Source organism: Neltuma alba, unplaced genomic scaffold (genome assembly GCF_004799145.2).
Source record: "Neltuma alba isolate B1F8T4 unplaced genomic scaffold, ASM479914v2 tig00012014_pilon, whole genome shotgun sequence".
NCBI classification, from domain to species: domain Eukaryota; kingdom Viridiplantae; phylum Streptophyta; class Magnoliopsida; order Fabales; family Fabaceae; genus Neltuma; species Neltuma alba.
In genome coordinates, this window is record NW_021636585.1 from 1,117,208 (window position 1) to 1,189,296 (window position 72,089).

The 72,089-nt window shown below is 33.3% G+C and overlaps 6 protein-coding genes and 1 long non-coding RNA gene across 8 annotated transcripts in view; 2 read left to right on the forward strand and 5 right to left on the reverse strand.

Moving 5' to 3' along the window:
* LOC114721199 (ribosome biogenesis protein BOP1 homolog) overlaps positions 1–6,570 on the reverse strand; it is an 8,569-nt gene extending 1,999 nt beyond the window's left edge. The window contains exons 1-14 of the mRNA XM_028907018.1: positions 6,566–6,570; positions 3,623–3,712; positions 3,177–3,260; positions 3,022–3,087; positions 2,777–2,890; positions 2,523–2,677; positions 2,166–2,283; positions 1,938–2,039; positions 1,663–1,819; positions 1,427–1,535; positions 1,245–1,347; positions 973–1,123; positions 760–892; positions 537–640 (exon numbers count right to left, since the gene is read on the reverse strand). Coding sequence (XP_028762851.1) covers positions 537–640; positions 760–892; positions 973–1,123; positions 1,245–1,347; positions 1,427–1,535; positions 1,663–1,819; positions 1,938–2,039; positions 2,166–2,283; positions 2,523–2,677; positions 2,777–2,890; positions 3,022–3,087; positions 3,177–3,260; positions 3,623–3,706 — 1,480 coding nt within the window. The 5' untranslated portion in view covers positions 3,707–3,712; positions 6,566–6,570. The remainder of the gene's footprint in view (positions 1–536; positions 641–759; positions 893–972; positions 1,124–1,244; positions 1,348–1,426; positions 1,536–1,662; positions 1,820–1,937; positions 2,040–2,165; positions 2,284–2,522; positions 2,678–2,776; positions 2,891–3,021; positions 3,088–3,176; positions 3,261–3,622; positions 3,713–6,565) is intronic.
* Positions 6,571–7,350: 780 nt separating this feature from the next.
* LOC114721198 (LRR receptor-like serine/threonine-protein kinase RPK2) lies at positions 7,351–11,141 on the reverse strand. Its single transcript, XM_028907017.1, has one exon. It carries the CDS (start codon positions 10,744–10,746, stop codon positions 7,621–7,623), a length of 3,126 nt encoding a protein of 1,041 aa, XP_028762850.1. The 5' UTR covers positions 10,747–11,141; the 3' UTR covers positions 7,351–7,620.
* A 1,536-nt stretch (positions 11,142–12,677) lies between these two features.
* Positions 12,678–18,350, reverse strand: LOC114721200 (ATP phosphoribosyltransferase 2, chloroplastic-like). The gene is given in 12 exon segments (XM_028907019.1): positions 12,678–13,172; positions 13,715–13,834; positions 14,030–14,110; positions 14,198–14,311; positions 14,433–14,534; positions 14,920–14,961; positions 14,963–15,004; positions 15,104–15,211; positions 15,305–15,370; positions 16,231–16,344; positions 17,344–17,403; positions 17,922–18,350. Coding segments are annotated over 12 exon segments (1,197 nt in total). The 5' UTR covers positions 18,174–18,350; the 3' UTR covers positions 12,678–13,076.
* Positions 18,351–25,529: 7,179 nt separating this feature from the next.
* On the forward strand, positions 25,530–38,260 carry LOC114721201 (probable magnesium transporter NIPA4). The gene is made up of 9 exons (XM_028907020.1): positions 25,530–26,101; positions 27,693–27,749; positions 28,362–28,452; positions 28,526–28,686; positions 28,781–28,908; positions 29,010–29,147; positions 30,789–30,881; positions 37,574–37,679; positions 37,804–38,260. The coding sequence occupies exons 1-9, from the start codon at positions 25,945–25,947 to the stop codon at positions 37,911–37,913; spliced, it is 1,041 nt and encodes a 346-aa protein (XP_028762853.1). The 5' UTR covers positions 25,530–25,944; the 3' UTR covers positions 37,914–38,260.
* Positions 38,261–45,996: 7,736 nt separating this feature from the next.
* On the reverse strand, positions 45,997–48,472 carry LOC114721156 (transcription factor TCP8). The gene is made up of 2 exons (XM_028906977.1): positions 46,409–48,472; positions 45,997–46,286 (listed from the first exon to the last, which is right to left on the reverse strand). Exon 1 carries the CDS (start codon positions 48,068–48,070, stop codon positions 46,445–46,447), a length of 1,626 nt encoding a protein of 541 aa, XP_028762810.1. The 5' UTR covers positions 48,071–48,472; the 3' UTR covers positions 45,997–46,286; positions 46,409–46,444.
* A 13,969-nt stretch (positions 48,473–62,441) lies between these two features.
* Positions 62,442–66,978, forward strand: LOC114721239 (zinc finger transcription factor YY1-like). Of its 2 annotated transcripts, none has more exons than XM_028907067.1 (6): positions 62,442–62,588; positions 63,606–63,664; positions 63,985–64,184; positions 64,642–64,731; positions 65,155–65,298; positions 66,272–66,978. In XM_028907067.1, the coding sequence occupies exons 1-6, from the start codon at positions 62,509–62,511 to the stop codon at positions 66,830–66,832; spliced, it is 1,134 nt and encodes a 377-aa protein (XP_028762900.1). In that variant the 5' UTR covers positions 62,442–62,508; the 3' UTR covers positions 66,833–66,978. The 2 variants fall into 2 exon arrangements, with proteins under 2 accessions (XP_028762900.1, XP_028762901.1); XM_028907068.1 differs by having other exon boundaries at positions 62,506–62,588; positions 63,606–63,657.
* LOC114721242 (uncharacterized) overlaps positions 65,312–72,089 on the reverse strand; it is an 18,915-nt gene continuing 12,137 nt past the window's right edge. Inside the window, exons 2-3 of the long non-coding RNA XR_003738046.1 lie at positions 68,717–68,719; positions 65,312–66,112 (exon numbers count right to left, since the gene is read on the reverse strand). This is a non-coding gene — a long non-coding RNA (uncharacterized LOC114721242). The remainder of the gene's footprint in view (positions 66,113–68,716; positions 68,720–72,089) is intronic.

Here is a 72,089-nt window from a genome sequence, read left to right on the forward strand (position 1 = left end):
AAGAAAGAATAATAGGCTTGGACCATTAAAAATCCTGTCCTACTTAAATCTTGTGCCTATATCATCACCTATTGATCAGCTAACTTTCAATCCCAAACTTAAATTTGTTCTGCTTCAATTACAAGTTTAGTTGGGCAATGCATAAGCCAGTCTGCAGACATTGAGCTCATGGAACAGAAAGATGAGCAGTGGTTGGCAGATGAGTTATGAGCTTTTGCTGCCCTTTGCATTCCATTAGGTTGAAGCAAACTTATAACGTATTGCCATGCCTTGAACTACCTTTAAAAAAAGAGTAGAAGCATATTTTGTAGTGCAAAACAACCTTAAATGTTTAGACTAATCCAGTTGTTAATCTTTCAGTAAAGAGGTTCCTCGTTCTACCTATTTTTCCCCTTGTCCTTACCACATCTTTGTTCACATGAATTGGTAAGTATTATCTTATAATTCTTATGGACCACGAATTGGGAAATCTTGGAACCTTCTTTTAAACAGGTTTTTCGTGTATGTTGAAGAAAGAGATCACAGCAAACACTAACCTGAGTTATCTGGTGCAGATGACTCAACATGGAGAAGCTCACGAATCTTTTTCTGTTCTTCTTCGTCCCCCAAACCAGCATTCAACAAAAGTAAATCTTGTCCCCTGCAGAAAATTTTCCATTGATTCATACACAATGCCAAATCCTAATGCAAATGCAAGAGGAAATCCCCATAGTATCTATGACAAAATAAAAACACTTTACACGCTCAAACCAGACTTACGCAGAGACAGCAAGAATACGCATATCAGGCGAAGGATTCCAAGCAACACAGGTAATGGCTTCACCAACCTCCCACCGTCTAAGACATCTACCAGTTGGAACATCCCAGATACGAACAGTTCCATCACTTGAACCTTCAAAGAAAACAGAACATAAGGAGACCCACCTCCATCCCTACTTCACTGGAACTAAAATATATTATCATCATCCATACCTGATGCCATCCATTGCCCTGAAGCTTCAACAGAAATTGATGTAACGGCATCTTCATGACCTTTGTATTCAATATAGCATGCCACTGGGTAAGGCTTAAGATCCTTTCGACTTGGAAGCTTTGGCTTCAAAGATTCAGGATCAATATTCAGCTGGTACAAACAAAAAGATAGATTACAAACTAATTAAAATATTGATTAAAAAATGATTTAGAAAAAATTATACATCTTAAAAAAGTAAATTGATTATTTTTCAGTCAAGTAATTTACTCACACGTTTCTTTCGAACTCGAGGGCACAAGAATAGATCCAAACAACGATCAAAACGCTCCTGCACATAGTTCTCATATGCAGGGATGCTTCTCAGGGATGTAAACCTGGCAAAATTGATGTTTATTAGCAAACTTACAAAAGTGAAAAAGGGGAAAGAATATGTACATCCCAAATTCACAGTACCTTTTAGGAATAAACTTAGGGCGGTCTTCCTCATCCATCAACTGATAAGAATTGATTTCTTCTTGGGTTGGAATGTACTCTAAAGGAGGATTGTAAGACTCCTCATGGCCTAAGAAGCATAATCAAGTTATATTTCCTATGAAGAATACCTCAAAATAAAATCAATTAAATTTCTTTTCTAGGGCAAAATAAATAAATAAAAGTTCAGCTTTTGAACTCCAGAGCCACATCAGTACCAGGAACTTTTGGCTTTGGCGCAGGAATGTAAGCTAAATGGTTCGATTTTTCTGTTGAACCAGAATCATCCCCCCACAAGAGATAGGGACCATCTTCCTCCTTTGGTTTGTCAAAAGTTATTAATCCCTTACGAATTGCTCTAACATACTTCACAACCTGTACAATTGTACAAGTGTGCACATAACAAAGGAAATCAGCAATTGATCTAGCCTTAATTCTTCTCCACACTAGTTGTATCATTTTACACCAGAAAAGGAAACGAATGCATGCTTACCTTTCTCGCTTCCCATTTTGAGGGTATAAATCTTCTTTTTGGTTCAGGTGCGTTAGACAATGGATGAATAGCATCATCCCATTTAAACCAGTCAACATAATCCTGAAAATATACAGTGACACATCAAACTAAAGAACAAAAATATTATATACTAATTACTAAAGATATTATTATACAAGATTAAAAGCCTTGAAAAGAGAGGATAAAAAATGAATAGTAACTACAGACCGGATATGGATCAAAGTCAGAATGTGGTGCTCGACCCTTGATCATTTTAGAGATAACTTTGGCCTCTTCTTTAGTCAGTTCCACTATCTCATCATTGACCTCATCATAGAACTTACGCCTTCAATTTTCAAGAAGATATGAATTTAACATGCTTCTCCAAAGAGAAGATAATATCAATAAAACTAACAAGCCTATTTTTCCACAAATATATATATTACAAAATAAAATAAAAAATAAGTATACATTACCAGAGAAACAATACAGGATGACAAGGATATCTTAATAGATAACTGCCATGAAAAAATCATCTAAATACAAATGAAGTAAATAACATAAAATTAGAAATATCAAACTAACCAACTGCTTGGATCATCAGCACTTGCAAGAAAGGAATCTAATTTGTCTTGCTTTTCCCTCTTCAATATCCTCTTTCCCTTGACATCATATCCAATATGAGGTTCGTCTTCATACCACTTCAAAGGGACATCTCCAATGGTATTTCGGGGAGTGACCTATCAAAGGCAAAATAAAGTACATGCAAGCTCAAGCTTGGTTAGAGGAGGATAACTAGGACAAAATTAGGTCAACTATAAGATTAATATGATGATAACCTCATCTTCAGAAGAATCACTCTCAAATCCCTGATGAATTTCAGAGCCTTCACTTCCATCTTCTTGATCATCGGCATCACCCAAGGCATGACTACCACCTGTGTTGATAAAGTCCTGCCATGGTAACTCTTACACATATTGGTAACAGCTAAGCAAAAAGTAGTGCAGTTCAAGATAACAATCTTTAAAACGTCAAACAAATTATAGTTTGCACACTTATACTGCTAAACACAATGATAATGTACCTCATCTTCAGACGGTCCACTTTCTCCAGCTTCTGGATCCTCAGAGTTATCATCCCCCAAATGATCCTAGAACATTTTTCCCAAAACAATAAAGGTTAAGTATTCTTCATTACGTTGCAAGACCGTAAAGTACGCCAAATACAATTGAAAAGTACCTCGTCCCCAGATGAACTACTAGCTCCATCTTCAAATTCTGATGATGCATCTGAATCCTCTGACCCATGATCTTGAGAAGAATCCTGAAATCAAAGAGTTGGAATTCAAACTAATCTATTTACAGCCGTACATGACTACTTTATTTATTTTTTTGGGGGGGGGTGAAAGCGCCAGGTCGTAATATGCGCCCATAACCCAGAAACGGCAGTTAAAGCTGCATCATTATGCTGCCGAGAGAGAGAGAAACGGTAGCTCGCACAATAAGGCATGAAAATTGTATTGTATCAAATAAAGTGAAGATGAACTGTGAGCTGATTTTATGCGAGAAGTGAAGGACCCCTGTGAGATGTCTTGCACATTAGAGTAACTTTTCAACCACGAAAGATTAGAAAGACAAAATCTTTCAACACCTACTCCACAAAAAATAACAAAAACATGAAACTACCTCGTAACCAGAGTCTGAACCAGATTCCACTATTTGTTGTTGAGACTTCTGAAGTTCGTCATCGAGCTTTGAATCCTTCTTCATCCTGCTCTTACTATTCTCTATTCTAGAAAAGATTGCAGAGCTTCGGGACACAATAGGGTTTAAGGGGTTTGGAGAGCTGGCCGCTGCAGTGGAGGCGCCACAACATTTTGTCCCAAACCCAACAAAAGTACTTGGCCGTGAAAGGAAAAAACGAGAGTATACTTTTTTAGTATTTTAACTTTATACAAGATTTTGTTTTAATCCTTTAGGGTGTGTTTGGTATGAGGGATTTGAGAGGGAAGGGAGGGATTTTAATCATTTCCTCTTGTTTGGCAACACACAAATTTTAGGAGGGAAGGGAAAATTTTTTAAAATTTCCCTCCCCTCCCCTCCCCTCCCCTTCAAAATTGGGAGGATTTGGGGAAAAAGTGCAATATTTTGTCATATTATGACTATTATGCCTATATTTTGTCATGTTGTGACTATTATGTCTATATTTTGTTATGTTGTGAATATTATGCCTAGGCCTTAAATAAAATAAGAGCAAAATTGTCCATATTAAAATATTTTTCTCTCCCCTCCCCTCTTTTTTTATAAATCCAAACAAGATAATATTAAAATCCTTCCACTCCCCTCCCCTCCCCTTTCCTCCATTAAATCCCTCCCCTCCCCTTCCTCTCATTGAGCCAAACATACCCTTAATCTTTAAAAGTCAGCTTTTAATCCTCTAATTCTAAATTATTAACAAAAAATAATAATATTAAACTCTTAAATACTGATAAAATATTACTAAATATTAACATATTAAGTTTAATATTCAAAACAACCATAATTATTAAAAAAAATTATTATTCAAACTAACAATTTTGAAGTTAAAAGATTAAAAATATACCTTTTAAAGTTAAGAGACCAAATTAAAACTTGGTATAAAATTAAAGAACCAAATATATACTTTAACCAAAAAAGAAAAAGGAAGAAATATTATGATAATGACAATGCTTATTGAAAAAAAAAAGAATATAATAATAATAACAACGAATGTCAAAAAATTTTTAATTCACACTTAACTTACTATTTTCAAAATATCCTCAAATACTTACCTCCTAAGTTTAATTTTCAAAAAAAAAAACTGCCTAAAAAGAGCTATTTCTACAAGTCTAAATAATGCTAAAATCCAACTTAAAAATAACGGTTATAGATAAACAAAAAATTCACAACTCAGAACACTATTTATAAATTATAAAATATATATTTTGTTAGTTGTACTTTGTTTCATAAACATCGTTAAGGAAGGCCCACTTACGCAAAGGCATAGTGAATAAAATATTGTTACTCCACTGTTTACTAACCTAACATGACCCTTTTTTTTAAATTCATTCATCTCATGTATTTTATTTAAAAAAAAATCTAGTTACATTTTTAACGAGTAGCAACTATTTAAGTATATGTAGGCATAAACTTTTGTCACAAAAGAAAAAATCTTTTGTCAAAAAACAACAAATAAGATAAATAATTGAACTATAAAACTAAATTGTATTTTGAATGTTTAACCTTATGTCTGCAGTTCTTTTTATGAATAGGTGATTCAGCAAACTACGCTGGAGTTTCCTCAAAAAGCAAACTTATTTCATCTAGCAAAGTCTATATAAAAGGTAAAAGTTACATACCAAGTCCCCCTAGTGTGTGTTTGGATTAGATGGCCAAATTTATTCTCAAAATCCAATTTTTTTCTCTAAATTTATTTTACAAAAACTCACCTAAACACACTTAAGTAACCTAGCTTCCAGCAAAGTATCATGGGCGGGGTTGCTTTTCTTTCAAGTCTCTAGTGATCAGACTGATAGCCTCCACCTTCTTGAATCCTTTTTCCGAGCAAAGTTTGAGTCTGTGGATGATTCCCTTGAATCACAATAGATCCACTAAGTTTCAGTCTCTCGAGTAAATTCATCAAGTTTTCCTCTTCACTGGGACAATTACTAACCAATGGGAGTTACGTTTAGCAGAAGGGACTAGTCCCCCGCAATATGGCCAACTAATGTTCAAATTTTTGTAGGAAAAAGTACTCACTTTTAATACTTGATAGTATTTTAAGTATGATTACCTCCAATAAAAAAAATAGATGTGCTTAGCAAGAAAAGGACAACTGTTGTTTTCAAGATGATCTCTTCCCTAGTGAATGGCAGCAATATGAAATTTGTTATGAGTAATCAGCCATAAGAATGATTTCATTTTCTCCGCTCTATTTGCTTTTAGAATTTGCTTCCAAATTGAGAAGATATTTGGTTGAAAACAAAACTATTATTTTAAAAGTGTTTTTACGATGTACGAAATAGATATATAGAGAAATTTGTCTCGATTCATAAAAAAGTGATTCTAAAAAGCATTTTTTTACTAATCCAAACACCCTCCAAGTTGATATCGCCATATGCACCAGCAAATAAGCAACAACACACAAAAATGTCCAGTGAAGTGAAGGTTCCATCAAATGTCGGTGAGGACCATGCATGTTATATATAAGTCACTTAGAGGGAAAAAAGTTTGTTCTTATATACTAATCACTCGTGGGATAATTAATGACATTTTTTTTCAATTTTATTCTTATTGAATACAATTAAAAAAATATGTGAGAAAAGCATACAACATAATACCTCCGGTCCTTAATATAAGATCCTGTTTGACTTTTATTTTGGTCCTAAATATAAGACCTCAATCCACTTTGTTTCTCATATTTATATATTTTTTTCCAAAGTAGCCCTTCTAACAATGATAGTTCTAGTCAATATACTTGATTAGCAAAAATATTTTAGGAAAGACAACACCTATTTAAAACAAATAACCAACTCAACTTACTTCTTTAATTTCCTCAAATTAGTCAACTGGCTTTTATAATTAGGATCGGAAGTAGTATTCTTTTTCAACATCCTTTCTAGGCAAGCATAAATTTTTTTATTAATTTAATGTATTACTTCTCTGATCTTAAATATAAGACCCTTATAATAACTATAAGAGTCTTATATTTATAGGATTCACTGTAAGGATCTTATATTTATAGTACCGGAGGAGTATTTAGTATGCATGTGATGGATCACTCACTGCACAGAACATAACTGGAGACTTCTTCAGTGGCAACACGGAGCAGAATCATATCTCCGTTAACCTCCAACAGAGGCACATTAAGTTTGGTCCACAAATCTTTCCAGGACAAAAGTTTGTTCACCCGTATGGCCGTATCAATTACTTTCCCCAGATTTATGCCTGCAATTTCTATTCTTCTTTCTATCTTTTTATATTTATGCTTTTTTTTTAATTTCAATTGTACCTCAAAATTATAACGAAACCATCTCAAGAAACCGTAATAATTAAATAATTAGTGAGATATGAACATTCAAAGGTTTCAAAAATTTAATTTTGTTTTTGCCAGCACAAATTTTAATAATATAAAACGACATATGAACCTGCAATATGTGTGGAAGAAATAAATGCTTTTAACTTGCGTTAAAAGAAAAAAAAATTGATGATACTGCATATGAACAAAATTTGATTGGTACGTATTAAGTTACATGAGAATCAACCTCTCGTCAGTGAAGATAACACGTAAGTGGTCATTAGGGGCCCCCCATTTAAATCTTGAATAATTGTTTTTTGGGATGAAATAAATCTTGAATAATTAAAATTGAACATTTTAACAATTAGCCATTTGCAGGTAAATAATAAAATAATTAATGAAGTGATTTTGTAACTAATGGGAATTGCTAAAGTGGAAAGCAAAGAATCCATGTGATTAAAATTGAGAGATCAGATTACTTGTATCTTGCTTGTATATACAAGAAAAAGTTGCTCCACAGCAACTAGCTAGACGCAAAGGAACTTGAAGACCACACTTTCTCTCTAGTCAGTATCTCAGAGGAATGAGTCACGGTCAGTATAGTCAAGCAGACACGAATATTACTGTAGGCTATGATTCTGAAAATTTTTCAACTTTTAAGTTGTCTCAATCTCTCAAGAACCTGTTTCATCGATGGCCGAATGGAAAGCGTCTCCACCGTGCAGATTAATGCAACTTTCAAAAGCCCCAACAGTTTCTCCTCAGGTCCTGCTTCCCACAGAGCAGGTGAAAACAGTTCAGAAGAACGACCTTCCGTCATTAGCAACTTAGCCCACGGCACAATATTGAACCCGTTTCCATATTCAGAAAACGATGGATCTAGTGACTTCCTTCCAGACATCAACTCTAATAACACAACGCCAAAGCTATAAACATCTGCTTTGTCAGAAACCCTGCAAGTGGTGGCATACTCAGGTGCAACATACCCAAATGTGCCTTCCACATCAGTTGTGGCGTGGGTCTCAGATACCTCCATGAGTCTAGCCAATCCAAAATCTGAAAGGTAGGCATTGTAGTCATCATCAAGTAAGATGTTGCTGGGCTTGATGTCACGATGAACAATGCGAGGAACACAGGAGTAGTGAAGGTAAGCTATGGCCTCTGCCACGTCTATTGCTATCTTGTAGATAATTGGCCACAACATGTTTTTATCTGAATTGTTGTGTATGAAAGTTTCAAGGTTCCCACCTGAAAGGTAGTTGTATATCAAGAACATTTCGGCCTCTCCTACATAGTAGCCAATAAGAGTGACAAGGTTTTTGTGTCGGATTCTCCCCAAGGTTCTTATCTCTGTCTCGAACTGTTGAATGCCTTGGAATTTACCTATAGACAACCTCTTAATGGCAACGAGGAAACGAGGGGATAGTTCAGCCTTGTAAGTAGACCCAAACCCACCGGTTCCAATTAGATTTTGGAGGCTGAAATTTCCTGTGGCTGTGACAACATTATCGTAATTGAGTTCAATGGGAACATCTTGGAAGGTCACTAGTAGTCTGCTTCGAAGGCTGCTGAGCCGACCAAACTTGTTCCTTCCAAAAGTGATCACTAAAACTATTCCTAGTACACAGAGGACCACAGAGACTGAAGAGACCACAGCTATTATTATTGTCTTCAACTTTTTTCGTCTCTGCCAATTTTGGACTTCAAGAGGGACTGGGAGATAAGCAGGTAAGGCAGAATATGGATCAGGGCATGAATGCAGGTGTACATTCCCTTTGAAGGAGTCACAATCAATTTGGTTACGGAGATGGGGAATATGACCAGAAAGGTTGTTGAAAGAAACATCAAAACCAACAAGACTGGAAAGAGTGGAAAAGGATGAAGGTATTTCCCCATTGAGCTTGTTGTGATCTAGCAACAGAGATTCAAGAGTTGTGGCATTTGTCAAGCTTACAGGAATTGTGCCAGTAAGAGCATTGTGAGATAGATCCAAAACAACAAGGGAAGCCAATTGACCAAGTTGAGAAGGGATATCTCCAGTTAAATTGTTCCCCCCTAAAAGCAACCATTTGATGTCTTTCAGGTTTCCCAATTGATCAGGCAGAAATCCAGTAAGTTTGTTCCCCCTCAAATCAAGGCGCTGGAGCATTGTATGGTCACCAATATGCGGATCAATTGAACCCCCAATCTGGTTGTACGCAGCCTCAAACTCTGTCAACTGCAAACAGTCAATAAGCAACTTTTGGAAATTTCCACCAGAGAGTTCGTTCACACTCAAGTTAACCTTTAACATCTTGAAATCATTACAGTTCAAAACCAGATGATATGGTAGAGTTCCACTGAACTTGTTATTACTGAGTGATAGCGTGTAGGAAATCTTGCTCCTTGTAGTATCTCCCAGTAAGAATAAAGGTAAAGATCCCGTAAAGTTATTCCAACTGAAATCATGGTTAATGACGACAGCATCTTCTGAACCTGATCCAGGGAGAGCATCCATCAGAGATTCCCAAACAAGAATATCAACTTGTGCATCACCTAGGATTCTGCTTAAATCACAGCTTTCGTTCCCAAATCCTGGAAGGGTGCCAGATAAATTATTCCAGCTAACATTGAAGTACAACATACATGGAACTTGAAGTTGCTTTAAAGGAAGATACCCCACTAAATTGTTAGAGCTCAGGTCAAGGAAAGTTAAATTTCTGCACATCCCTAAGGTTTCTGGTATCCCCCCAATAATATAATTCTCTGCCAAGTTGACTACTCTCAGCGAGCATGAATCTGTCCAGCCCCTAGGCAACCGTCCGCCAAGATTCGCTCTTGGTGCCCACAAAATCTCTAAACTTGAGAGCAACATTACCTGCGGAGGAATATTTCCAACAAAAGCATTGAATTCCCCTCTGAAGCTATTCACCGAGCTCTCATCCGGAGAAGGAGTATCATCGACTAAATCAGTCAACACAAGCACTGACAGTTTCCGGCAGTTGGCTATTTCTTTTGGAATTCTTCCAGTAAGACTATTTCTAGAGACATCTAGAAGTCTGAGTTCCGTCATATACCCAATCTCAGAAGGGATAGCGCCTTCTAAGATATTCCCATCGAGTAAAAGCGTCCTCAGATTTCTGAATTTCCCAATTTCGGACGGAATTTGGCCCGTGAGGAAGTTGTCGGACAGCTTCAAATGATTCAAAAATTCAAAGACAGTATTGACGCTATCTACAATTGGACCAGAAAGCTGATTGCTCGACAAGTCCATGACGCTAACATTTCCAAAGCCAATCAATTTACCAGGCATGGAACCGGACAAAGCATTATTAGAGAGGTTAAGAATGCGAAGAGATGGAAGATAGCTTATCTGGTTGGGGATCCCTCCGGAAAAATTGTTTTCTTGAAGCTCAAGAACCTCCAGAAGCCGAAGCTTCCCCAGAGTCTCCGGGATCTCACCGGAGAACGTATTTTGGGGAAGGGACAAAACTCGAAGCCCAGACATATCTCCAATGGAAGGAGTGAGCTTGCCGCCGCGAAGTCCGGTCAAGTTCAAAGCAATAACTCTGCCAGAGAGCCTATCCTCGCAGGTAACGCCGTGCCATTGACAGTAACTTTCAGTAGACTCCTTACTCCATCCAACGAGAAGGGCAGAAGATTCGGAAGAGACGGAGTCCTTGAAGCTGAGAAGGGACAATGCGTCACTAGGGACAGAAGTAGCAATATCTTCTGAGCAATGGGCGGTGAAGAGAAAGACAAAGGCCAGAAGAAGAAGACCCAGAAGAAGATCCATATTCGATTAACAATGTAGTTTCCACTAGCGAGCAATTCAACCTTCTGAATACTAATTTATTAGTAAGTCAATGATGGTAGCCACATTCTCGATACTGCTTAGATCTCCCCGACGGCAAATCATCCACCGGGAAAAAAACAACAGTGAAGAATGACGGCGGCGCCGGCAGTGACTAGAAGCGAAATGGGAGTGCTTGGGTCAAGAGTAGCAGAGTCAAAAGAGGAGGCAACTGTGCAAGTCCGACACTCTCTCAGTGGGAAAAAACCGAATTCAGTTGAAAAGCCAGCCCTAATTTATAGAGAAAATAACAAAAACATGAAACGACCTCATGACCAGAGTCTGAATCAGATTATAGTATTTGCTGCTGAGATTTCTGAGGTTCGTCGTCCAGTTGGAGTATTGGAATCCTTCATCTTGCAATTGGTGCTATTCAAGTAAAGATTACCGGGTTTCGGGAAAAGGTTTGGGGAGCTTTGGGGAGAAAAAAAAAATCTTTCCAGATATATTTATTGTGAAAAATATATTATTGCTCTTTATTCTGGTTAATATAAAAATTGATTTGACATTTGATTTATTAGTTTTAAATATAAGATTTTAAACTATTTTATATCTGCTAGTAAAAAAAATTTATTTTATTTCTCATATTTATTTATTTTTTAAGATAGTTCTTATTTAATTGTACATGTTAAAAAATTTATTAAATCATAATTTTAGCTAATACACATGATTAAGAAAGGTATTTTAGAAAAGAAAATATCGATTGATTATAAATAACTAACTTAACTAATTTTCTTAATATACTTAAATTAGTCAACTAGTTCTTATATTAAAAAGTTAATATAAAACTTTAATTTAACTAGCTTTTATATTAGTCAACTAGCTCTTATAATTTTAATTTAACTATTTAACTTCATAAAGTATTTTTTTTAGCCATTTGATTTAATATCATTAATATTAAATGATATTTTTATCACAATTATTATTATTTTTAAAAATTAAACTTAATAGCTCATCATTTTAAAATTTTAATGTTAACATTTTTATTAAAAATATGAAAATTAAAAGATTAAAAGATATTTTATAGAATTAAGAGACTATAATAAAACTACGTTTAATTCTAGACGCATTTTTAGTGCTCCCATTCTATATATGTGTGGGGGTGTGTTATACACACACGAAGTTTGGGTGAAAATAAAAATATGATTTTAAAATTATTTTTGTGCAAAATAAATATGTAAAAAAATTTACTTTGATTTAAAAAAATATTTTCTAAAAACACTTTTTCAGTAATCCAAATACCGAGTACATCATTATATATAGCCGTAGTTTAGGAGGGAATCCTAATGACGAAATTGCTTCAACTTAGCCAAAGTAATATTTCACTTTATTTTAATTTCACATTTTAGTATTTCTATTAAATTGATAGAAAATCCAGTCAGATTGTACTTATTTTTATTTACTGCTTTTATACTGATAAATAAATAGATGAACGGATGATAAACCTGAAACATTTTTCTCATAACTAATACTCGTCCGGTTCTCAATATAACATTTATTTAACTAATTTAATTAGATTAAAAAAATTAAGTTAGTTAATTATAAAAAATATAACATGTTTTTCTCTAAAATACCATAATCATCTTTCTTAATATCATCACCCCCTCTTCTACTATTATGGTTGAAAGAATATCCATAAGGATAATTTAGAAAAGACTGATAAATATGAGAAACAGATATTGTATTTAGAATCAAAATTAACTTAACAATTAAATTCTATATTAAGAACCGAAAGAGTAATAAACTGGAACTTAAAGGCATGTATTTGGTTTTCAGTTTCTAAAACCCAATTTTGGTGTGCAAAATCCGATATATAAAATTTTTTAGACTATATATATTGCTAATGATGATTGAATCCAGTAACAGGGCTTTTCTTAAATAAGATTGAAAGTTCTAATTTTATTGATGAAAATGATCTTAAGAGTTTTATACTCTCAAATGATTGGTAACATTCCCAACAAAAACCAAAATTACTTTATCAAAAATAAATTTACAATGAACTAATTTAAAACATCTCTAGAAACTTAGGAAACAACTCTTAAAGGCCAAGAATTAAGAAGTTCATCATCCTCAAGCAGAATACGGAGAGGGGATCATATACAGAAAGCCCTGCCACATTAAATGTCCCTCGGTGGATTTGCAAAGCTATAGCTGGGCTCTGGTCATCATCTTCATCATGAGGCTTTCACAACACAGGTGGAAGTTCTTTTCCTTTGCGGTGGCTAGCAGTAAAAACAAGAACAAAAGGCTCCACCATTTCACCTTCTAAGTAGCTACATCCCGATTTTCGAGAGAAGCTGACGCCATCTTGGAGTTTCCTCTTCGAAAATATAGGTCAATGGCGACACGAGAACTCCACTGCCGCCGATCTGCATCAAATCGGTTGAAATGGAAAACCAAACTAAGGGATTCAGATGCTCTTAAGTTAAATGCACAGCAAGCACTACTAATGTAAGATGGATAAGAAGAAACTAGCGAGCGAGTGGGATGAGCTAAAGTTGATCCAACACATGTTCACTCCTTGTGTCGCTATCTTTCCTACACAATGACAAGCAGTTCTGAAAAGATCCAGCAGAATAAAGATGAAGCTCCCAAGTCATAACCCTCTTGCTAACGACCACTGAACTCCTATTATTTTTCATACCACAGGACCAGAGAAGCCAGATGGACCAAAAAATAGGTAAACCGAAACAAGTCCAGGTAAGTTTCATACTAGATTAAAGATGTGTCTAAATGCTATACAATAGTGTCATCTAAATCGATACCTTCAGGTCAGGTTGGGGGGAAAAAATTATAACTCTGGATGCCAGGAGAGGTAATGGACATGATTGATTTAAACATACCTCCTCCCTTGTCCATCCATTCAAAAACCCACCACCCCAATAAAGACATGAAAGAAAACTGGACTCACCGCTCTCAGTTGCAATACAGACTTGTATAGTTGCTTTTTTGGCACACATATGACTATGGCATAGTAGTCTGCTGATACCTTCCCATTGCGTTTGCAGAAAACAGGACTTACAGTAGGTCCCTGAAGAAAATCAATCAAGTCCAGCTCTTTAAATTGGCTAAGAGTTGTAGTTGAAAACATGATGCTTCTCATAACTACAAAAGCATAATATGAATAACCGTTCGCGATTGCAAGAAGTAAATGCCAGAGGGATTTCCCTCCAGATACCCCAAATGATACAAGCACAGTGGTTTTTGACTGCACCCAATATCATACCTGCAACCCCGATAAGGATGGCTGACTCAATATTCTCTCAGCCACCTCCTCTGCACTACTTCCTCTCATGTTTGCAACAACCTGTCAAGTATGGCATCAGAAAAAGGAGTAGAAGAACCAATAAAATAGAAGTTCGGGGGAAAAGGATTGTGATTTCAATATACGCACCGTAAACTGCCCAGTTGCCCTCAGATGCGCTTCCAATCTTTCAAGTATTTCATGAGTTGTCTCCAGAACTCCTTTTCTTTGCATCAAGGATTTCCTGCTTGCAACAAGAGCCGCCTGAAAAAATCCAATAGCACAAATGAGACAAATCTGATATATGCCGCAGCAGAAGGAATTGCCTTGTGCCTACAATTTACGAAGAACCAATCAATTGTGCTGAAAAAAGACAATTGCTAACCTGACTTTCCAACACAGTTCCGCCTTCAATTTCCTTCAAGTTGTTTTCTCTCAGTGTGGTCCCACTACTCACAAGGTCCAGTATAGCATCAGCTATCCCCATCTAATTAAGAGCAACAAATAAATAGATAAATATCATTTGTGCTAAATGCCATTAGCATCCCTCTAAATTGTTTGATAACAGCAGGTACTTATATATTATTATATCATCTCAGGTTCCAAGGTACAAAGACAAATGTGCACAAGAATATTAAGCCATACCATCTGTGACATTTCTAGACATTCAGAGCATGTTTGTTTATATTTTCCCTCATAAACATAGCATTAAAACACTATCAATTAAGCTACAGAACCCATTTACTGGCATCTATCAACTACTATAAAGTTTAATTAGCAACCAACAGGAGCCCCAAACAGGAAAAATAAAGTTATGACATAAAATAGTTAGAGGGGGAAATTTTTCAACAAAAGTACGAGCCGCCTCTCACCGCAGGAGCTGCTTCCAGTGCTCCATCAGCAGTTGAAAAAAAACACATGCTTAATCCCATTCTCTTGCATAAATTTAGGGCCCAGCTGAAAGAAACAAGATCATGATCCACTTTTTATGAAAAGATGCTGGAAGGAAATCTATCAAAAAAGAAAATTTTAGTAACATTAAAATGAAACAGATACATAGGTGAATCCTGTAGCAACTCGCAGAGGCCTTTCTTCTGTCCACCGAGGCATTTGTGCAAGCTCCTTCAGTGAATTTATATTTTCAAAAATCCCATATTGGGGAATCTGAAACAACGGAGTAAGTCAATATAAGATGGTGTAAAGGCCAACGACAGAAGCAGCGTGTGGAAGTAAGGCTACAACAAAATGTTAACTCACTGCAAGGGATAAACGGCAATCTCCATACTCCAGAGCGTCATGAACTAGCATGAGATCTTCATCCCCCTGTAAATAGAGCAAAAACACAAGGATGACAATGCAAATTACATGTTAATATTAAATGTCTCTAATAAATATTTCTATATATAGCACATAGAGCAAAAACAATGGTTGGTGATTGCAACCAATTCTAGCATTCTGTCTGTAGAGTAAAACAATTAAACAAAGGATATGCCCCAGAGGTGTAGACCAAACAAATCTATATGCCTGATATAGATGCGTAATAAGCCTGCCTTATTCTGAATCTGCTGGACTGCTCACACGCCTTTTTACCCCATTGCCAGGTTGTTGCCTTTTCACGAGGCCACTTGTTTTGTTTTATCAATGAGCACTGGTTGTATCATCTAACTTTCAACAATGTTTTATAGACAAGTTATGATGGCTTTGGTAAGAAGGAAGAAGTCAAAAGGGAGTGGTAATATTGTTTTTGCAATACTCTGCCGTATTCAGTCACTAGAAATGCACATACTTCCAACGGTGTATTGTCAACTATTCAATCATCAAAGGAGTGCATTTGTTAGACGTACAAAGGGATTGGACAGCTTTGCTGCATTCATAACGGGAAGGAAATGCCCTCTTTCTTTTGGGGGAAAAGTCATGTTTCCAAAAATAAAAATGAACGCTAATCAAAGTTGAACCACATACAACCATTAGGAAAAAATTCAGAATCAACAACCAATAAATTGTAGAGTAGTACCTAAAAGAACACACTAGGGAAACCTTAAACCAAGTGACAGTCAGGTTTTTATACTTCAATAGCTAGAGTAAAAAAAATACAGATATTTAACATGAGAGAAACAGTATCAAGCACATACCAGGAAGCCTAGTTTAAATCAACCAATTATGTCATGTATCTTTGAACTTACCTGCCCATATTCGCTGACTGTATCAAGACCCACAATACCTAGGTCAAGATCTCCAGATAACAATTTTTTTACTATGTCTTTTGGCCTCTGAAACCAAACTTCCAAGTTGGAGAGCTACAAAATAAAAAATTAAAATGATATGATTTGTAACCATTATACTTGTCTCAGGCAAACAGCACTAATAAGTGCTTTTGAGCATATGATACAAAATAGTGAGAACAGTTTATATGCATTTTTACCGGCACATCAGATGCAGGGTCAGTCTAGAAAAGGAAGCAAAGGAAAGGACAGAGATGCTATGGAAAAAACAACCAGTGCATATGCCTTACTCCTACATCATCCATGCAGGTCCAATGGTTTCAGCAATGTTTCATCAAAGGGGAAGAAATCCAGATCATGGTATTCACATGCAACCAGGATGAATGACCAACAACTAATCTGTGAGTTTCCCAGCATGTAATTCAAGGAAGTAGCATAGACGGGAGCAAAAAGAAAGCAAATTTGTAGATAGATGCTCCTTCACTATATATACAGAGCGATTGAGGCTTTTTGATGAATAAGGAGAATTTAGTAAAGCAATATTTATCACAAGAATCTTCAAATTCATAACTACTTGACATTAATGAGGATATCATTACTAAGGAGCAGGAGCAGGAGCGGCCAGTACAATAATAATTGGCTGCAATAGAATAAGTCCCCTGACACTTTATACTTCATATCTTGGTATATATCATAATCAAGAAAGAAATACGTACACTATCGTTATCCATCACTCATTGTGACGCCTCTGAAGATGACTTGTGTGACCACTGATTGTACATAACCAACAAGTTCTTTTGATGAATTACTTCGGATCTAGAGCACTAGACTCAGAAGTGTCCTTATTTTACTTTATTTTTCTATAAAAAAATTTTAATTTTTTTCCATATCTATACTGTGCAGCAAAGAACAGAATCTGCCCACATGAATGGACTGTTTTTAAATATAAGCGGGCATGCATGTGCTGCATATGGTAGGTGGGGACTCAAACTACATGGAACACATTCTTTCATTATCATTAACTGACGAAGATTGAAACTATAAAAACCAAATCAAAGGCAAAGAGAAACACACCTGAGGAATTTCAGCTACATATTGTCTGGGATTGACTTGTTTAACAGACAGTTGACAATCCTTTACATGGAAGATCATTTAAAAAAAAGTCAGGTGTTACGCTTGCAAAAGATTGAAGGGTAAAGGGATGACAATGCGTGAATATAAACTAGCTTCTAACTTTATCTTTACTCCTTTTCCTGACAAACGAAAACTTAGTATTACCAGGCCAGTTAGGAATATAAAAATTAAAAGGAAAATTGAACATAAAGCATAGCCATATAGTCATGGTCACAAAAATCTTCTCTTTGTACACGATTCCCATATTGCCTCCTTGCTTCACAAGAATTGTGCAGAGCATTTTGGGGCACTTCAACTTAGCAGGGAGGGATGGATGAAGACAACCAAGCAAAACTAGCCTAATCTGTTTCCTTAGTGAACAAAATATCCAAGTTCTAGTTCAACCGCAATATGTGAAGACTCTGGAACTACCCCACCAAAGAATTACAAAAAGAAAACTTATTTTCTGACATTTTCTCATCAACCACTGAGCCTCCAGAAAGAAATTGATAAAGCAGAAGCAGAAAAGCCCAAGGTACCTTGAGAAGTTCAAGAGTATCAGAAGACATGCGACCTTTACTGGGTAACCCAAGACGAATCACATGCCTCTCGGAATCTGTGCCAGCGAGGCTCCCGTTGGTGACGGCAACCTGAGACTGAGATTCAGAGAGCGAAGCGTAACAGCGCGAAATGGGAGATCTGAAGGAAATGTGGAAAGACATTGCTGGAAAACGAGGCTGGGTCGACATCCCCCACATAGTGACGGCCATTGCAGAAGGAGATTGAGTCATTGACGTCGGAGATGGGGATCACGGGTGACGCAGTGAGATGTGAGAAAACAGAAACGGCGCCGCCAGTGGGAGATGCGGAAGATTCCTTTGGAGGAAGGTGATATCTTTTTTGTGTTTTGGACTATCTGCTATTTTATGAAATCCTACAAGGTTACGATTCCCGACTAGCGAACCAAGTGGAGCTAGGTCCCTCGTTTAATAAATAAGATCACAATTTTTATAACTAAGAAAATTTAATAAATATAACCATAATAATTCCAACAAATTACATAATCTTTGGTAACTCAAGATTTACTTCTTACAAGAGTATAATTTTTTTTATTCATTCAAATAAAATTTGAATTACATATGCTGAATTTAGAAAAAATAGATAAAAATTTGAGAGTATTTATTGATTTTTCTATTTAAACTTCCAACTGACATACTATTTAATTATGATACTCATCATTTAATTCAATATATTCAAATTCCAATTAAAATATTATTAAAATTCAAAATTAATTATTAATTTTTTTATTTGAGCTTCTAATTGAAATTCTATTTATTTATAATGTTCCCCCGTTAAATTCAATATATTCAAATATCAATCAAAATATTATTTATATCTCATTAGTTGGATATATTTGAATCTCATAATGTTATACTCGAATCATTTTTAAACGAATTAGGTATTACAAATCTCAATTAAAATATTATTCAAATTTCATTAATTGACTATAGTTGGATTTCATGATGTTATACCGACTCATTTTTAAATGAATAGGGTATTACGAGTTTTAAATATGATTGATTGCTTAATGATTGATTGATATATATACCGACCTATTTATCAGCCTCAAAGTTTGAAAGGGATATGTCTGCTTTATATGGTCTGCTTTATAAATTTTTTTCAATACAAATATTTCACCGTGACCTATTTATCAGCCTCAAGATATTTTATTTGTTTAATTACCAAACTGTCCTTATCTTTTTGAAAAAAAAATCCATTAACAACTAAAAGTACAGTGATTAATAATTTAAGATGTAACGATTAACAACTATCAAAGCAAATATTGATAACTTATGCATTATATTTTTATGAGCGCTGAGAAAATGTGTTGTTAATATCTACATGATAGTTACTAACCGTTGCACCTTAAACTGTTAACGACTGCTTTTTTACTTGTCAATATATACTTAAAAAAATAATTAAATAAATAAATAAATAAATAAAATCTCTTACAATAAGATCTTTTAAGACTCCAAAATAATTTAATAATTTTAAAAAACTTTTTTGTATTTAATTTTTTTAGGCAGGGCCTTATTGCTATTTTCTCATCTAAAAAAGCGGCAAAAGATTTTGTAGGCAAGACAAAAAGAGAAGCTTGATTTGATTTTGCTTCCTCGCTCCTCCTCCTTCACTTTTTTAAGACTGGCTTTATTTTTTAAAAAAAGGTTTCACATCATCCCCGGAAAAGTTTGTAATAACGTCTTTTTTATTTATAAATATTTATATTTATATTCTAAATTTATTCGATTTGCTAGAGTGACAACTTTTCAACTTTTATGAGAGAAGACTTAACGGCACATTTCATTCAATTCCATATGTCGTGATTATATGTAGTCATCATGCACTATGCTGATTTGTGGTATTTGATTGCCGTGGTAAAATAATTCAATATAACTCTAGTTATAATTAAATGAATATTTGGACATTTATACCTTCCTTTTTTTTTTTAACCATGATAAAGATAAAAGGATTATTTCATGTTTTTTTTATTTTTTAGATAAAATATAAATTCCATTCAATGATTATTTGATGGCATGTAAAACAATTACTTTGTAATCATCACGTCATTACACTGTATTTTCTACCGTTACATAACCATGATTTTTTGAACCAAAGGAGCACCAAAGCTCTTAAGAAAATAAAACGTCGTCTATTATGAGTTGATTAATCTCTATCGCTACATCAAATTATTGAATAACAGAAACTTTAACGATCTTGTCATATCTCTAAAAAAGATTATACATTTAAAATTCAAATAGAAATAAATTATGCTTTGATTGTAACTTGTTTTTTTTTAACAGTAGTATTTGAATTCACTACCTTACAAATTATAAATATTTTTTATTAAGAATAATTTTATTTAAAATACTATCAAATATTACCCCTAGTCCTTAATATAAGATCCTGTTTGACTTTTATTTTGGTCTTAAATATAAGACCCCAATTCACTTTGTCTCTCATATTTATTTATTTTTTTCAAAATAACCCTTCTAACAATAATAGTTCTAGTCAATATATTTGATTAGCAAGGATATTTTAAGAAAGACAATACTTACTTAGGACTAATAATTAACTCAACTTACTTCTTTAATCTCCTCAAATTAATTAATTAGCTTTTATAATTAGAATGGAAAATAGTACTAAATATAGATGTCTTCTTTGGTCTGGTTCCTTGGGACCCAAAAGGGAGGTGCTTTGAAACACCTCATGGAGAGTTATTCAAGGGTTTTGTTTGGTTTAAAGGAGGGAGTGTATACCATACCACGTCTCGAACACGCAACCTCTTATAACATTCACAAAGAATGCTTCAAGAAAGCCACGAGAGAAACTGGCAACGGAGGATGCCGATAATATTTCAAGTTAGAATTGCGAGTTGTCAACTCATCCCAGTTTTTTTCAGATTAAGATGTATCGAACGTCATAAAATATTTTTCGAGTGTGTTTAGTACCTTAAAATATTTTCATATGCATCCAGTATCTTGAAATATTTTTTTTGCTTTAGTGCTGAATGCACCCAAAAAGATTTTTAGATGCTAGATGCATCTAAAAAAAATATTTTGAGATGCTGAATGTATTAAAAAATATTTTATGATACTGAACGCATCTAAAAAAATATTTTAGGATGCCAATAATATTTCAAGTAAGAATTGTGAGTTGTCAACTCATCTCAGTTTTTTTTTGGATTAAAATGCATCCAACCTCCTGAAATATTTTTTTACCTTAGTGCTCGATGCACCAAAAAATATTTTGAGATGCTAGATGTACTAAAAAATATTTTATGATACTGAATGCATCTAAAAAATATTTCAGGATATCCACAAAATATTTTAGGGTGCTGAATGTACCTTTTCAAGTTCCCAAGGTTGTGAATTGATCTGAGTAGTAATTAGACAAATCCATAAATAAGAACAGGAGGCAGTACCATAAATAGATACACGCGGGGTTAAAATTTTAAATTTTATAGCAAACCGCATTCGATTTTCTGTGATAATTTTCATATTTTTAAACAAAATTGAAATGAGAAACACAGCTTATGAGGTAATAGAAAAGTTTGCTTTGGTTATAATTGTGAAATCATAATCCACCTTATCTCATAAATTCATACTCTTTCTTTCATCTTGTATGATGCAAATTTTAACGCAAGTATAATTCTACTTGGAAGATACATTTAGAGTCTGTTTGAAATCGCTTATAAGTAACCTTTTAGTCATGATATACGGAAACAAGTAAATATTTGAAATGAGTTTTGTCTCGACTTACAGAAAACGTGCTTATAAGTAATTCCAATCATGATAACAAACAGAACCTTAAAAAAACGAGTATGAATCCTCTCATACTCACTCTCTTATTTTTTTTCTTATGCGCCGTTTGGTATGTTGGAAGTGGAATTGAAGGCAAGAAAATGGAAATGGAATTAAATTCCATGCTTGAGAGGAGTGTTTAGATAAAAACCAAACCATAATTTTACAAGTGATTTTATGGTATACGAAATAAACATGTAGAGGTGTCTACCTCAATTTATAAAAAAAGTGTTTTTTAAAAACACTTATCATGCCATCCAAACACCCTCAAAGTATATTTGGTGTGCTAAGGAGACCCTGGAATTAGCTTCCACATAGAAATCATTTCCATAAAAAAACTGAAGATTTGCAATTCCAACACCCATGATCCATTTTTGCCCCTTCCTTCTTCGGGCCATCCATACTTCGACCCACCACCGGCGAGCTTCCCACTTCACCGTCGAAAAGCTTCTCCCCCACCACCGACGATCTTCTCACCCACCGTCGGCAACTTCTCCTCCTACTTTGCCTTCTTCATAGCTTTGATGGTGAGTACATGGAGAGCCCAGATCCACAACTACGCCTTCTTCAGAGCTTCACCGACGGAAGGCTCGACGCTCATGTTGGAAGATGTTCGCAAGCTCGTGCAAGAGTTCAAGGACCTGCTATGTTGAATCGTCATATTCGTCATGACGCGGAGCCCTTCCCTCACTGCAGAGTGTTTCATAGTTTATTGCAAGGGCTTGGTAAAAAGCCTTGTGATCTGAACATTGCGTTTGGATAGAAAACAAATTATAATTTTAGAAGTGTTTTTACAGTTTACGAAATAAATATATAAAAAAATTTATCTCGTTTTATGAAAAAATATTTCTGAGAAACATTCTAAAGGTTGCCAAACACCCCCAAATTCCAGTGAGTGTGTGTTTCCCAAAATGGAACCATGTATAGATTTGGATTTTTTCAATCTCAAGGATGAAGACCTCCTTCAATCTCTCTATTTTTGGTATTTAACAATTAGTGGGTTTTGGATTTGAATTTAGGTTCATTAATTCATGAGCATGATGTAAGCTAGGGAAGAGTTGTTCGCTGCTAATGATAATATGTTTTCGTGAACCTTAGGTCTGGGTGTGGGATCTGCGTCCTATCTCACTTTCCTCACAATGATAATGTTAACTATTTACTGGAGGGTGTTCTTTCCCCCAATGTTTTTTTTGGACTGAAGTTTTTTCCTATAAGGACATTTTGGTCTTTTCAAATAAAAATTATGTTAAATTCCACTCTCCGTTCCTTTTTGAATAAAGCTATTTATGTTTGGATTGGCGTTGGGCAAAACTGACTTATAACCCAACTGACTTTTGTAACTGAAATTAGAGTAAAAGTCAGTTAGTGTAATGCAATTTATGTTTGGATAGATGCTTTTAAAAAGTCAGTTGAAAAAATTAAAAGTTGTTTGGATGATTGATAGAAAAGTTAGTTTACTTGTAAAATGACTGAAAAGGATATGGAGTAGTCTTTGAAATTTTATATTTTTAATATGATAATAATTTAAAGAAACACGTAAAATTATTATGATAAAATATAAATAGTTTATTTGTAAAATTATAAAATAAAAATATTTATTACATAGAAAAATTTGAAAATATATTATAGATAATTAATTAAATATACATGATGAACAAACATGAATATAAATTAAAATTTATTTGGTCTCTAATTAAAGTAAATAGAATTACATAACTAATTAGATTGTAAGTTTTGCACAATTTTTCCATAAGTCAGTTAGAAAAGTTGATCCAGATTGCGTTGGATAAGTCAGTTAGAAAAGTTACTTTTTTTCATAAGTCAATTAGAAACGAAGCTCAATCCAAACAATCTTCTGAGCTGCAATAAGCCACAAACTGCAGTTTCACGCTTTCCCGTATGCTTTTACCCTCTCAAACGGAAATCCAAACATAGAACTGAAACGCATTTTTTTATACATTTAGTACCTTTAACTAATTTTTAATTTATGTAATTCATCTGTATTTTATGTGTAGAAACGGATGGAGTCATTATTTTCCCAAACAATATCATTACTTGCGCATGCTAAAAAGAATGTTCATCATCCGTGGTAGTTGTTAATACAAATGATTAAATCAGATATTTTAAAGATTCAATAATTAAATTAATTAACTTTCTTAAGGTAATTATTTATTTCCCATACCTAGAACATTAATATAAAGTATATAACGATTAAAAATAGCAACAAAAAAAGTTGGCAAGAGCATGGTGAGAAGCTGACAATATGTTTTCCAAGAAATTTAAAAAATGATATTTTTATAACTTCAATAACACAATTAACAAGTTTTATAATACTGTTAACAAGTTCAATATAGCAATTAACAGTAGATTTTTTAAAAAATTTAAAAGGTGACATTTTTATTACTTCAGTAGTGTAGTTAATAAGTCATGTACCGATATTAATAACTCTCATAATATCATTAACATAATTTTCCTATGAAGGTTGGTATTTCTAGTATTAGCTCCCTGTGAAAGTTGTACAACAATTTTTTTTCATTTATTAGGTAGTCATTATGGTTATAAAAATTATTAATATCATTACATGACTTGTTATTAAAGTTACTAATAGCATTATTAGAGTTATTAATATTATTACATAACTTGTTAATTAAGTTACTGAAATTGTACAAATGTCACTTTTTTAATTTTTCAAAAAATTTGTTATTAAATGCTATATTAAACTTGTTAATAGCACTAAATAACTTGTTAACCATATTATTAAAATTGTAAAAATAATATTTTTTAAATTTTCTGAAAAAACTTGTTATTAACTGATATACTGAACTTGTTAATTACATCACTAAATTTGGAAAAATCTGTAAAAAAAATAGTTGCATGCCACCTAAGCTCTGTTGACCATCAAACCACCTAAGCTCTGGCGATTGGTGGGCTAGTAAGGATGTTTGGGGTTTTCTTTTTAAAAAAAATAAATGGCTATACAGTTATTTCTGCAAATTTGCAAATTGCAAATTGGTCATCTATATCAAACCTGGAATTTTGTTTATTTAGGTAACCATTTTGGGAATTTCACGATTTAACTATTATTTTTCTATCTTTTTCTCATTATAAAACCCTAAATATTGTGAATATAATTGACATATATAAATATAAATATACAGGCTATCAGCCTATCATGTTTCGTCATACGGAGCACGGGATTACGACCCGAATAAAAAATTAAAGTTGCTCTACTCATTTTTTTTCTCATTCATTCTTTCTCCCTCCATAAATAAAAATGCGTATGAAAATAAAATACTTTTTAAATATTTATTATCTTTAATTGATTTTAGCTTCTGCTAAAAAAATTAATTTTAAAATTTTTTTATCTATATAATTTAGTTACTTTTATTTGATATATAAAATAATGGGGAGTAGTAAATTAAATCGCTGGCAAGGAAAACCATAATAAACTGGCTTAGAACTCAAATAATTGATGGGGAAAAATTAGGAAGAATCCCATAAAAAAAGTTTAAAATTATTAAATGTCAAATAAGAAATTTCAATAAAAATTTATTGTTTCTGGCTAATTAAGTATTGTTAAAATTAAATAAAATATTATTATCCACGAAGAGATGAAAAATGATAACGAACCAAAAATAAAGAGAGGATGACCCCGCCCAGCCCAGGCCCCAGGTAGGAAGAGAAAGTACGATAAGTGCTTACCAAAAACAGAAAGAGAAAGTACGAGTTGGCCCAAAAAAAAAAAAAGATAGAGAGAGAACGCTTCGGAGAAGACGGAAAGGAAACGTACATATACAGTTGCACGTTGGAGGCTCAATCACTATTTCCAATTTTCCATTTCGAATCTACAGAACATTTGGATTTGGATACCACGATGCCAAAAAAATGGAGAGTAGAACTCATATCGTCATTATCCTTACTGGGACTGTGAACGAGTGTCGTTCCATATCGATGAATTCAAACTTGGAACCCTAAATGGCTTTCCATTCATCTCCAATTGTGGTTTATTGATTTCCGATCAGGGAACTCGCAGCATTATCCTCCACCAAACTGCAATAACCGACGAAATTCTGCATAGGAATCTGCTTTTTCTTGTTCGCCACGAAGATCCATTCGCGCCCTTTACCCAGTCGGAGTTCCCACTCACTGGGGACTGGGGAGATTCGGCATTGTCTTTGCGAAGTAAGGGTTTCTCTTAGTAATGGCGACTTCCAGCTGGCGTGACACCTACAGGGGGATGTCATCCGATAATGTGAAGGGTCTTTGTCTTGCTCTGTCGTCTAGCTTCTTCATTGGTGCCAGTTTCATTGTGAAAAAGAAAGGCTTGAAGAAGGCTGCTTCTTGCGGAGTACGGGCAGGTTCTTCTTTTCCCCCTCGAATTTTTAATTAATTATGAGTTTTGATTGTGTAATTCTTGGAATAATTTAAGAAGTGTGGGTTTAGTTCAGCGATGATATAATGGGGTTTGGCGGGTTAGGGTGCGAATTCAATTGATCAATTGAGATTGGTTCTGCTGTTAGGCCTGAGCATCAATTGGATCGAAATGGGTATGAAGATCATATTATCGTATCATTTACGTGATAAATTTGATCTCGTATGGATGCTTATCCTTCCTTAGTAGGTACTTGGAATATTCGCTTAGATTTGTAATATAGTTGTTTGACGAGCCTTTTCTTTTCATAAAATATTTGCTTTTAAGGACCAGAGTTTAACTGTTAGTTATGGTCAAGTCATCTCAGACCCAGAAGGCTTGAGATGCCATTAAGAACCTCAGACTCAAAACTAGCGTAGTGCTTTGACGTGTCTTTTCTTTTTGTCTGTTTTTCCATAAAAGCTTTGAGGTACCATTAAGGACCAGGGTAAGGTAGTCAAAGGTGAAAGGCATCCTCAAGGCAATAATTATAAAAAGTTATGACTGTGAGCAAGAAAAAAATAAATATATCAGCCACGTCAATCCTCAATGATATATGCACTCCTCAAGTTCTAAACATTCTCTAAAGACAAAAAAGTAATCTAAAAGCCTATCAACTACCATATTAGTTGTCTGAATCGAAACTTTCAGATTCAGCCCACCAATGTCAACACTTTCTCCTCCTACTTCATTGGATTTATTACTTTCAATCTATTCCTGTCTTATCTGTATCAGCCTCTAGTTCCTCAATGTTGGCAATTGATGTTGAACTCGAGCCCTTTGATTTAGATGAGCTTGTTCCTTATCACTTCTCCAATACATGCTGCCCTTGCCGCATCCTCATGTTATCACCAAAAACAAGTTCATCTACACCATCCTTATCAATTAACGACATTGGATCAGATTTTAATGTGTAGTTATTCGTCACTGTGGAATCATCTCAGACTTGGAAGCTCATTTGTCAGTTTTGTTCCCTTGCCACATGTTTCTGGGCTTTTGTTGTGATAGATGACAGGAATGCATTGAAAATAAAATTGTGGATCTGGAATTTTTTTTCAACTTTTAGATGTAATCTGAGCTGACCACCACCACCACAAGTAGTCTCACCTACTAAATGGGGACAGCATGTTCAGAGCTGACCAAAATCTGAAGTTTGAGTAAATGTGTTGTTTTGTTGATTTTTCTTTAGTTTTTTAATGCTGCATTAACTACTTCATCGTTAGACCTTTTGTTTTTGTCAAGCCTAGCATATATTTGTGCTCATGTAGTTGAACCGAATAATGGAGTTTGACTAGACCTTTATGTTAATGTTAAATAAGTCTGCACAAACAATAATGTTGTAAAGGCAATAGGGATGCCTTGTTCTCTGTGGAGCAGCTTTCATTTACCTTGAGTTTGTAATTGTGTTTCACAACTCGCAAGTGTCTGAGCTTACTACAGGAATGGATGTTGTTTAGTGCATGTTTCCCTTGTATTGTCTACACCATTTCTGTGATAGATCAAGGTTGATGGTGACTAACTTTTTCGATGATTGGCAGGAAACGGAGGCTACTCTTACTTGTATGAGCCTCTTTGGTGGGTGGGCATGATAACAAGTGAGTTATATTTGATTATGCTTTTTCATGGATTGATTACTGGATCAAATTTGGACTTTGTTTGTATTAATTCTTTAGATGCCATGGGTTTGAGTGCTTTTGAATTCTAGCAAGTCAAGTCACATTTAGCTGGTTCATTTTTGTGATTTGCATTTCTATGTGCTTTAAAAATCAAAACATTAGAAGGTAATTTTGAAACCCAACAAAATCCCTATGTGCTTGAGAAACTCATAAGAACAAGATTAAGAATTGATTGGATTGTGGAAGAGCTCAAATTATTAAGCAAAGGAGAAGCTAATTAATTAAGGTTCCTTGGAGAGAGCAAGGAGGAAATCATGAATGCTTATGTATAACTCAATAGTAGAATGGTAGGTAATATAATTATAAATATTATTGTAATGGCAATACTTATTGACTTATGTTCTTAGTTTTTCATTGATTTGTTATATCCAGTGTTTCCGTGGTATCGGCTTTGAGCAAGTCACTACTTCATAGTTATTCTAAAAGTAGGGAAAGTAACGTAGATCATCAACTTTAAAAGAAAATTTTAGCCTGCAAAGAACCTTTAGAAATCCAGAGCATTATTCTAACAAGTGTTTGTAATTCAAACAGTGATTGTCGGAGAGATAGCTAATTTTGCAGCTTACGCATTCGCTCCAGCTATATTGGTCACCCCACTTGGTGCTCTGAGCATCATTATCAGGCATGCCAAAATTGAGCTTTTATTTATTCTTGACTTTTTGGTGTAGTTGCTGACGTCCGATACTGTCTTGCAGTGCTGCACTTGCTCATGTTATTTTACAGGAGAAGCTACATTTGTTTGGAATCCTTGGCTGTATCCTGTGTGTTGTGGGTTCAACAACAATTGTTCTACACGCACCTCAAGAGAGTGAAATCACATCAGTGACGCAAGTTTGGGATCTTGCTATGGATCCAGGTAGTCAGATTTATGGCTGAGACTCTATCTTTATCCAAAATATCACACTGGATTTTCCTTTCTAATCAGGGGCCTGTAATTTTTCTTTTGGCAGCATTTATCTTATATGCAGCTTTGGTTCTAATAGCTGTCTTCATTCTCATCGTCTACTTTATTCCACTCTATGGCCAGACACACATAATGGTCTATATCGGTGTTTGTTCCCTTGTAGGTTCTCTGTCGGTATGTCACATTATCGTCTGATTGTTAACTTTCTAGTTGTCTTACCTTTCCCTTATTATGCCCTTTTCTGAGTGATTTATCCTAAAGTTATCATTTGATAGGTCATGAGTGTAAAGGCACTTGGAATTGCCTTGAAGTTAACTCTCTCAGGGATGAATCAACTTTTTTATCCCCAAACTTGGGCATTCACACTGGTTGTAATTGTTTGTGTTCTTACCCAAATGAATTATCTAAATAAGGTAACTTGACTGTTGTTCCTTGTTTTCTTGTTAGTTTCCTGAATTCTCATTTTCAAGTTCCTTAGTGCCCTTGGAAATGGCTTGTTTAGCTTTCCATATAAAGATGTGAATGTGTACAGTATCATGTGTTTTCATGTTTATGCCTATTATTCCCCTGCTCTTGATTTCAGCACCTCATGTCATATATTGTTAAGAAGATAAAATTGTGCAGTTGAAGTATAATATTCATCTAACTTGTTCGTGGCATGCTTTTTGAATGGCAATTTTCATAAAAAGCCTTTAAGCATATTGGTATGGTTCATGACTTTTGGTCATTTTTGTAACTCTTGTGACTCGTGGGTGTTGTTCATCTTTTTTCTGTTGAAATTTGGTGGTGGAGGACTTGTGTGCCTTACTATCATCCAATGTATATAGTATGGAAAGATGAGAGAGAACGGAGTAGTTATCTATTTTGACATGATAAACAGAAATTACAATGTGTTGGTAAAACATTGATGATAAAATGAAGAAGTGGGAAGTTTAAGTAAGAAAACGAGAAAATTTTGACATGGCTGTTTGTCCCTGTCCTAAAACTTCTGTTTATTTATTTATTTGTTATCTTTTCACGCTTTTAGAAAGCCCTCTCAGCTGTAAAAATATGTTTTTAATTTTCACCTATGTGGCTGTATGTAATTGCCAATGGGGCTACATAGGTGCAGTTTCCTTAGTTTCGGCCTGCTACTAAGAGTGGGTTATACAAGTAAAAATATAACTTATGCTAAACTCCTAATTCATACAAGATACTAAGGAAATGAAAATAATTTTCGCAGGATCATAAGGTGCGTGTATCAAAAACTAAGAACTACTGATGTGTAATTTTATTTTTTTTTCAAATGGGGGGAAATGCAATTGAAAGGGAGGTGGAATTTTTCTGTAGCCTTTTGGAAGGTCTCTGCGACAGAGAATTGAATTCTTAAAATCTGCTTGTTTTACATAAACGAATTTAGGTTCTGTGCATGTTGCAGCGTCTCAGGAACAAATCGCATTGTCTATAACTTATGAATAATGTTGTTTGCTATAAATTTGATATTATGTATTGATATATTGATGATTGTTCATGAGGGAGAATAGCAATTTTGAGTACTCACGGTTGCTCTATCTGGATTAAGTAGTGGATCAAAACTGAAATGAAATCCTAATGAAGATTCGAATGACTTGAAGGATGGTAATCAATAGAGAGAAGACCTGGGGCAGCAGTTGTAATGAATGGTTTGATAATTTGAATGCAGATAAGGCCGCTAGTGCTTGTTTAAATGGTTAAAGCAATAGTCAGACGGCCTTTAAGTTTGAGATGAGCATGGAAAAACGCATTCTACCCTTCTCTACTGTTAGTGGGTCATCTAATTTCCCCATCACTTTTGCATTTGCTCCTCACTTGGTCCTCATACAAGTCTTTTCAGGAATGAATATTCAACTGGTCATATGAGAACAAGTTCATAGTCTTGATACCTTTAAACTTGATTAAAGATTTGTGTGGCTTTGGATTAGTTTGCTGCTGCTTTCATTTACATGTACTCACCTCCTTATAGTTATTTGGTCTTTGTCAAGTGCTTGTGGTTCTATTATTCATATGATAATTATTCTAATGTTTCTGCAATTTAGGCACTGGATACTTTCAATACAGCAGTGGTATCTCCCATATATTACGTTATGTTCACATCGTTAACCATTTTGGCTAGCATTATCATGTTTAAGGTAAGGTCACTTTGCTAATTGATACTGTTGGATGCCTTCCTCGCTTTATTTCAAGTCTCTGATGATTGTGTTCAGAATTCAGATTATCTGGATTCACTGTCCGATATAATCTATTTGTTGAACAGTTGAGGCTCATTGCCAGTGATTGTAGTTTACCTTTAGTATCTTGTTTGTGCATTTTACATTTTTTTAAATGTTGGTCTTACTGTTCTTTGAAATATTAACTAGTGTATCCTAAATTGTAATTGCAGAAGACAAAGCAATAGTAAATATAGAGATTAAGGGAGACAAATTAAAATTTATTGTTGTTTGTATGTGTTGAGCACGGGCCTCAGTACACCTATGTGAGGAAGAAAGTCCATAAGTAGTCATGAAGCCCAACTTGTAAAGGGCCGTGTGTATGTGGGGTTCGGTTCGAGGGTAATTGTGGTAATTAAGTAAGTGACAGTTAGAGGATAGAGGGATATATGTCAGAGTCGGTTGTGGGAGAAGGCATGGAATCTGTTAGAGAGTGGTGCTCTCGAATGCACTAGGTTACTGTTTCTCGAGTCATTGTATTCCATTAGGTTATACCCTGTGGATTGCGTCTTTTTCATTGAATAATACAGTTTCCTGGAGTTATATCCATCAAAGGTATTAGAGCAGTAACACCTGGGAATGGTTAATACCCGAACGATGGAAGACTTGAATGCTCGTATGACTCAGAATGAAGAAAAGGTAGCACAGCTTGCTGATGAGCTGGTGGTTCTGAAATCGATGGTGGGAGATGTGTTGGCCGAGCTACGATCGAAGAAAGGACCGGAGAATGTGGAAGCACACACATCGGAATCGACCTTGCCGAAAGTTAGTCAAGCTGAGACTAAGGTGGTTGAGATAGACGACAAGAGTGGGGCTGACGACACCGATCATGCGGCATTCCGGAAATTGGACATGCCTCTGTTTTCAGGAGAAGAACCTATGGGGTGGATTTTCAAGATTGAACGTTACTTCCGAGTCAATAAGGTACCCGATCATGATAAACTGGATGCGGCAGTCTTGTGTTTTGAGGGGAGAGCATTGAACTGGTTTCAGTGGAAGGAAACACGCTCCCCTGTTTCGAACTGGCCGAACTTAAAGCGTGACCTGATTCTCCGGTTCCACCCGTCGCAATACGGTAATACGTATGAGATGTTGATGGCGCTGAGACAAACGCGCTCTGTGGCAGATTATATCGAACGCTTTGAATTAATTTCGGCCACATTAGATCATTGTGACGATGAAGTTTTAATCGCTGCATTCTTCAATGGCCTCCGTGTTGAAGTCAAGGCGGACCTGCGATTGATGAAGCTGAATTCCCTGGCTGAGCTCATGGACATGGCGTTGAGACTGGAGGAAAGGAATTGGGTCATGACCCAATATCCACATTCGCATGGGGCTGGGCTGCAACGTTCTTGGGCCAACAGTACTGGACAGCGAACCCAATACAACAGGAACTCATCTTCCATGGACTCTGGAAAACCCACACAGACCACGGCGTCGAGTACGACCTTAGAATCAAAGGCTTCAGCAGGTTCGAACTCCGTTAGTGTTCCGGTGACTTATACTAGTCGGACAGTCCCAAAGAAGTATACAGCTGCAGAGATTGAACGACGCCGCGAACTCGGTCTCTGTTTCAAATGTGATGAGAAATTTCGGCCAGGACATCGCTGCAAGAAAAAGCAATTACAAGTCCTCATTCTATCTGACGAGGGCGATGAAGGCGATGAGACACACCTACCGCCGCCACCTCTTGCGACTGAAGCTCTCGAACCTGTAGCCGCAGAGCCACCATTGGGGGAAGCCGAGACACAGCCAGGACAATTGATGGCGCTATCGCTGAATTCTCTCGCCGGGTTTACAGGAGGGAAAACGATCAAACTCGTGGGAACCGTGTGTGGTAGGGAGGTTCTGATTCTAATTGACTGTGGGGCTACCCATAGTTTTATTCATCATAATTTGATCAATTCCCTAGGCCTCTCCCTCGACTCTAATGTTGGATTCACGGTGCAAGTTGGGGACTCGCGTAATGTACAGGGACGCGGTGTTTGTAGGGATGTGTCGATTTTTGTTCAGGGTCTCCACATCATTCACACTTTGTATCCTTTCAAGCTAGGAGGATCTGATATTATCTTGGGTGCTGATTGGCTGGCCTCTCTTGACGAGGTGTTAGTGAGCTGGAAACGTTCGACCCTTAAAATTGATATGGGTGGAGATTGGATTTGTCTGAAGGGAAATCCCGCTTTACAGCAGACACCCATGTCCTTCAATTCTCTCTACCGCACGACGAGATGTGATGAGGAGGCTTTCTTTGTTGAATTCGCGGAACTCAAGATGACCGAACTAGCTATTTCACCTGTAGCCGAAGATGTACAGAAGTTATTGGCGGAGTACCCTTCAGTTCAGAATGCCGGCCATGGCTTACCTCCCCAACGTGCAGCAGATCATACTATTGATCTTCAACCCGGTGCAAGGCCCCCTAATATTCGCCCATACCGTTATCCCCATCATCAGAAAGCGGAGATTGAACGGTTGGTTGCTGAGATGTTGGCTGTCGGTATTATTAGACCAAGTAAGAGCCCTTTCTCAAGTCCTGTACTCCTAGTTAAGAAGAAGGACGGTAGCTGGAGATTCTGTGTAGACTATAGGGCCCTGAATAAAGTCACTATCCAGGATAAATTTCCCATTCCTGCCATTGAAGAGTTGCTGGATGAACTGGGTGGGGCTCGGATATTTTCTAAATTGGATTTAAAATCTGGTTATCACCAGATTCGCATGAGACAGGGGGAGGAACCGAAGACAGCATTTCGCACCCATGATGGCCACTATGAATTTCTGGTCATGCCCTTTGGTCTCAAAAACGCCCCTTCTACTTTCCAATCCCTCATGAATGATATCTTCCGACAGTACTTACGCAAGTTCATATTGGTTTTTTTTGATGATATTTTAGTCTACAGTGATGACAGAGTATCTCATTTGCAGCACCTCCGGACGGTCTTACAGATTCTGCAGCATCATTCACTAGTTATTAACACAAAAAAGTGTGTTTTTGCTCAGTCGAAATTAGAGTATCTGGGCCACATTATTTCTCCATCCGGGGTTCACGCGGATCCTACTAAAATTGAGAGCATGAGTTCCTGGCCAGTCCCAACTACTTTAAAGAGCTTAAGGGGATTCCTGGGTTTAACGGGGTACTATCGGCGTTTTGTGCGTCACTATGGCATCATTGCTGCTCCATTAACCAATTTGTTGAAGAAAAATGCTTTTTGTTGGAATGAAGAAGCCCAGGCTGCCTTTGACAAACTCAAGCTTGCAATGGTCACTACTCTAGTCTTGGCCTTACCCGACTTCTCACAACCTTTTATTGTAGAAACTGATGCATCTGGGAGTGGCTTGGGGGCAGTGCTCATGCAGTCTGGTCGGCCTCTGGCTTACTACAGCCACTCCTTATCTTCCAGGCGGCGCCAATGTTCTGTATATGAGCGTGAATTGATGGCTATAGTGTTTGCGGTGCGGAAATGGCGTTGCTACCTGTTAGGCCGTTCATTTATCATCCGTACTGATCAGAAGGCTCTCAAGTTTTTGCTGGAGCAGCGTGTTTTAGAAGATTCACAGGACAAGTGGGTGTCTAAATTGCTTGGTTATGATTTCCAGATCCAATATAAACCTGGCACTGCAAATTCGGCCGCAGATGCCCTGTCTCGCAAGGGAGCAGTAATGGATCTTCAAGCCATTTCTGTACTGCACTCCATGGATAGTGATGCCTGGGATAAAGAAGTCCAGCAGGATACCTCCCTGACCAACATTATACAGGCTCTGGCTTCTGGAAAACCAGTTCCCACAGGTTATACATTACGCGGAGGACACTTACTTTTTAATGGCCGACTGGTACTACCCAAGTCTTCCTCTCGCATACCGATCTTGCTACGTGACTTCCATGATTCTCCTATTGGTGGGCACTCCGGGTATCTACGGACTTACAAGCGCCTCTCTAATTTGTTTTATTGGGATGGTATGCGTAGGGATATCCAGAAGTATGTCGCAACTTGTGACATTTGTCAGAAAAATAAAACTCTTGCGCTTAGTCCTGTTGGTTTGCTGCAACCTTTACCTATCCCTGACCAAGTGTGGACTGACATATCCATGGATTTTATATCTGGGTTGCCCAAATCGCAACACTATGACACTATTCTGGTGGTAGTTGACCGTTTCACCAAGTATGCTCATTTCTTGTGCCTTCGTCACCCCTACACTGCTCATGATGTGGCAGAATTATTTGTTAAAGATATCGTTCGTCTTCATGGTTTCCTGCATTCTATTGTTTCTGATCGAGACAAACTGTTCTTGAGTACCTTCTAGATGCAACTTTTCAAGGCTGCTGGTACTACACTGAAATATAGTTCCAGTTATCATCCACAAACCGATGGTCAGACTGAGGTTGTTAATCGTAGTCTCGAAACATACCTTCGCTGTTTCTGTAGTAGCAAACCCTCTACTTGGTCCAAATGGCTGTGTTGGGCCGAATATTGGTTTAATACCACATATAATCGCTCCTCTGGGATGTCTCCTTTTCGGGCTCTCTATGGTCAAGACCCTCCCACCCTGTACCGTTTTCAAGAACCATCTTCTGTAGCAGAAGCTGTCAATACACATATTCAGAACCGCAATCTCATCTTGGCTGAGTTGAAAGATAATTTAGAGCGCTCTCAACAATTTATGAAGACTTATTTTGACAAGAAGCGTCGTGACTGTCATTTGGATGTGGGTGACAAGGTCTATTTGAAACTTCAACCATATCGCCATAAGTCCTTAGCTCGCAGACCTAATGAAAAACTAAGTCCACGGTTCTATGGACCTTTTCCTGTTATTGACAGGGTTGGTCCGGTTGCCTACAGGTTGCAACTTCCAGATACTGCGTGCATCCATCCTGTCTTCCATATATCTCAACTCAAGAAATCTCTTTCTCCACACCTGGTTTCCCATTCTTTCCCTTCGTCCTTGACTGCTGATATGGAGCTCCAGGTCTATCCTAGCAAAGTGGTACAGCATCGGCGTTTGACTAATGGTCAGCTTGAACTTCTGGTTCAATGGGAAAATCTCCCTGCTACTGACAGTACGTGGGAAGCTTATGATGTAATCAAGCACCAATTTCCTGACTTCCGCCTTGAGGACAAGGCTGCTTTTCATGGGGGGGGGGTATTGTTGAGCACGGGCCTCAGTACACCTATGTGAGGAAGAAAGTCCATAAGTAGTCATGAAGCCCAACTTGTAAAGGGTCGTGTGTATGTGGGGTTCGGTCCGAGGGTAATTGTGGTAATTAAGTAAGTGACAGTTAGAGGATAGAGGGATATATGTCAGAGTCGGTTGTGGGAGAAGGCATGGAATCTGTTAGAGAGTGGCGAGGAGAGTGGTGCTCTCGAATGCACTAGGTTACTGTTTCTCGAGTCATTGTATTCCATTAGGTTATACCCTGTGGATTGCGTCTTTTTCATTGAATAATAAAGTTTCCTGGAGTTATATCCATCAGTATGTCTTCACCTGTTTCTTGAAATGGGCACTCTAGTCACTCCTTGGAATCATATGCAAATTATCAACCATATTCTTTTATGCCTTGTCTGGTATCATAGAAAGGGAAGGAAAAGAGAGTCGATGGGTTATCTTACACTTGATATGATAGGATGAAAAGGCAGAGAAAATTCCCTTTGTTTGGGTTTCATGATGGGGAAGGTAAGAAAACAATATACGAAGGACCAAATTTACAAATTATTTATTAAAAAAGCCCTCTAATTTACCAGTCAAACTGAGTATTTGCCATTTGCTTAACACAAATTTACTACTATAAAGATATTTAACACTATCACTCAGAGAACACAAATTTACAAGTAGAACAATGAATATTTACCATTAGTGGTCCTTTAAGAGTAAAAGATTTTTAAATTTGGTTCTTAGGCATGTTTCTCCCAATAATATATATATAGATGTCAAATTACCTTATGATAAGATTTTTATTTTTTTCATTTTTCTTTATAATTCAATTATGCTTTCTTTTCTATTTACTTAAATTATTTGTGAGGTTGACAGTAAAAATTCTGTCTCTCCTTTCCTTCCCATCTTGGATAGATTACGTGCGGTGCAACATTTATGCCGCACTCAGCTTTTTCCCATTCCCAATTCTTTCCTTTCTTTCTTTGAAAAATACAGACCTATGAAAGAAAACCCCAATCCCCAAAATCCTTTCTTTTCCTACCCCTTCCTCCTTAACAGGACATTAGTGTTCAAGGTGACGTGAAAGACCATTTTCTTCAAGGTGGCCGTTGTTTTTTGATGTTGTGAGAAACCATACCTTGGGTTGGAATAACAAAAACAATAATAATTGGTATCTTATCAAGTGGGGTTTCCCATATAGACTGCATGACCCTAAAGCTAATCATATGTATGTCATTTACTGTGACAGTTCGTTCTATAATTTTCTGAAATTCATTCAGTCTCCCTCTATGTCTTTTCAATGGGGTGAAGACCATCTACTCAACTCTCTACAATGGCACCCTTAGCGGCCTTCTTTTCACATGCTTAAATCACTTCAGTCTATTTTAGAGTGATATCTACGCAGCCCATATTCACCTTCTATTTGTCATGTCATAATATTGATCCCTGATTTACTTATTAATTCGATTCAGGACTGGGATAGGCAAAGTCCAACACAAGTTGTCACAGAGATATGCGGGTTTGTGACAATCCTTTCAGGAACTTTTCTTCTTCACAAAACTAAGGATATGTCCGATGGTATGCTTTGCTGACTTGGAACCCTTACCTTTAAGCTCAAGAAAGTAGAATAAGTCTCTTGCTCCCATTTTCACTGGCAGTACAGAAAGTTTTTTACTGACATCTGTGAGGTGATCATGTGCAGGTTCGCATACATCTTTACCTGTTAGACATCCTAGGCATACTGAAGATGCGCCTTTGATTGAAGGCATCGCCCTTCCTCTCAGACGGCAGAGTTCCTCAAGATCAACGTGACATTTTTACAATTCTCTCGTGTAAACTCCGGGAAGGAATTTTGCCACGGTCATCGAGAATTTCCCTACCGTGTCAGTTATTTTTCCGGGTACAGTTGGAGGTGGAAGCATCAGACTCTCCTGTCAGTTCTTTTGGCATGCTGATGATCATGTTTTCAGATGCCGCTGCTCTTTACACTCCATGCAGAAAAGAAAGGCCAATGTAATTTCTCTGTAATTGATCTTATAATATAGCGTATCACGGCCAAGTCATGCTAGCTTTGCACCAATTTTTGAACTGCACAGTGTAGAAATATTATTATCAGTTTTTGCCAATCGCAATCCAAGCAGCCTCCAGTTTGCCCTCTCCACTTGTTCACTTGGAGAGATAGAGACGGGTGATTTGACTTTGGATGCATCCTTCTCGCTTTCATTTTTTTTTTTTGGGGGGGGGGGGGGGGTTATGAAAGAAAAATTATTCTTAAATTTGAAAATTTCCAAGTGGTCATTTAAAAAATTCTAGTTTGGGTATAACTGATTAAATTGAAATTTTCAAATTTGTTGAAATGACTATATTGTTCTTTATTTTATTTTTTTTAAAGAAACCATCAAGTACTTGTATAAGCCAAATGGTTGTTGGAGCTCTAGCGAGAGCTTAGGCGGCCGGCTAATGACTAGATGTCAGAGCTTTGATGGTTGACAATTTTTGAAAAAATTTTCAAGTCCAATAACGCAATTAATAAGTTTAATACTATTAATAAGTTTGATATTACTATTAACAATTAAGTTTTTTAGAAAATTCAAAAAACTGTATTTTTATAATTTCAATAATACAGTTAACAAATTATGTGATAATATTAACAACTTTCATAACACCAATAACAAAATCTCCTAATGAAGGTTGATAATTTTAATATTAACTCCTTATAAAGGCTGTATAACAAAAAATTTTTCATTTTTTAGACAATTACTATGGTTATGAGAGTTGTTAATTTTATTATATAACTTGTTATGAAAACTGTTAATACTGTTACATGATTTGTAAACTGCGTTATTAAAGTTGGAAAAATGTCACTTTTTCAATTTCCTAGAAAACCTGATATTAACGGCAATACCTTGTTAATAGCGTTGAAGAATTTGTCAACTATGTTACATAACTTGAAAAATTCCCTATTTACGATGCCATGACTATTCTGTCAAAATGCAAAAAGCTTTTTGATCACATGGTTAATAACGTTATAAGAGTTGTTAACATCATTATAGAACTTGTTAACGCTACCATCACTAAAGTTGTGAAAATGATTAACTAAAAAATTTGTTATTAACTGTCATAATGAACTTATTAATAGCATTAAAAAGCTAGTTAATCATGTTACTGGAATTGAAAAAAAATTCCCAAAAAAAATAGTTGATAGCCATCGGAGCTCTAGTGACTGGTTGTTGGTCAGTCACGAGAGCTCTAGTGACTGGTGGCCATCACGGCATTAGAGCTCTAGCGACTGACCGACCAATAAAAGCGCTCAATGGTTAAAAAAGAGGGGAATATGGTTATTTTTGCGAATTTGAAAATCTCAATTTGGTTAGCTATATTTAAACTGAAATTCTACTTATTTAAGTGATCATTTGAGAATTTTTAAATTCAAGAATATTTTTTTTGTCTTTTTCCCAAACAAAAAAGTAAATGAAATAGAATTGTAAAATTTGTTTGGTAGCGTATGGAATGAAAAGAAGGATGCTTATGATCCAATGCCAGGCCTCGATGTTATTCCCCTGGGACAACTTGTTATTAATTTAAAATCTAGCTATCAGCCTTTTCATGAGAATGAGATTCACACAAGAAAAGACAAACCAAATGCAGAGAAGAGAATGGTATTCTGATTGCTGGGATTTAGGAATTGGATCTGAAGAAATTTCATTTTTATTTAGATAATGCCATAAATTTTAGATTATGTAAAGCATATGCAATTAGTTTCTTTACATATCCTGTTTTCTTAATAAAATTATGAATTACTCTTCCGGTCCTAAATATAATACCCTTATACTACTCTTATACTAATATGTATAAGGGTATTATATTTAGGACCGAAGAAGTAATTTGCCACATGAGGTCCTTGCCAAAATAAAAAAAGGAAATTGTCACTTGAGACTGGTTTAGGCGGTAAAAATTAGTTAGAAGTGTAAACAAGGCAAGGTTTAAACTCACATAATGAGTTCATTTTTACTTTAAAAATAGTGATCTAATTAATGTATAAAGTTTTTTTTTTGGCCAGAATAATGTATAAAGTTACTTGCCTAATTTTAAGAATAAAAAAGTATTAGTATTAACATACAATATATATTTTATATTAAATTCCTATTTGTATTTCATTGGCTGGTTTTATTTACACAATTACACGCCTCAAAAGTACACGTGATATTTACATATAACCCTCGAGGTTTAGTTTGACTATTAGTAATTTTCCCTTTATTTCATAATATATACTACTCTTATACTTAAGGTAAGACCTATTTAACTAAGTTGATTATATTAAAAAAGTTAGCTTAATTAGTTAATTATAATAAATATGACATATTTTTTTAAATATCCTAATCATTTTCTTAATATCTTCCCCATCTCTCTTACTTAATTATGGTTGTGGAGTGTTACCAGAGTGATTTAAAAAAAATTGATAAATATAAAAATAAATATTACATTTATGACTAAAACCAATTCTAAATTGAGTACACGGGAGTATATGACACACACATATATTAAAATTTGTTTAGGCAAAGTCATAAATAAAGACACTAGAAAACTTAAAAATGCACTTTGGATTTTGAATTCAAAAAATTACTGTTAAGAACCGGATCTTAAATGTGAATTAGCAAATATTATGTAAAAGACCAAATTTTTCTTCTACTGAGAATAACAAGTGTAATATTAAAAATTACAATTTAAATATTCTAAATAATACTATCAAAAAAAAAGTAAAGTATTAAAAATTACAAGTTAACATTCCAAACAACAACTTAAGTATTTCAAGTAACATGAGGACAATTTGGTCTTTTACACAATATTTACTGATTTATATCTAGAACTTGGCCTGTGACAGTAATTTTTTGAATTCAATGACTCAAAATGAAATTTTATATTTTTCAGGGCTTATTTACGATTTTTCCTCTGCTGGCCAAAAAAATATTTATTTGACAGGGTGGCAAAAGAGAGAATGTTTGTGAGGCAATTGTGAGTCCACGCGCTCCAATAATATCCACCCACACCAACTCCTCTCAATGGGTAGGTTTATGATTAGAGCACGTGAAGCGCGTGGGACTTTGTCTTGGTTTTATTGTGTTCATCATCGGACAGAAAGTGGTCCCCGAAACTTCAATTCCACTGCCACTGTGCCATCCGTGACCACCATCTCACCGCATCCTTCCTCTTTCATCGTCACCGTTCATTTCATCAACAAAAATATGCTCCGTTAAAAATATTATTTTAATTTTTTTTGGGTAAATATATATTTCAAAATTAACTTGCATGTGAAGTGAAAATATATTTCAGATGGCATATATCTGATGTGGCAATCATGAAAATGGCTTTTTCTGTGAGGTTATAAATTCAGTCGAACTTATAATTCTAAGCTACAACATCCAATTTTTAATATAAAAACTAATTTAGCATTTAATTTGATTTTAAATATGATATTTCAATTTATTTTATTTTTCATATTTATCTATTTTTTCAAAATAGCTCTTATAATAGTTATACATGTTAAAATTTTTATTAAATAATTATTCTAACTAATACACATGATTAGTAAGAGTATTTTAAGAAATATAATATTTAATTATTACAAATAACTAATTTAATAAAATTTTTCAATGTATTCAAATTTGTTAGTTAGCTTTTATATTAATACCATATGTTAGTATATTATTAGCACACATTGCTCTCTTTTTTTTAAAGAAAAATCATTGGAAAAATAACATAAAAAGAAGTTAAAAATTGTAATATTTCAAGAGCTATGAAACTTGTTATTATCAGCACATTTCTTGTTATTAGTTGTTCAACACTTATTATTATCAATTCACAATTTATTAATAAATAACTTACTATTGTCAGTATATTTCTTGTTATTTACTATTTAACACTTGTAATTACCGATTCACAACATGTTAATAAACTTTTTTATACAAGAGTATTTTTATCATTCAACTACATTTACAAAATACCAAATCAGGCATAACTTTTTTTTTTTTCTTTTTTGAGATTTTGACCTCTTAAGTATTTGAATTAGAATATGTTAATTTTTAACTTCCTCTTATATTATTTTTCCAAAATCATTAGATTGCTTGCAGAAAAACGAGGCTGTGATTTTTGTGGGGAATATAAAAATATATTTTTGACGTCGACTTGATATGGGACCTCTTTTAGTGAAATTTATCACTGATTATTTATTCAAGCCATCTCGGTTTTTTTTTTTTGTGGTTAAAAGAGACTTTTGATGCAATTTTTTTTATTTACAAAATTAAAACTTGAGACTTTGTTTAAATGAGTTCCGAATCCATTCAAGTTGATGCAGAGCCATCGGTACTAGTTTCAGGTTATGAACAATAATTGTATCAATTTCTTATATTTGTTATGTGAAGTTTTCATTAACATTTAATTATAAATTCATATGAAAAAAAATAAAACATACAGTCATGTATAATTGAAGAGCTTGATATAATAGATATAAAAAAAATTGATCCGGGTATTTTTCTTAGTTTATAATGTATATATATACTCACTCTTTTTTTTTTTGTTGCAAGATTTATTATATTTAAGATTAATTTTTAGCAAATTTTCTTTTTTTTTTAAAATGAAACTACCTAGTTACCTCTGTTAAGATTTTTTGAGAAAATTTTTATGATTTTATTTTTCTTAATGTTTGATAATTTACTATTGCTATTCTAATTATTATCATCATCATCGTTACTATTAAATTAAATTACAGATGTGACTATAGAGGCAAAATTTTCTGTTGTATAAAAATTAAAAATTATTGTAGAGTATGTGAAGGTTTAGTTTCGGTGTTATTAATTACTAAAACATATAGTGACATATTAAACTAAAAGATACGGTATCATATGGAGGATTTACTTGACAAACTAAAGTATCATATCATAATATATTTTCTTAAAAAATTGCCAAATGAAACCTAACCTCTTGCTTTTTTGGTTGGCTTTTGCTGGTCAATCATGCATTTGAATTTTTTTTAATGCATCTCCCAACAATTTTAAATTGTTGGAATTTATTATTTCAGTATGTCCAGAGTTTAAATTGCTTTAAAAAAAATTTAAAGAAATGGGTTTGCATTATTAACCATTATATATTTTTTCGAGTGAATTAACCATTATTAACATATAGTGTAAGCTCATTATATTTTTCATATATTACTTAAAGTATAAGAAATGAATCCTACTGTTTGTTTTTTTCATATATAATAAGATATATGAATTTTGTAAAACATGAATAACGTGATTTTTATATATTTTATGATATATGGAAAAAGTTGTGTAGCTTATACATAATTAATAAGGGCAGGTGAAATTATACAAAAGGGTTCAAAATAATATACGGCACAGAATTGTAGGAGTGTAGCATACTGAAAAAGGAAAATGGAAGAAAGTGATGAAAATTTGCAGAAAAAGAAAAAGGAAAAAAAAAAAAGAGAAAAAGAAGATTGAAAGATGTGAAATTGACTGTTGAAGTCAACACCAACAGTCCTTTTCCTTGCCGCCCGGCCCGGCCTTGCTCGCAAAGTTATCTTTCTGTAAATTTTGCTTTTGCTTCTATTGTTTTTAGCAAAAAAAGAGAAAGCAAAATTTTTATTTTCTTTTCTAAATCTTTTTGACCTATTTGTAAATGTCAATCAATTAATACAAAATTTAAAATGAATTACCCTTCTGGTCCTTAATATAAGATTTAATTATTAAGTTAATTTTGATCCTAAATATAAGACTTATTTCTCATATTTATCAATTTTTTCTAAATTATCCCTATAATACTCCTTTAATCATAATCAAGTAAGTAAAGGAGGAGAGATATTAAGAAAGATAATTATGATGTTTAAAAAAAAAACATGTCATATTTATTATAATTAACTAATTTATCTAACTTTCTTAATTTAATCAAACTAGTTAAATATGTTTTATATTAAAGACTGAAAGAATATCATTGATCTTTTATGCTTTACACGGTGTAAAGAGAACCTATCTAGGATATTTATATTTAGGTTACTACTTTTTTTTTCCCCCTCTAAATTGTAGTACTCTGTGCGTGTTTTTTTGGTATTGTCGTTATTGTTTCCATTTAATCATGAAATATGCATTCTGAAAATTAAATCAAAACTTGATAAATTAACATGAAATTTTTTTTAAAAAAAAACATGGTACAATTTAGGGCAAACTGGCAACTATCTATCCGGTTAGATGTAGACATATGCATAAGCATAGATGATGAGAGAAATAAATAAATAAATAAAGTATAAAGTAATAATTGACTGCCAGGCTAATCAGCATTCAATTTTCTTTTTTGGGTCAGAGCTTATAAAAAATCAATTAATAACAAAAAAAAGAGGAAAATTTATAAATAATTTTGGCAATAAGTATAAAAAACAACATTAAGCACATTATAATAAGAAAGAAACAGAATGTTAATTAGAGTAGACATGCTGTGTTTGGTCATGCATACTGATATATACCAACTTATTGATGCTATTAAATAATGGATGATGGTTAGTTGTTGATTATAAAATATTAATTAATTCCTTTTGCCAGGAAAATAAATCATCAATTAATTATCAACTACTCCCTTCCATCTTTAATATCAGTGCTGCTTAACTAATATAGATAAATTATGAAGGATAAATAAACTTGTTAATTATAACAAATGTAATTTAGTCTCCCTAAATTGCCCGCATATAACATTAAATTATATATTATTTTATAATTTAGACAAATTAATTTCTAAAAAAATTAATAAACGTGGAAGGTGAAGTGGATTAATATATATCGTCAAATTCTACTCCTAACTAAATTTTATGTTAAGAATTTTTTTTTTGGACAGATGTGTTAAGGATTAAAGGGATTTTTTTTGGTTCTACTCTCAGCAAACTATAATTTTTATTTCCTCATTAAACAAAATTATTCTCATCAAATCAATCTAAATGTCTCAAGAACATCAGTAACTACTGTGAATAAGTGAAGTATTACCAATATTATTTTCCCTGAGTCAGTAATTACTAGTCAATCATCTTTATTTTGGTATTTGACAATGACAATACAATTGGATTCTTAGTAAAATATGTAACAATTATGTCTGCCATAACAAAAATAAATCACTGATCATCCACAATATTATTTAATATATTATTCATTATTTTCTTGTTTTCCAATTAAAAATCTAAAAATTATTTTTATTTTAAAATTCAATCTTTTTCCATGGTCAGACATATCCTAAGAGGCACTGTAAAAACACAATCAAATTTATGTTTTGGTGGGAAAAAGAAAAACCTAAGACCAGTTTAATAATAATTATTATGTTCAGAGATTCAAGTGATAAAATGAACATGTTTTAAGGGCTAAAAATAGAAGTAATTAATTTAATCAGACAGACAGAAAGGGGAGGAAAGAGGGTGGTCCTTGGGCAAACTAGAATTAGAATGCTCCTGACATGCTTGCTGTGAGTTATCTTCAAAGATAGAAACAATATAAGTGAAAGCCAATAATCAGTACATACTCAGATTCCTTTATTTAACTCTCTAGTTCTCTTCTTAATTTTATAATAATCATGCTTAGTTGGATCCTCACTCTCTAATCACAGCCTTTCTGTGCTCAAAACAGCTCATATATGGAAAGAGAGAAGATTGAAGTATTTTTGCTTATTTTGCCTTATCATCAATAAAAAAATCAATCATTTGTCATTTTTATTTACTGTCACATAAGGCGGAGATAGAGACCTATGTATATATAAAGTGAAGAGAGGTTTGAAATTTTGCTTTCAATATTTTTTTCCCAAATGTTCAATTTCCAACATATATTATACAAAAAAAAAAAAGCCAAAAAAACAAAAAGAAGCAAACTAGAAAATGACAACACCAAGATAAATTTCCTCCTATACAAGCTCTCTCTGCCAGCTACCTGTCAGTCCCTTTGGACCAGATCAAGCTAATAGAATCACAGTACAAAGTTCTCCAAATCAAGCTTAAGAAATCAACTTCCTCAAACCAAAGAGGAAGAAAAATCAATAAACACAAAAAGAAGAAGAAGAAAGACATCACTACCACACATCTAAGAAACTCAGTTCTGAGAGGACCAACATCCATGGAATATTTTTCAAGCACTCATCATCACAAATTCAACTTCAAATAATCTGCAAAAAAACAAACCCAATAAACTCTCTACTTCTGGCTTCACAAGTTACAAAAAAATCAACATGAAAGGAGAAAAACCCAGCTTTTATTATATACAGAGATGGTAATTAAGCAAACTAACCAATTGTTTTTTTTTTTCCTTTTTCGCCCTTGTAAGTCACTGAGAACTACTAGGACCTTCCTCTCCACTATCCGTTGCTTGCTGCTGCTGCTGCTGATGATGGTGTTGGTGCTCCAATGGATGATTTTCCTCAGAATTCATATTCAAACCAGCTCTGGAATAGGCATTCAGAGCAGCCAACATGCCCAGATTAGATTCAGACATACCCAGCCCGAGATGCTGAGATGGTTGTTGTTGTTGTTGCTGCTGATGATGTTGATGAGGCATTATCATGGAACCCAGTTGCAGAGAACCCCCTCTACCTCCACCTCCTTGAAATTCAAGGCCCCCCGGAAGATTGAACCTAGGCATGAATTGCAGGGGCGCCTGTGCGGTGTTGTTTCCAGAACCAGCTTGTGCAGTCGGAAACTGCCACATTTGGGTCTCCGACGACGAACCTGAACCGGAACCCCCGGCGTTCACAGGCAACATCCAGATTGTGCTGCCTGCGCCACTCGCCGGAGCTGGTGCTACCGCCCACATGGTAGCGGCGGCGGGTAGTATGTTCGTAGGACGAAGAAGGCCCGAAGATCCAGCTGCTTCTTGTTGCTTTGGGATTTGTTGCAAATTGTTCTTGAATGTCTTGGGTGAGCTCCCTCCACTCTCGTTTTGTGATTGGCTATCTTCTTTGAACAGATCTTCTCTGAAACGTTTTCGCAAATAGTTATCAGGTGCGTCGCCACCGCCACTCTCCCCGCCGCCTCCGCCTACCGGAATCGCTTCCCCAATCTGGTTGGCGGTCAGTAGATGAGGTTGATTCTGCTGCTGTTGGTGGTGATGGTGAGGGTGAAACCCTAAGAGCGCAGTGTGTTGAAAAGCTTCTTCATAAGGATGATGATGGTGACCATGGGCACTGAGAGCCAACGCGCCGTGAAACGTATGAGGAGCAGACTTCGAAGGCGGGGCCGAGATCGTCGCCCCGCTACTCCGAAGCGACACGTTGAGTGTCGAGAAATTTGCCGGAATCGTGCCGGTGCCAGTAGCGGCGATGATCGCCGGCTCCGCTTGCTGCAGCAGCCACTCAATTGTCTCCCCATCGGACTTATGCCCCAATTCCCTCGTCAACTGAAAAACCCTAGCCGCACAAGTCGCCGGCATTCGAATTCTCCGGCCACGTCCATCCACCTTGGTATGCCTATCCTTGGTGGACCTCTTAGGCGGGTTCGCCGGCGGCGTGGCCGCCGTGGAAATCGACAATTGCTGCTGAATTTGAGTCTTCTTCACGGCATCCACAACCCCTCCAGGCCGAGCTGGCGGATGGGCATCAGATCTGGTGGCGATAGCCAAGGAAGCATCAATGAGGTGAGGAGCAGCGGACGCATTAGGACCAGAAGCAGAAGCAGCAGAATTAGGCAAGGCAGTAGAAGCAGAAACAGAAGAAGAATTATTGGATAAGGAAACAGAAGAAGACGAAGCCGAGGAAGACGAGGAAGAAAGGCCAGCTTGGATGGAGATGGAGCCCATGAATGATGAAGAAGAGGCAGAGGAAGAGGAAGAAGGTGAAGGCCTGCCATCAAAACTGGGGACCACAACCTGAGACGACGTCGTGGAGGAGACCTGCTGCTTCTGGCGGTGGTGGTGGTGATGAGTGGATGAGCTGGTTTGCAAATCTGATAGTTCCATTTAGGTGGGGAAGGAGGTGGGGAAGGAGGCCAAAAAAACGGAGGGATTATTAACAATAATATAAATAATAATAATTTTTGGCTTATTATTTGGGGCGAGAAATTCAACGACGACGACGACGATGATGATGCAAGTTCATGGCATAAAAAAATGGGGTGTCAAGTTCTTTTGTGGGGTTCAGAGATTGACCAGTGTCTGAGAAAGAGAGAGAATGGTGGGGGACCTTTGGGGGAAGAAGGAGGAGGAGGAAAAGGAAGAACTAAGGAGGAGGGAGGAGGAAGGAGGAGGAGCAGGAGGCCGCTCGTGGGGTCTCTGGTAAATATATGATCTCTGTTTCTGCTTCGCCTCCTCACACTCACTCGTATGCTTTTTCTCTTCTCTTCTCTTCCCTGCTTCAAAAGTCAATGTCTTTATTTGGATTTCTAGTTTCTTGTACGATTTTTTTTATTAAAAAAAACTATATTATAATTTTTTTATTTCATCATAAAATTACTAAAGCATCCCTATTTGAGAAGTTTTTCGTAAATTTAAAAGGATTTGAGTTTTTTTAAAAAAAATTACAAAAAAATTGCTATTGAATAGCAAATTTTTATATCAATATTAGTTATTAGACTAAAAAAAAATAACTATACTCGAAAAACAAATGACAACACATTTTTATAGTAATTTTTAACTTTAAATTTTAAATTTCAACAATTATTTTTTTTTAGAATTTTTCCTTTTTTTCTTCTAATATAACTCTTCTTCAAATTATGTGCAACTTGTCTTTAATTATATATAAATATGTTTTATATTATATATAGTTAGAGATGAAATAGCGTGTATTGCATTTAAATTCTTTAAACAAATTTTGGATAACATTGGACAATAAATATTTTACGAGGGGTTTTCTAAGCAATTTTTTCTTTTTCCTTTTATTTTCATTTAAATTTAAATTTTAAAATATGTGGAATTTATCTGAATAGTTGAAGAAAAATAAAATAAATGGGGAAATAATAAATTAATTTTACAAAACATGATGCTGTTCAATACACAATTTCCTTGATTTGTTTAAGTGGAGGGAGTATTCATTCATATTTTATATTTATTATTTTTGATCTGAAATTACGTAGCATGCCCCAATCAGTTTCTATACTTTTATCAGTAGTTTATATCAGCACACCAGCCCACTGGTGTTTCCCTCGTGTCATTTTACTGTTTCCATTATTTCCAGGCTGTGCTGTCTCCAGTGTGTCGTTTTTGGTACTATCAATCAATATCCAAATATCCCTTTTTTTGCCAGCCAATATCCATATAGCAGTATTTTTTTTTGGATTAAAATGAAATTTTAGTTCTAGTTCAAAGAGACTTATAGACTAACAAAAGTCTAACAGGAGTCAAACTCATGATCTTATAAGTTATTAGCTGATTTTTTACTATTTGGACCAACTTTTATTAGTCCTATATCAATATCTATGAGATATATATAAATATAATATGATAAATCAATGCATTTTGGGCAGCAAAAAAAGTTATTAGATAAATAAATTACTTTAGGGATACATTCTTGCGGATTTTAGTTGGAAAATCCCAAAAAAATACTTTTAAAATTTTAAAATCCTAAATCAGGAATGACTAAAAAAATGTGTTATCGTTTACTTTTCAAATGTTGTCAATAAATTTTAAAATGTAATTTTTTGTTGTTGAGATTTTTCCTTTCCAGTTCAGAAGAATACATTTGAGTTCAGTTTTCCCCTATTCAAAATTAGAAATATATTAATTTGAATAAAAGCAAATACAAATAAATTTAATTTAAAGAGTAATAATAAAAATTTCTTAATAAAATGATGCTTAAATATATTACAATAATAATAATAATAGAATAAATTATGCATAGAGCAAACAAAAATAGTAAACAATAAACAAAAGGGACAATGACAAAAAAAAGAAGATGAAATTTTGTAAATGCCAAATAAGAAATATTAACAAAAATTTATTGTCATTTGTAAATTCAGACTTGTCAATACCAAATAAAGTTGTGTTACCAAACCTGATTTAGGATTTATAATTTTCAGCTTCTTTTTCTGTGATTCTCTAAATAAAAATCACCCAGTTCATAACACAATTTATTCATTATTAGAGTTTTTTAATATTTTAAGTTGGCGATCATTTTGTCCCAGGTCATGAATTCTCACGTTTTTGTAATTAAAAATTAGGTTTTTAATTTGTTGTGTAATTATGCAATTGACCTTCTCACTCTCCTTTGAAAACCAATGGTATTGCCCTTTTCTCGCGTAGAAAGTAGCTTTTCTTAGAAGCAAATTGATGACTTTTAATAGTAAAGTAAATCTTAAGTGACGGTAACTAGATGTAAAGTAAGTATTTGAATGACAACCAAAAAAAAAAAAGTAAGTATTTGAATTTTACATGCTTTTATTTCTGATTATATTAGTCTCTTGTTTGCTCAAGATAAAATTTTATTGTCAATTTATTAGGAAAGATATTCAAAATTAAAACCAAATCAAGGAAGCATAAGTGTAGCCAGGTAAGAACTCTCATCTCTTGAGTAGATCACTCAATTTTCAATAATATAATTGCAAAGGTTTGTATTATTGATATTTTAAAAGTCGGACTAGACATTAAATGTAAAAAGTCACTAGCTCTTGATCTTGAAAGCATCGATATTTATTCAATTTTTATTTTTGGTCTTTGATCTAATTTTGAGTTCTAATTTAATAGTGACTTAATTTTGATCCAATCTAATTCAATTATGAAAATAATTTTCCAGTTTAAACTGAGCTACTGGCAAATCTTATTAATAACCTAATCGATCCATCTTAAACTCTAACTAGTTTATGCTATTGATTGAGGAAATAAGAAGATTTAAATTTGTGTATTGAGATTTATAGGCAGACTATTGTCATTTTCAAAAACCTGTTTAGATTGGTTTATAAACAGTTTTTCAATGATGATTTACAAAAGACAAGATAAGTATTTAAGAAAAGTTTTGTTTTGACTTATGTAAGACGTATTTAATATGACTCAAATTTGGGAGATGGAAGGATACTAGAAGAGAGAGAATGGACAGCAATTGAAATTTATTTCAACTTCATTTTTGTTAAAATAAAAAATTATCTCCCCTCCTATTTAATTCAAATTGTTCATTTTAAATTTGGTATCTAAAAGCATGTAATTAAAATGTTTAAATTTGATCAGGAATAATAATTGAGCCGAGAATATTCCTGTGTACTCCATGGTCAATAATATTTTTAGTTAAATGGATAAGGATAGGTTAAAGTGAATAATCAGACATTAAAAAATGAGGCTTATTAGCTAAGCTTTATGAATAATTTATTTTGGATAAATAATAAATATATAAGGAAAAAGAAATGGAGAGTGGGACTGGAAAACAGGTGAGCATCAAATAAAAGAATCTAATGCACCTTGACACTTGACAGCTCATCCCCATTCCAACCCAAACTTCAATTTCTATCTGTTTGTTTCTATCTGCTTTTTGTTTTTTCGCAATTACTTAAATACCCCTTCAATTTTTTTTTAAAAAAATCCTAGCTAATAATTTCATCATATCAGATGTGCATGATGTAAAAGAAAATATTTTCAGTCATTATTTTTGCAAAATAATCATCAAAATATTATAATTAAAAAATAAATTCAATTTGCTTACATTTATTTTTAACAATCTAAAAGATTGAAAAGAATGAAGAATAATAGTACACGGAGGAGGGGGAAAATTGATTTGTCCATTCAATTTTCTTACCTTAAAAATATGTATTTAAATGGGCAGAAGATAGCTGGCAAAAAAAAAAAATTAGTACAAGGTAATTTGGTTTATAATTTTAAAAAAATTAGAAGTTCAATAAAATTTCAATAGAATCTATTTAGGAAAAAATTCTGAAAATTTCTTCATTGCAAAATTTTGTTAACAAAAGGCATGCAAAATTTGTTCAAAGTCCTAATTATAATTTATTTTTAGTAAATGCAATTTTTTTAATTGTGTAAGATTTGTCTTCCGCTATATATAAAAAATAGAACACATTTGCGTACGGATATAGATACGTTAACACACACTTGAAATATAATTACATTTACTGAAAATAAGTGACATCTACTCATAAGGACTTGGGTTCTTATGAATTTTTGAATAATAAATTTCTCAATGAAGGACTTTTTCCGCAACTTTTTTTATTTATTTAATATTTTATAAAAATGTTTTTCTTTTTGCTCAGTGGTCAAATTAAGCTGGCTTATGCCTTTTGACCTGAATGGGAAGTGAAAAGGCAGATTTGCCCTTAAACCAACGATTTTGCAATTTTAGTTTTTTAGTTGGTGGCATCATTTACTCTCATATAGAGTTGCCTTTATGTGTGCATAAAGATATTGTAGAGGGGAAACAAATTGATTATGAAGTGGAATTATCACGAGTTTACTTTGTCAAAATATTTAAACAAATTTAAAGTCCCGTCCACTATCAATGACCTATATTATTATTATTATTATTATATACTACCTTCATTCTTTAATATTAGAGTTAATTGACTAATTTGAGTATATTAAAAAAATAGTTAAGTTAATTATCTTCAATAAATATGTGTTGTCTTTTCTAAAATACCCTTACAAATCAAATATACTAGTTAAAATTACCGTTTGATGAAACATTTAAAATGTACAGTTATTATAATGATTACCTTAAAAAAATGAATAAATATAAGTGACAAGATAGATTAAGATTTTATGTTTAAAACCAAATTGAAAATCGAATTAATTATTATATGAAGGACCGGAGGTAGCATATGTGTGTTAGCTTATCAACCATTATTTATAATATTATTATTCTCGCATTAAAGATTATGGATAGTATTTATTTATTCATTCATTCCTTTTCGTCATACCCAATATTTAAATGAAGGCTTGAAATTGACTTACCTAGGATTCGTTTCTAATTATTCTTTTTTAAAAAATAAAAATGTAATCTTTATTATAATGTTTGTTATTATTACTAGTATTTAATAACAGCTAGATTTTATTTTTCAGACAGTGAATGGGAAATTTTTTCCCCATTTATTTGTCACCTTTCTATTTAAATAATATGTTGAAACGTCCGCGCTTTGCTTGCGTTTGACGATTTGTGTGTGAGATATACTCCTCCGGTCCTTATTATAAGACCCAATTTGACTTTTTATTTGGTCCTAATTATAAGACCCAATCCATTTTCTCTTTTATATTTATGCATTTTTTTCCAAGATAATCCTTTTAATAATGATAGTTTTAGCCAATATACTTAATTAGCAAGGATATTTTAGGAATAACAACTTATTTAATCCAACTTAACTTACTTCCTTAATCTCTCAAATAAGTCAATTGGGTCTTAAATTAGGACCGGAGGATATTCATATGAATTGTAAAGATATGTTTTATTCTATTTTGGATACAATAAATCTAATCACGGGTCTAAATTCAAAATATTCAAGATGTTTAAAACAATTCAATTTATAAATCAAGCGTGCGATTGGGACCACGATCACCTTTCATGTTGTGATTTATTTTTTAATTTCGGGTTTAAGAGACAATAAGATCGAATTTATAGCTTTGCATCTATTCAATATTACTTCTAATCCTTCATATAAGAACTTATCTGATTTTTATTTTGATCCTAAATATAAAATTTCAAATCTATTTTGTCTCTTATATTTATTCATTTTTTTTAAAGATAGTCCTTAAAACAATAATAAGTCTATCCAGTATACTTGATTGGCAAGAATATTTTAGGAAATACAATACTTTTTTATTACAAATAAATAATTTAACTAGTTTCCTTAATTTACTCAAATTAATCAACCGGACGTAGTATCGTTATTTTTTTTAATTACAAATGTATTCCCTATTTTTCTTTATACGTGTATGCTAATTCAGAGACATGTATGATGTTATTAGGACATTAAAGTCTTGACAATATTGTAATTTTTGAGTAAACTAGACATTTTTTGATAATAATTAAGAAGTTCTTGGATAATTGACTTAATGGTTAATATTTAAATTTTGTTAAAACGTGTGGAGGAAAAAAAAAGAAAGAAAGAAAGCTGGGGCAGGGCAACTGAAACATGCTGAGAAAGATTGAAAGAATCAAACAATGAATGAAATATTAAAGGAGCCACACGGTTAATAATTTATAAATAATACCCTTCCTTAAAAAAAATTTTATATAATATACCAGTATTAATGATTGTATATACTTATTAAGTTTAATGTTAACTAAATTGTTTTCAACTAGAATATTATCCCTCCATATATTTTCGCAATTTATCATATACTAATATTAAGTTACCCTACAAATTAAGTATTATATTAAGATATATTCCTTCCATCCTTAATATTAAAACTACTTAATAAATTTTGATATATTAAGAAAATCAAATAAATTAGTTAAGTATAATAAAAGTGACATGATTTTTTTAAAATACTCCCATGCAACATTAAATTAAAATTCGGGCAATTGTGTGATGTCCATATGATTCTGGATTTTCTTAGTATTGTTATTGAAGTCAATAATGCAAAAAAAAATATAAATTCAAAACTGTATTTTTTATTTATATATAAATATATAAAGTCAGATAAGCCAAGGAATACAAGCTGGACCCACTTGGAATTGAGCTAACCCCACAAACCCAGTGTTCATCTTTTCCTCTAACTTCTGAGGATTATTAAATTCATCAAATCAATTGCCATTATCACTAACAGATCACATTTATTATAAAACTATTCCCAACCAAACCTTGCCCTCACTTTGGGCAATATCATGACACCAATGTAAAAATATATTATATTTCTTTTATTATTTAATTTAATATAACAGGAAAAAGACACAGTGGATTAAAGGAAAATCACACCACAAAGATCTTAACTTTACAAAAATAATCTTCCAAAGGGATCTTATGTAATAAGGTAATCCTACTTTATATAAAAATTTTGGTAGCCATGAAGTTCCTTTGTTTTAATTTTTTTTCTCACGTTCATTTAAATTATATTTGATGACCCAAACATTCTTAATTTTAGACTATACAAACTACCATTGATTTCAAGAGGAGTTATAATTAGATTTCAAAAAACTTATTACTGATTTTAACAATAATTACTTCTAAATTATATAAAACGTACTCTATAAAAAAAAAAAAGTCTCATGGTATTTCTTTGGAAGCTTACTGGTAAGTGTTTAAATAAGTGAAGTCTTGAGATTTCAATTCGTCCTATTTCATCGTATTGGGATGTGATATGGTTTTAAAGGATGACTGCAAATGCCCAATGAGATTTTGTTCTTAAGCAAAAATACATTTTTTTACACCTAAAACTTGAAATAAAAGACAAAAATACTTAAATTCTGATAAATTTGATCTTATTTTAATATTAGTTTCTAAAAATTGAAATCAATAATTTAAGCTCTTGGAACCTAAAACACTATTCTAGTGATTGAAATGAAGTCAAATTTTAGAATAAAAATCACCAGTTTCAAATTTAGGTTAAGATAATCTCTGATCTCTCAAATTTATCCTCATTTTTGTTTTAGTCCCTTGAGTTTCAAATCATATATTTTGTTTCCTCACAAAGCAAAATTGTTTACTTTTTATTAAATTATAGGGACTAATGTTTTAAATAAAAAGAAATTTGAGGACCAAAACCTATAATTTGAAACTTAAAAAACCAAAATAAAAATAAAAGTAAACTTAAATGATTAAATTTTGTATTAACCCTTTCAAATTTAAAGGATTAAAATTAAAACAAGATCAAATTTCAGAAATTAAAAATGATATCAAACCTTTTTTCCACCAACAATATTAACCCTATTTTGATTTATATACAATGTTTAAAATCAAAATCACTAAGTCGTACAAAGTTTATCAGTAACTTGTTTCAAGAAAACCACTGCCAAGCTTTAAGAATATCACAACTCTAGTTATTGATTTAAGTAAGCTTCATCATTGTATCATTTGAGTATGTACATATATTTTTTTCAATTCATGGCACGTGGGCCCCTAAATGTAATTTTCCCTAAGTGTATTGACATTATTTGATCTGATTAGACGGCTTTTTGTAAATAAAGGAACAAGTGATGGGCACAAATGTAAATGCGAAAATTGGGTGGATATTAATTTGACTGTACTGCCTGCTAGGCGAGGACAGTGATTCAGAGAGAATCACTATTCGTCCATCATACTCTCTTCGTTTGCTTCTCTGTATTCAAAAGGATCTTGGCAGAGACTTATCCATTCCTTTTTTCAAAAAACAAATATCTTTTCATTCTAATTATAAAAACTAATTAATTAATTTAAAGAGATTAAAAAAATAAATAAAGTTAGTTATTTATAATAGATAAATATTATCTTTTCTAAAATATTCTTACTAATCAAGTGTATTGGCTAAAATTATATTTATTAGAAGGACTATCTTGAAAAAATGTATAAATATGAGAGATAAAATCGATTGAGATTTTATATTTAGAATCAAAATAAAAGTTAAACAAGGTCTTATATTAAAGACCGGAAGTAGTATTTAAGTTAAAACCAAATCACAATTTTAAAAGTAATTTTATAATATATAAAATAAGTTTTATATTAATTTATGTGAAAGTTTTCGCAAAAAAAAAAAAAAAAATCTGCGCAAGTTCGTTTATATGTAATCAGAAAACACATAATTATTAGTATTTGATATGTACTGATTAGAGAATACATAAGAATTAATAATTTTATTCTGGCAAGGTAAGAATTAATAATTCTAAGACTATTATTAAGGACACAAACTTAAAAAAATCATGTAACGGGGACATTAAGAAAAGATGTTATTTTGAAAAGTTTCATTGCTATGAAGTGTTGTGAAAAATAATCTCTTTAACATGTGAATGTGAATTTTAGAAAACTGGACAATCATTATGATTATTAAATATAACCATGATTTCAGGAACTTTTCAACACAAATTTTAAATTTACAAACACATGAGATGCATTTTTTTTTAAAAAAAGTTGAGGAACATATAAAAGACATTTTTTTTGTAACATAGGAAGCTAAGGTAAGTTTGGTTCTGGAGCTAAATAGGGTTAGATGATATCTCATATAAAAATACTTACAGAACACTTATTTATTAGTTTCTTAATTAGTTTCTTGTAGGTTTATGGAAGAGACATTTGGGGGAATTACTATGAATTTTAAAAAAAATAATTACAACAAAAATTTTCATGACAAGTAGATAATTTTCACCACATTAAAACTTATTATTACAGACTATTCTATTCTCTTTTTAATAATTATATTTATTTGGACTTTAAAAATATTCTCTTAAGATGTTTTATTTTTTATCAGTATTTTTAAGGAGGTGTTTGGATATTATAAAAAGTATTTTTTTGTAAACAGATAAATTTTTTTATATGTTTATTTTATATATTGCAAAATTATTTTTAAAAGTAAGGTTTATTTTCTGATCAAACATCCCTTTTAACATTTCAAGTGCATTGTTGTGGGAGAAAATTAATAAAATTAATGAAAAAGTAATGATGGGATGATCACATTCACAAATAAAGGGTATGGCAGAGTGTGTCAGGAAATGAGCAGTTTTGTGTTATTTAATGTGTTGGCAGTAATGTCTGAAAGCAAAAGGTTTTACTTGTGCCATCTTCATTTCTTTCCGTTCCTCCTCCTGCCCCTCTCTCTATCCTGTAGTACACTTTTTTCCCCCCAAAAAAACCCTTTAGCCTGAAGGTTTTGAGTTTGGTGAATTTTTTAACCATTTAAATCATATATAAGTAATAGAATAAAAATGCTCAAATCTTATTTGATCATAATTAATATTATCCACTCCTGTGCCATAAACAACTATTTGAGATTTCACTTTATAAATGGTGTCATAAACAACTTAATTTTTTCCTGAATTTTGTTCTATTTATTAATTTCTAGATTTAGATAATGAGTCTAGAAACATCAGTTAGATTAATAAGCCCGTTTGAAACATTTTATAAATAGTTTACAAGCTGTTTTTTAATAGTGATTTACGGAATACGAAAAAATATGTGTGAAGAGTTTTATCTCAATTTATGTAATCTCTGCCAAACGAGGTCATTGTCGCGAAAGGTAGAGATTACATGTTTAAATCTTAGAGACTACTCCCTTGCCAGCCAAAGAGGATGAGGCCACGCACATCTATCACTCCTTGGATTTTATCTGGGTGAAGCCTTATACATTGAGCTACGCTTTTTTTTTTTTTGTTTAATTAATTTCTAGATTTACTGGGTTTTTAAGTTGTGTGTATGGTGATGAAACAATACATTTGTTTAATAAAAAGCGTAGGAAAATATTAAAATAAAAATGTAAAGCTGCAAAAGTGACATGAGCTCGCAGACTTGTGCTGGTTACCATTGTTCCATCTCAGGTGGTGACGGCAGAAAATTCTTTGCAGAGCTACTCTGCACTTTTCCGTATTTATTATTATTTCCCCTTCTTAAAAGTATTTCACAACATGAAAATAAATAAATAAATAAATAAATACATTTGCCCCTTGATTTTTTTTTAAATTGTTTAGTCTGGTTAAAAGCCTCAGACAAATTTCACCAATTTGACTCTTTTTTTTTAATAATGATTAGTAATAAAAAAATATAAAAAAGGTACAATTGAGGATCCAATGATATAAAAAGGGGCGGTAAAAGAGAAGAAGGTAAAAGTGATGTGGTCATACACGTGGGGTTATATGATGATGTTGCCAATAATGGTACTATTTTGGCTGGTACAGTGCGTACAGTTCAGAACAACATTCATAGCTTGCATGGTACCAAAATCCCCCTGCGTTGAATTTGATGCCTCGTTAAAATTAAGGATTAGAAGGTAATTTTCGTATAGGCAAATTTTATTAAAAAAATAGTTTGACAATTTATTTGAATAATATATTAAAAAATTAGTTTTAGAAATGTTCAAATCTTTAAAAAAATTGCCTCAGCTTTAACATGGCTTTTGATTCCAAGATTGCCCATAAAAACACCTTATTTAAAAAAAAAGATGACAAAAAATATTAAATTTTAAAATGATAAATATGTGATACTTATTATTTTTGTAATATTTTTTATTATTCTTGTAATGATTTTAATATGTCAATATTTATCAAAATTACTCATTTATTATTTTAAATCTTAACAGCTTTTTTTGTCATTTTTCCTTAAAATGCATGAAAATACATTAGATTGCTCACCGATAATCTGCACGAAACTCAAAAGGAGTTGTAGTGTTCATAAATTATGAATAATATGCTTTTTCATAAATTTCATATTTTACATTGATATATATTGTATTTTAAATTTAACTGTGAATTGTGTACTTATATTCTTCATGTAAATCTAGAATTTGTGTTTTTACATAAAATAGGTATTTTATTATTGACAAAAATATGTCAAATAATATAGTAAACTTTCTTTTTCATGGCCATCTAAATGAATAAATAGAATTAAGGATCAAACTATTTGCACCAATATGAGAAATTTTATGAAATTACTACAACAATTTTATTTTTTTTAACTAAACGGATAGCTCAAGAGGTTAAAAAGCTCGAAATCATATTTAACATGCAAAGCAGGGTAGAAACAAGAAAAAAAAAATCACTATTTAGTTTCAAAAAATATAATTACCAAAAATTCTCATAGTTACTTACTTGTCATTCTAATTTTTTTGATAGTAATGCTCCCTCCAATCTTATTTATAAGTTTTAAATTTAGAGAGGAATATGTTCTATTTTATAAGTTTTAATTTGAGATTTATTTTAACATTTAATGCATTTTTTAAATTTGTTCTAAATTATTTATTCTCTTTTCTTGCCATAATCTCACATTTTTTCACACATTCTCTTTTATTATTTTTAGATCATATTTATAAACAAAACTATATTTTTAATATATTTATTATTTTAAACTAATTTAACAAATTATTTATTATTTGCAAATTGATCATTTGAATGAGTAGTTTTTTAGAGGCTCACCATTTAAATAGTTTTTTTAATATATTTTTTTAATAATGGAAGTGGCCCCAGCGCCAAATGCAGGGCTAGGCGCAGATTAAGCGCGTGGTTGTCACTCGTCAATTATACAGTTGACGGCCAAGTCAATTTGGCGCGGGGGCAAGTGAAATGTCCTCTTTATAGGTGGGGCCCACACGCTCGCAGCCGTACCTTATCCTGAAGGAGGTTTTCTAACATGTGGCCGGTCCCAGCCCACGTAGCAGTGAGCTCATCGTCCATCGTCATTTGTATAGGTCCCTAAATGTCTCTTCCTCTCCTTTTTGATTTTGAGGCCACGTAAGGATAAAACATTCCAACCCTCAAAGACCAAAATTATTGGGACATTTGGTAAAAAAATTTTGTTTAAAAATTTAATTAGCTAAGACTTAAATTTATATGCACGCAAGTATAATTCGTAAGTATAACATATTTTTCGCTGTATGTAAATGAATTCTATATTAATGATTGTTACATATTATTGATGATATGTTGCACACAGTTAAAGATATATTACACACACTCAAATTTATATTCTATTAATCAATTAAATTTTTTAATAAGAATTTTTAACCAAAAATTTCAAAATTATTTGCAGGTTCTGATGGATTTGATATTGATGTGAAATAGACAGAAATATCCCTTGTCACTTGAAGTATCATGCGTAAACAACTATAAAATTTGCACTTCTGGTGAGGTGAGGCTCAAAATTTGGATAATTAAATATCAGTTTCATCAAATGAATAATAATAAGGGGAAAATTTTCAATGAATAATGTAATGAGTATACCGATTTATTTAACCAGAGCAATGAATAACATTGGGAAAATTATCAATAGGTCATAACTTAGAAAATTATATACATATGTGTTTTCCGAATTTCATTTAACACTAATATGTCATTCAAAATTTAACATTGCAGGTTAGATTTGTAAATAATGAAACTCGACTTATAAAAAAATTAAATTGATAAATTTGACTGGCAAATTAGACAATTTTTGATTGGGTAGTTTAAAAAACGAAACTCTTTTTTTATTTAATTTAACAATTTTGGTATTCCACATCTAAAATTGTTGTATCAATTTAATTAAAACCGCAGCTTTTTATAGAATCATGTTTTGTGATTACTAATTCAATTAGATCCCCACATAAAATTAGAGTTAGTTTTAAATTTAAATTTATTATTTAGTTTTGCAAACAGCCGTTATCCCCCTTATTTATGAAACGAATTTCTAGCTGTTTGACTTTCTCACACCTCTCTCTTCTTTCTTTCCTCCTTTCCTTCTTTGTTAATTTCCTCACTTCTCTGCTGCTCATAATCATTCCTTTTGATAAAGTTGCTTTGTATTCATAAAGTAATCTTAAGATTATTTAATTGTTTGCCATAAATACTTACATAAATTAATTACATACATTCAAATTAATCATGTATGCAGCTCACGTCCTAATTTTTTCCCTATGAACTCCTGGCTCTCAATGTCACTTTGAAGTTTGAATGTCACGTCAAAGGAAAAAAGAAAAACTCCCACTAGATGCTCTATAATTTATATGTGTGTGTTGTAAAATTAAAAAAAAAAACCAGGGATTGAGATGAGAGAGATGGAGAAGATATATAAGGGAGAATTGGAGAAGGAACACAGAGTAATCTCTTTTTTTTTTTGCTAAAGCATAAGTATCCTCTTATTGGAGGTAATCCTATTCCAGGCACTGTCGGGCACTAAATGTGGATACCTCTTCCAACGAAGATTCGAATCCTAGTTTGTTACATTGTGAAGGACTAACCACTTCTGCTAAATTCAACCCTCAGTGGTCAAAGTAATCTCTTATTCATTTCAAGTTTACAATCACTTAGTACATACCTACTATTTATAGGCTACAAAAGCTTAAATTCTTTTCAAGAGTTTATAACAATGAATAACTCTACATAATTGGAGGCTATGAGTATTAATCATAGAAAACTCCCAAGCTGGCATTTGGAGGCTATGAGTATTAATTATAAATACTTTCCGTTAGTTGGTCACAAAAAGTATTGATTAAAGAGGCTGTAAAAGTAAGAGATAATATAGGCCCATTGGAAAATGAAGACTTGATTTAGCCCATGATAATATTGGGCCATAAGCCCATTTTGTAAGCACCTCAGACACGGCGCAATTCGGTCAATGAATGTAAGCCGTGACGCGTCCGGTCCGGTCCGGTGGAATCCAAGACGAGAAAGACGACCATGGATCCTCAAGCTTTCTCCATGGTCCTGTTTTCTTCCAGTCGATCCTTTTCTCTCTCTTCGTCCATTCCTTCCTAAACTCGCACCTTACCCTAACCCTAAAAATATTCTTTGGAGATTTTACTCGCAGGAGGTTTTTGAAGAGGGGAGCAGAGAGAGAGAGAGAGAGAGAGAGAGTGAGAGTGTGCGCGCGCGCGCCTGAGAGATGGAGACTCAGTACACTCTCTTCGACAGGCATCCCATCATCAAGTCTAAGACTCCCGCCGTTAAATGGGTTAAAGAATGGTACTATAGGTTTATTTGACAAATTGTTTTGTACGTTTTGTGCTGTTGAATTTTTTTTTTTTGGCCAATTAACATATCATGTTGTTTAGGGGTTCGAAGTCTGAATCTTGTGGAAAAATCTCATCATATTTTCCCCATATTTTTTTTTTTCCATGTGCATATTTAGTTTCCATGTTTAACTCGACTTGAAAAGAGATGAAATAAAATGATGTTCATGGAGCTCAACTGAAATTTCTCAGTAGTTATTAGGTCACGAGAAACTGGGATGGGAATTGGATATTGAACTAGGAACTGGACATTTTTTCTTGTTCCAGATTGATTTTTTTTTCTTTTGCTTTTGACACCAGAAATTCTGGTGAATATATAGTTTATACCTGCCATTGTCGGTCAGTTTAGGCCACTATGCTATGCAGCTTCATAAGTTATCTTTGAGAAACAGATTGGATTTACTGTATCTCTGCAGACGGCATAAGTGATACACTCTTGGAGACATCTAAGGAAAAAAAAGGAATTTTATCTTGGAGTTCCGACAATTGGTCATATATTTCACCAAGGAGACAAATTGTCATTTTTTGGGCCAAACTTTAGATCACTTGATGAAAACTAAATCTCTCTATTAAGAAGAGAAAAAAAAAACTAAATCCCTCATGTAACATTTTATTTTTAGTGGTGGTCGCAGGAAGAAGGAAAATTATGCAATATGTTAAAACATAGATAATGTAAATTATTGTATAACGTTCCATCTAGTGACCTCGTTTTTCTATCTTCAAAGTTCACAATATTTTAACACAAGGTTTTCAGACATCTGGGAGGCAGAGGAGTCACAGGGAAAAAAATAGAGAATTTACGATTTTTTTATTTTTCCTTTTGCAATTTTTTACCCTATCTTTGTATGGTCTATATTATTCTTGTTGTCATGGTGCTTCAGCTTTTTTTCAATTTTCCTTAAGTTCTTTATTGCTCATTTGAGTTTGTCTAGCGTGCTAATGCTGAGAAAAAAATATACTTGCCTGCCAGGGTTCCCCAGGATGTTGTGGCCACTGGTGGGAAGTGCATGCTTTTCAGATGGGTAAGAGGTTTGTGCTCGTGCTACTTGGAAGACTTAGATGACTTCTTTGCTTACTCTTGATCCTATTTTGCTTATAGCTGATATATTAAATCTAAGCATGTCTTGCATCTGAAAAATCTCTATGTATTCCTTGATGACATGCTACGAATTTGTCTCATGTGACTGTTTCTTGATCCCATTTTGCTCATATTTGATATAGTAAGTCTAACCATGTTTTGCATCTAAAAAATCTCTATGTATTCCTTGATTACGTGCTATGAGTTTCTCACATGTGATTGTTGTCTTACTAAGGGTTCTGAGAGTGTCTCTTTGTTTTATTTTTCTTAGAGGATTCCTTAAAGGCCTTGAAGGATAAGGAAAAAGAACCATCAGTTCCTGAGCCAGAACCTGAGCCAACAACCGAAGTACTTTTTCTCTGCAGCTACGAAGGCTGTGGGAAAACTTTTATAGATGCTGGTGCTTTGAGAAAACATTCTCACATCCATGGAGAAAGACAATTTGTCTGTCACTATGAGGGTTGTGGAAAGGTGGTTTGCTTTTAATTATTATCCTTTTAAAATTGTGAACTCGCATGGGCACATATTGTAAGCCTGCATTTTTTTACCCTAATTCTTGGTCCGCATTTAAGCCAGCTGCAAAGCTGATTTTGTGTTCAATTAATATCTGGTGCATAGAGTATGTGTACCAAAGAATGATAAACCAATGTTAGGAAATATCAATCGGTTTTGTTTATCTTGTAATTTAATAAGAAAAAGACCCGTTGTATTGTACAGATTTTTGAAAAACAGTGAAATACTTTTTGGAAAACAATTACTTCCTTTTATAAAGGAAAAGAAGTTTTATTCATCTTTAGTTATGTCAAGTTATAAGCTTTATAGCATGTTACTGGTTTCATTTTTGTTATATTTTGGTTGATTTTATTCATATTTCAGACTGTCAGATCTACAATTAGCATTGTTACAAAAAATTCATTTTCTGTTGCAGAAATTTCTGGATAGTTCAAAGCTGAAAAGACATTTTCTCATCCATACTGGGGAAAGGGCTTATGTATGTCCCATTGAAGGCTGTGGTAAGGTAATAAATCTATCCATTGAAATTGTCTATTCTTATTTCTTCTAAGGACAGACTTTCCTGAGTTGGAATCAATTGTTCTGCTTCTTCATCTCTAGTGCCTGCTTATATGGATCTGTGACCTGATTCTAATTTGGTGCTTGCGAAATGTGAGATAGCTGCTCTATTTAATGACTTTGACATGAAGTTGATTTATGGTTCACAATATTTTGGCAGCGTGTATTTGTTTATTTATTTTTCAAATACATCTAAAAGTGTTGCAGTTCAAATCTTGTGACTAGATAAAGTATCCTTTTGTGAAAGTTCCCTGATTTATATTCTCTGTATTAGCCTTTCATGAGCTCCGATATTGTATATTGCTTCATATAAGGCCTTTATGCGAATGTTTTTGTGCCCATAACATCTTGTCACAACATGTATTTGCAGGCCTTCTCCCTCGATTTCAACCTAAAGTCTCACATGAAAACACATTCACATGAGAACTACCATGTCTGCAAATACCCAGATTGTGGGAAGAGATATGCTCATGAATACAAGCTTAAAAATCACATTGCAGCACACCATGAAAAGGTTGGGCTATCTCTTACTATTATTCCTCGACCATTGAATCCATACACAATAGCTTATGCTAATAATTGCATGTCTGGCTTTCTTCTTTTCTTTTTTCTTTTCAATTTTATTTGGCTAGTCATTAACATGACCCAATTATGCTCGATTTGTGTGTATCGTAGAATTGATACCTTTACAAGTGGATGGCATGATACTGTTATCAATGGTTACTTGCACAATTTATCTGCTTGGGTCTGGGTGAAAGGATTAATAAATGAGCCCAAGTCAACTGGATGGTATAAAGACAATTTTTTAAATATAAATCTCCTTGGATTATATAATGCTTGTTTGACATGACGTTAGGATCTTTCAAAAGTAGTTTTTTAACTGTGCTTTACGGAATATGAAGTCAGTATGTGAGAAAGGGCTTGTCTTAGTTTACGTAAATAAATGCTTTTGTGTGGGAATGTGATCCCAACCAAGTACATAGTTGATATTTAAGGCCTTTTTGTACTGTTAGTTTCAATTTTTTTTGCAAGATAGATTTTGGCAGGGTCATAATGTGGACACAAAAAATATCCAACTCTAATTTACTTTTGGAAATTGTATGGATGTGGGGATTAAATGAGAATGGGGCTGAGTTCTAAATTTGTTGCCCACATGGGCCTGAGTATGATGATGCATCCAGTTCTTCTGTTTGGGGCTAGGCAGGATCTAGAGTGCCCTGGTGCCTTGTTTAGTAGGGAGCCAAACTGATCTGCTATATTCAAAATCACTTTTTATTTTATTTTTAGTTTTAATTCTGTTTCTATATCTTCACATTCCATGTGTCAAGCTGGTTTAGTCCCTATACGATACTCATGATCGTTCCTCCTGCAAGATGTGGATGTTAAAAACTATGACTGCTCCAGTTTTGGATGAAGTTAAGCATGTAGAAACGTTGAATTATACAAGAGATTTCGGAACAATAAAATTTTCATTTTTGTTCTTACAGAATGGATCTGTAGATCCCAATGGGACAAAGTATAATACTCCACCTGCCGAGAAGCCGACAAAAGCTGCGAAACCTTCTGGGGGTGCTTATGCTTCTGCATCGTCTGATCGTCCGTTTGTTTGTCCTTATGAAGGGTGTGAAAAGGCCTATATCCATGAATATAAACTTAAACTCCATTTGAAGAGGGAGCATCCTGGGCATGGTGATGAAAATGTTGCAGAGAATGCTCAGGCTAATAACAATGCTGACAACGAATTAGATGAAGCAAGCGATCAAGATGCCTATGGTGGCAAAAGGTCAAATGGTAGGATTCAGAAGCAAAGTAAGGCCAAACCAAACTTGAAGTTGCCTCCAACAAAAATTGCCCGGCGCAAAGCAACGTCAACACCCTCTTCTGTAACCCCTATGAAGGTGATTAAGAAACCTTGGCCGGTGAAAGAAGAAAACTACGAGGAAGAAGACAGTGAAGAAACAGAGGAAGATCGAGACAACGTTGAAGATGGTTGGAGATATGCAGGAAACAACGAGGATGATGATGAAGAAACAGAATACGAAGACTGAACTTAGGTGGTCTTTTGTGAAACATTTTTTTTCATTGTCATTTTTACCTTTCTAAGTTTCACTATTTGCTCCTGGCGTGGGTAATCTATTGTATGCCCTGTATATTTTTGGAGCAGTAATATAATATGGTTTTCCTGTTGATCCCAGTATCTTTGTGTAGCTTAATTCTATAACTGTTTTTTTTTTTTTTTGAGGGCGCTCTTCCGCTTTACTCTAATTAATGTGTTCCGTGTTTGATGTAGACCAACAGCACTCAATCCAAAGCCACCTGTTACTTTCTCTAGTTGTATATATGAGTTTCAAATAACTGAATCATATTTAACAACTAACAGTTAGAATTAGTTAAAATTAGTAAATAAGTCAGAAATGTATTTTTTTTCTTTCAAATTTATTTATTAAGAGAGTAAATGAGAGGGGCAATAAATAAAAATAATGATAAAAGAGAATATATGAGGGTAATATTAATTAGAGAGAGAGAATCCTAAATACAATCAACTAAAGGAAAAATAGGTAAAAAAGTAATAAATGCTTAGACAAGCTAAAAAATGAAGTTTTTATTTTGGACCGGACTTTTCTCCAAAAACGAAGCTTATATATAGAATTAGAATAATGATGGACATTCTTAATTTTTGGACATTATAACACGTATATTTTTTTGAGATCAATACCAGTACTCAACCCATAAGTTAAATAAGTGGTACTTGAGTCTAACAGAAATGGTTAATTTCCTACATAAGAATTAATAGAGGTGTTTTGAACATAATTGTCTATAAAAAAAATATTACCTGTGCCCAGTGAAAAAAAATAAAATTAATGGTTTAACAAATCTCTTATAGAAGGTCACACATTCTTGTAAGGCGATGATGCTATTCTAAAATAGCAACTTACAAAATATGAGGGTTGCTGACTTCATCTTTTGGCATGGGGTAGCTTGCCTTGTGCTTATCTTCCAGCTAGTTTACACAAGGAGAACTTGTATTGCGATCTTTACTTGTTTTTCTTCTAATTATTTTTTTATTGGCTATATGATAAGGGTTTAAACCTTGCTTTAATCACCTGAGCTAGTTTGTTAAGATTAAAAAAAGTGATTGTGACAAGTTAAACGATAAACAACTATAAGTTAGATTAGTTAAGAAAATCTGTTTTCAACTCATTCTAACAACTTAGTACATTTTAAGAAAGTGATTATTTTCAAAACCTAATCTAATTATCTCATGAAAATAAGCTTTTGCAGGTATGGTTTTATTATGTTTACCTTGTCAAAATTGTTTTTTACCCCTTTAATCTTGAACAATTTGGTCTAGGATTAAGTTTTATTGAGCACCTGAAGTGTTTTCATATAACATTTTAAAACATTTTATGTTGCAATTCTAATTTTAAAAGTATTTTTTTGGGAGTAATTTTGCCCTTGAAGTACTTTTTTAAGAGCATTTTTAATTTCGGCGTTAACTTCCAAAAAAAAAATCCTTTAAGTGAATATGCATCCAACACCAAAAAATATTTTTTTGGTAGCACTTAACCTGCCAAAGTAATTTTTTGGTGTAATTTTTTTGTTAAAATATTTTCTGAGTTAAGTTTTTTTATCACTTGTTTTTCACATATTTTCAGTATTCATCTTCTATATTTTTGGTAACCTCCACTAACATTTTTTAATAATAAGTTTTTAAAATTTTTCACTAGTAGGCTTAAATATTTTTTTTACAATTATCTTTCATATTTTTAATTATTTAAAGTTGAGTAAAAACTAAAAACTTTTAATTTAAGGGTTGAATGTCAAACCTTCTCATTGTTCTATGTTGTTTTTTGTAATTAAATTCTTTGAAAATCAAATCTCATGAGTTGAATACAGATAGGAGTATGACTCCTTTATCTATGTACTTCAACAACCTTTCCATAAATTAAACTTTTTTAGGTCAACTTAAAAAAATATTAATTATGCATTTAAAAATCTTTTCTTACAGCTATCTGCTGATTAAGTAGTCAACTTTAAAAAAAAAATCAACTATGTTTTTAAAATTCTATGTCTCCCACAACTTTTTTCTTCTTTTTTTACTTTGCTTCCACAAGTTTTTTTTTTTTTAAAATATCAACTCATTAAGTGAACCTCTCTGGTAAAAAATGAATCTCAATAGTCAGTATTTTCATTCAGTGACTGAGCATTGAACCTTTGATCATGTTCTTTGTATAGTTCTTTTTTTTCCCCGTTTTGTTCTGTTATTGCTCCACCAAACGCTCCCTAATGATCCATGAACCTAATACTTTTAGGGAGTGTTTAGTAACCTCCAAACCATGGTTTTAGAAGCACTTTTCCATAAAACGAGGCAAATTCCTCCACATATTTATTTCGTAAACTGTAAAAGCACTTCTGAAACCATGGTTTGGTTTCTATCCAAACACCCCCTTAATCGTTTTATCTAATAGTTGTATAAACTGAAAATGAATCCTATATAAACTATGGTGATGAAGTCTTCACTTTATAAAATGTATGAGAATTTGATAAAATATGAGATATACGTCTTATTACTGCACTCTTTTTTCTTTTTCATCTCTCTCTAAATGTACCGACCATCTTTACAGGTCAACAGATTCGTCATATTGCATTTTGTCGTTTCGTAATTGAATTCTTTTAAAGTCATATCTCTCACATTAAATTTAGATTCTTTGAAGTGAAAAATTATGGATGTATCATGACTTATTGTTTACATGCATGCATCTTCAATTACTTTTTATTCAAGGGGGAAAAAATAGAGAAGTTTAGGTATAGAGGGGAAGAAGGTAAGAACAATACATACAAAATTAATGTATAGAATTTTCTTGAACTATTGACTCACTTTATATATTCTTTTAAATATTCAAATTTAAAAATCAATTGCTACAAATTTTTAAATTTACACAAACTCCCTAGATAGGAAAATTCGTTAATTTACCAGTAAGATATGAACAGAGACATTATGAGCTGCTTAGAAGGAAGGACTTATCAGTAAGATATGAACAGAGGATGAAGGGCTAAGGTTTTGATTGCTATGGACTCTCGTGCTTGTTATGGGGATCCTTTTATAGAATTTTTTTTTTACCAGAGATAGTTTTATAGAATTGTCGTACTCGTTTGTGTGCAGACTGTATTCAGATACGTAACGCAAGGTTAAAAAATGAGTTAAACGTGGAAAATAACACTTTGTGGAATGAAACATCCACTTCAATTATATATTTATTTTTCCTAGAATAGAACAAGAACATAAAGTAATCATGGAACCGAAAATGATGGGCTAAAGGTTGCATTCTGAATGGTAAGAAACAAATGCGAAGCGAGATTGGTTCATTTTGTGATAATATATTATATAATACTACTTTCGGTCTTTAATATAACATTTAGTTGACTAATTTGAGTAGATTAAGAAAATTAGTTAAGTCAGTTATTTGTAATAAATAGTTGTTATCTTTTTTCAAATATCCTTGTTAATTAACTGTATTAGTTAAAACTACCATTATTACAGAGACTATCTTAAAAAAATAAATAAATATGAAAGATAAAATTAATTGGGGTCTTATATTTATGATCAACATAAAAATCAAGCATTCTCTTATATTAAGAATCAGAGGTATTATGATAATTCTTAGTATACTAAATATAATAGCCATTAAAGGCAGATGTTTTGTTTTTGTTTTAAATATAAAATTTTAATCTAATTTATCTTTTAAATTTATAATTTCTTTTTCAAATTTTATTGATTATTCATGTTAAGGGCGTTTTTTTTAAATTAAGAGGATAATCTCCAATACAAATTAGGCATTATGCGAAGCAAAAATACTGCCCGTCTTTGATAATTAGGCATCTTTTTATGTCAAACGAAGCGTTATTGTTCAATTAATAATTTTAAATATCTATATCTATATAATATATAATTTGTATAAAACTACCTTACTCATCTCAAATACTCAACCTACTTCACGTTTTGCATGAATTTTTTTTTAGTATGTTATCGCTAACTCAATTACCTATCCAGACTAATCATCTCACCAGGATCGAGCCATGACCCTAGGAGCAGCCTTCACGTTTGCGACCAGTGACCCTTGCAAGCATGAATTGTTTTTTAGTATCATCATCACCACTACCACCGCCATGATGAAGATGTTGTATATTTTGATCCTGAAACTTTAAATTTGGAGTTTCCTTACGGTGCACGTTTTATAACGGATCATAATAGTCAACAAAATGAAGGCACTACAATAAAAGAGCTTCCATAAATCGGGCTGCCTTAATCCCAAGAAAACCCTAACGCAACTAACTCATGTCAAGTTTGGATCAAACTATTGAATTGAAAATTAAATCGCTCAAGACAATCGTTTAAGAGTTAATAGTTACTTCGAGATCAACTTACAATTCGGTCATTTAAGATAATACTACCTTCGGTCCTTAATATAAGACTTTGTTTGATTTTTATTTTGGTCCTAAATATAAAACCCCAATCCATTTTGTCTCTTATATTTATGTATTTTCTCAAGGTAGTCCTTCTAATAATGATAGTTCTAACCAATACACTTGATTAGCAATGATATTTTAAAAAAAACAACACTTATTTATTACAAATAATTAACTTAATTTTTTCTCTTAATCTCCTCAAATTAGTAAACCAACTTTTATAATTAGGACCGGAGGTAGTATAGTTTAATTAAAATATACAAAAACATTACTTCTCTGGTCTTATTTATAAGGTACTTCTAATATATTTCACACAGACCAAGAAAAACTTTAAAATGCATTAACTCTCCATTAAAATATAACAATTTTCTAATTTTATCTATATTTAATATATACACATTTCAAAAGAGATAACTACCTACATTACTGATAACTTACGGCAACTTTTTTCTTCTTTTTTTTCTTTGCTTCCACAAGTTTTTTTTTTCTTTATATCAACTCATCAAGTGAACTTCTCTGGTAAAAAATGAATCTCAATAGTCAATATTTTCACTCGGTGACTGAGCATTGAACCTTTGACCATGTTCTTTGTATAGTTCTTTTTCCCCCCATTTTGTTCAGTTATTGCTCCACCAAATACTCCCTAATGATCCACGAACCTAATACTTTTAATCGTTTTATCTAGTAGTTGTATAAAGTGAAAATGAATCCTATATAAACTATGGTGATGAAGTCTTCACTTTATAAAATGTATGAGAATTTGAATAAGATACGAGGTATATGTCTTATAATTACACTCTTTTCTTTCTCCATCTCCTCTCTAAATGTATCGACCAT

Coding starts and splice junctions, on each gene's coding strand:
- LOC114721198 (XM_028907017.1), bottom strand. CDS start 10,746: ATGGATCTTCTTCTGGGTCTTCTTCTTCTGGCCTTTGTCTTTCTCTTC.
- LOC114721201 (XM_028907020.1), top strand. CDS start 25,945: ATGGCGACTTCCAGCTGGCGTGACACCTACAGGGGGATGTCATCCGAT. Junction 26,102..27,692: donor TTCTTGCGGAGTACGGGCAG/GTTCTTCTTTTC, acceptor GATGATTGGCAG/GAAACGGAGGCTACTCTTAC. Junction 29,148..30,788: donor AAATGAATTATCTAAATAAG/GTAACTTGACTG, acceptor TCTGCAATTTAG/GCACTGGATACTTTCAATAC.
- LOC114721156 (XM_028906977.1), bottom strand. CDS start 48,070: ATGGAACTATCAGATTTGCAAACCAGCTCATCCACTCATCACCACCAC.
- LOC114721239 (XM_028907067.1), top strand. CDS start 62,509: ATGGAGACTCAGTACACTCTCTTCGACAGGCATCCCATCATCAAGTCT. Junction 62,589..63,605: donor GTTAAATGGGTTAAAGAATG/GTACTATAGGTT, acceptor CTTGCCTGCCAG/GGTTCCCCAGGATGTTGTGG. Junction 64,732..65,154: donor CCATTGAAGGCTGTGGTAAG/GTAATAAATCTA, acceptor ATGTATTTGCAG/GCCTTCTCCCTCGATTTCAA.